The sequence below is a fragment of the Xenopus laevis genome, chromosome 5L (assembly GCF_017654675.1).
Source record: "Xenopus laevis strain J_2021 chromosome 5L, Xenopus_laevis_v10.1, whole genome shotgun sequence".
Taxonomy (NCBI): Eukaryota; Metazoa; Chordata; class Amphibia; order Anura; family Pipidae; genus Xenopus; species Xenopus laevis.
Genome location: NC_054379.1, coordinates 23943179 through 24013146, shown reverse-complemented (window position 1 = coordinate 24013146; position 69968 = coordinate 23943179). Strand labels below are relative to the sequence as shown.

At 44.3% G+C, this 69968-nt stretch overlaps 11 protein-coding genes across 11 annotated transcripts; 3 read left to right on the top strand and 8 right to left on the bottom strand.

Moving 5' to 3' along the window:
- Positions 1-14212: 14212 nt before the first annotated feature.
- Positions 14213-14800, bottom strand: LOC108705673 (histone H2B 1.2). The gene has a single exon (XM_018242548.2). It carries the CDS (start codon positions 14646-14648, stop codon positions 14268-14270), a length of 381 nt encoding a protein of 126 aa, XP_018098037.1. The 5' UTR covers positions 14649-14800; the 3' UTR covers positions 14213-14267.
- A 127-nt stretch (positions 14801-14927) lies between these two features.
- Positions 14928-15429, top strand: LOC121393617 (histone H2A type 1-like). The gene has a single exon (XM_041562611.1). It carries the CDS (start codon positions 14990-14992, stop codon positions 15380-15382), a length of 393 nt encoding a protein of 130 aa, XP_041418545.1. The 5' UTR covers positions 14928-14989; the 3' UTR covers positions 15383-15429.
- Positions 15430-18022: 2593 nt separating this feature from the next.
- On the bottom strand, positions 18023-18552 carry LOC108705672 (histone H3). The gene has a single exon (XM_018242547.2). It carries the CDS (start codon positions 18510-18512, stop codon positions 18102-18104), a length of 411 nt encoding a protein of 136 aa, XP_018098036.1. The 5' UTR covers positions 18513-18552; the 3' UTR covers positions 18023-18101.
- A 506-nt stretch (positions 18553-19058) lies between these two features.
- LOC121393615 (histone H1B-like) lies at positions 19059-20412 on the bottom strand. Its single transcript, XM_041562609.1, has one exon. It carries the CDS (start codon positions 20364-20366, stop codon positions 19707-19709), a length of 660 nt encoding a protein of 219 aa, XP_041418543.1. The 5' UTR covers positions 20367-20412; the 3' UTR covers positions 19059-19706.
- Positions 20413-43760: 23348 nt separating this feature from the next.
- Positions 43761-44262, bottom strand: LOC121393614 (histone H2B 1.2). The gene has a single exon (XM_041562607.1). It carries the CDS (start codon positions 44193-44195, stop codon positions 43815-43817), a length of 381 nt encoding a protein of 126 aa, XP_041418541.1. The 5' UTR covers positions 44196-44262; the 3' UTR covers positions 43761-43814.
- Positions 44263-44527: 265 nt separating this feature from the next.
- On the top strand, positions 44528-45007 carry LOC108705670 (histone H2A type 1-like). The gene has a single exon (XM_018242545.2). It carries the CDS (start codon positions 44578-44580, stop codon positions 44959-44961), a length of 384 nt encoding a protein of 127 aa, XP_018098034.1. The 5' UTR covers positions 44528-44577; the 3' UTR covers positions 44962-45007.
- An 816-nt stretch (positions 45008-45823) lies between these two features.
- LOC108705669 lies at positions 45824-60770 on the bottom strand. Its single transcript, XM_041562608.1, is given in 3 exon segments — positions 45824-46187; positions 47073-47459; positions 60412-60770. Coding segments are annotated over 3 exon segments (987 nt in total). The 5' UTR covers positions 60695-60770; the 3' UTR covers positions 45824-45870.
- On the bottom strand, positions 58537-59012 carry LOC108716548 (histone H2B 1.2-like). Its single transcript, XM_018262747.2, has one exon. It carries the CDS (start codon positions 58969-58971, stop codon positions 58591-58593), a length of 381 nt encoding a protein of 126 aa, XP_018118236.1. The 5' UTR covers positions 58972-59012; the 3' UTR covers positions 58537-58590.
- Positions 59305-59789, top strand: LOC108716542 (histone H2A type 1-like). Its single transcript, XM_018262741.2, has one exon. It carries the CDS (start codon positions 59351-59353, stop codon positions 59741-59743), a length of 393 nt encoding a protein of 130 aa, XP_018118230.1. The 5' UTR covers positions 59305-59350; the 3' UTR covers positions 59744-59789.
- A 1058-nt stretch (positions 60771-61828) lies between the features above and the next one.
- On the bottom strand, positions 61829-62327 carry LOC121393613 (histone H3). Its single transcript, XM_041562606.1, has one exon. It carries the CDS (start codon positions 62291-62293, stop codon positions 61883-61885), a length of 411 nt encoding a protein of 136 aa, XP_041418540.1. The 5' UTR covers positions 62294-62327; the 3' UTR covers positions 61829-61882.
- Positions 62328-63440: 1113 nt separating this feature from the next.
- Positions 63441-64204, bottom strand: LOC108706197 (histone H1B-like). The gene has a single exon (XM_018242804.2). The coding sequence runs from the start codon at positions 64152-64154 to the stop codon at positions 63492-63494; it is 663 nt and encodes a 220-aa protein (XP_018098293.2). The 5' UTR covers positions 64155-64204; the 3' UTR covers positions 63441-63491.
- Positions 64205-69968: the final 5764 nt, after the last annotated feature.

Sequence of the window (69968 nt, the reverse complement as noted above, 5' to 3'; positions counted from 1 at the left end):
CTATTTCTGGTCCATGCCACAGTGTGTCATCAGCAGCTAACACTAATTTGCAAGGGCTGAAAGGAGAAGGTGTGGGACTGCTGCCTGGGGATGGTCATTAGAGGACTCATGGGTGTACAGAGGAAGCAGACCCTGCAGCTGCAGTGGTCCCAGGAGGTATAGGAGCTCTAATTCATATTGAATTTCAATAAATATTGGTGAAAAAGGTCAACATCTAGACATTTTAGGGGCATGAAAAATAATTTGCTGTGAGGACCAGTAATATCTAGTTATGCCACTGAGAGGACTATTACTAATACAAATTGTTCCACTTTTTTTAATGCCTAACCATGGATTCATTCCCGTGCCCTTGATCTTTTGAAATACAGAAATAAATAAAGCTGAGTAGGGGTGAAACCACATAGGGAATAGACACTACAGTTGCTTGGGGTACCTAGTAGGTATAGGTGGCCTAGTGAGAAAGTGACCAATAAGTAGTGATGGGCGAATTTATTCGCCAGGCGCAAATTCGCGGCGAATTTGCGCGATTCGCCGCCAGCGAATTAATTCGCGTCCAAAAAAATTTTCCGAAAAAACGGGCACCGGCATCAAAAACGGGCGCCGGCGCCAATAACGAGACGCCGGTGCCGTTTCGCTAATTTTTCGCCATTTCGCGAATTTCGCGCGAAATTCGCGAATTTTTCGGCAAAGCAAAACAGCACAAATTCGCCCATCACTACCAATAAGCAGTTTCTTGAAAATTGTCCCATTTCTAAGTTGAAAGGGGCATAAAATGATTTTGCTGTGGAATCCAAGACCTTGTAGTTGGGCCTCTGATGCAGAGAAAACTATTGTAATTGAACAAAACCAAAACCTAATTTGAGCTTTAGAATAACATCCCACATCCAACTGGTAACAGTGCACATAGATATTAGAAGACTCCCAGGTTTCAGGTCGGTGGATCATTTTCAGGACTGAACAAGCTGTTCCCTGTTCACTAACCCTGTACCAGTTAAAGCTTTCAAATGTTCCATTAACATTGATGATGGTTCTCCCATGTTATCCAGTACAAAGGAAAGGAACACAAACCCAAAGAGAATCTACCCCACATGACTCAAAGAGAAGGACTATAAAAAAGCCAATCTTTCTTACCCATTTCTGACATTTGCAAGGCTGAATTAGGAAACTCTGTCCATTAAATAGCCAAGCATCAAATCATATAAGACCTAAAGATCCTATATGGTGAACAACTTCATCCAAATGCTGGTGGCTAGCCCTAAGAGCATACTCATAGTACTACTGATTAGAGATGTCGCGAACTGTTCGCCGGCGAACTTGTTCGCGCGAACATCGGGTGTTCGCGCTCGCCGGAAGTTCGCGAACGTCGCGCGACGTTCGCCATTTTGGGTTCGCCATTGTTGGCGCTTTTTTTTGCCCTCTCACCCCAGACCAGCAGGTACATGGCAGCCAATCAGGAAGCTCTCCCCTGGACCACTCCCCTTCCCTATAAAAACCGAAGCCCTGCAGCGTTTTTTCACTCTGCCTGTGTGTGCTGAAGAGATAGTGTAGGGAGAGAGCTGCTGCCTGTTAGTGATTTCAGGGACAGTTGAAAGTTTGCTGGCTAGTAATCGTTTTGATACTGCTCTGTTATTGGAGGGACAGAAGTCTGCAGGGGTTTGAGGGACATTTAAGCTTAGGTAGCTTTGCTGGCTAGTAATCTACCTTCTACTGCAGTGCTCTGTATGTAGCTGCTGTGGGCAGCTGTCCTGCTTCTGATCTCATCTGCTGACTGCTGCAATAACAGTAGTCCTTGTAAGGACTGCTTTTATTTATTTTTTTGTTGTTTTACTACTACTACTACTACTACTATAAGAGCCCAGTGCTATTAGTCTAGCAGTGTTGGGGAGTGGGACTGGTGTGCTAATCTGCTGCTCCTAGTAGTTCAGCAGCACCAACTTTAATTTTTTTTTTTTAATATTCATTTTTTTTTTATTTTACTTTTTTTTATTTTACTACCGCTGTAGTAGTGTATAAGTTGACCTTTTAGGCATTATTTGCCCTGTAGGCATTTTTTGCCCAGTGTGTTATTCAACCAACTGCCATCTAGCTGTGTGACCTTGTTCACATTCTGTCTAAATATCCATAATATTACCGTCTCCAGAAAAAACACCGGAGTGACTTTTTTCAAGCAGCCATAATATATTTTACGTAATCCGTATCCACCGCTGTAGTAGTGTATACGTTGACCTTGTAGGCATTATTTGCACAGTGTTTTCTTCAACCCGCCATCTAGCTGTGTGAGCTTGTTCACATTTTGTCTAAATATTGATAATATTATCGTCTCTAGAAAAACCACTTGAGTTACTTTTTTTCAAGCAGCATTCATATATTTTACGTAATCCGTATCCACCGCTGTAGTAGTGTATACGTTGACCTTGTAGGCATTATTTGCACACTGTTTTCTTCAACCCGCCATCTAGCTGTGTGACCTTGTTCACATTCTGTCTAAATATCCATAATATTACCGTCTCCAGAAAAAACACCGGAGTGACTTTTTTCAAGCAGCCATAATATATTTTACGTAATCCGTATCCACCGCTGTAGTAGTGTATACGTTGACCTTGTAGGCATTATTTGCACAGTGTTTTCTTCAACCCGCCATCTAGCTGTGTGAGCTTGTTCACATTTTGTCTAAATATTGATAATATTATCGTCTCTAGAAAAACCACTTGAGTTACTTTTTTTCAAGCAGCATTCATATATTTTACGTAATCCGTATCCACCGCTGTAGTAGTGTATACGTTGACCTTGTAGGCATTATTTGCACACTGTTTTCTTCAACCCGCCATCTAGCTGTGTGACCTTGTTCACATTCTGTCTAAATATCCATAATATTACCGTCTCCAGAAAAAACACCGGAGTGACTTTTTTCAAGCAGCCATAATATATTTTACGTAATCCGTATCCACCGCTGTAGTAGTGTATACGTTGACCTTGTAGGCATTATTTGCACAGTGTTTTCTTCAACCCGCCATCTAGCTGTGTGAGCTTGTTCACATTTTGTCTAAATATTGATAATATTATCGTCTCTAGAAAAACCACTTGAGTTACTTTTTTTCAAGCAGCATTCATATATTTTACATAATCCGTATCCACCGCTGTAGTAGTGTATACGTTGACCTTGTAGGCATTATTTGCACACTGTTTTCTTCAACCCGCCATCTAGCTGTGTGACCTTGTTCACATTCTGTCTAAATATCCATAATATTACCGTCTCCAGAAAAAACACCGGAGTGACTTTTTTCAAGCAGCCATAATATATTTTACGTAATCCGTATCCACCGCTGTAGTAGTGTATACGTTGACCTTGTAGGCATTATTTGCACAGTGTTTTCTTCAACCCGCCATCTAGCTGTGTGAGCTTGTTCACATTTTGTCTAAATATTGATAATATTATCGTCTCTAGAAAAACCACTTGAGTTACTTTTTTTCAAGCAGCATTCATATATTTTACGTAATCCGTATCCACCGCTGTAGTAGTGTATACGTTGACCTTGTAGGCATTATTTGCACACTGTTTTCTTCAACCCACCATCTAGCTGTGTGACCTTGTTCACATTCTGTCTAAATATCCATAATATTACCGTCTCCAGAAAAAACACCGGAGTGACTTTTTTCAAGCAGCCATAATATATTTTACGTAATCCGTATCCACCGCTGTAGTAGTGTATACGTTGACCTTGTAGGCATTATTTGCACAGTGTTTTCTTCAACCCGCCATCTAGCTGTGTGAGCTTGTTCACATTTTGTCTAAATATTGATAATATTATCGTCTCTAGAAAAACCACTTGAGTTACTTTTTTTCAAGCAGCATTCATATATTTTACGTAATCCGTATCCACCGCTGTAGTAGTGTATACGTTGACCTTGTAGGCATTATTTGCACACTGTTTTCTTCAACCCGCCATCTAGCTGTGTGAGCTTGTTCACATTTTGTCTAAATATTGATAATATTATCGTCTCTAGAAAAACCACTTGAGTTACTTTTTTTCAAGCAGCATTCATATATTTTACGTAATCCGTATCCACCACTGTAGTAGTGTATACGTTGACCTTGTAGGCATTATTTGCACACTGTTTTCTTCAAACTGCCATCTAGCTGTGTGTATTATCGTTTCCAGAAAAACCAACTGAGTTTTTGTTGTTGTTGTTTTTTTAAAAATAATGCCAGGCAAAGGCAGGCCGCCACGCAGAGGCCGTGCTAGGGGCCGTGCTGCTATGCAATCCTGTGGCCCTAGCAAATTGCCCAGTTTTAAAAAGCCAATGACCCTGAACTCCCAAAATGCTGAAGAGGTAGTTGACTGGCTTACACAGCACACCCCATCCTCTACCGTTTCTAACTTTACCACAACATCCTCCTCATCCTCCACTGCTATGGCCACCCCACGTAACACTTCCTCCACCACCGGTGCCCCTTCTTCACTGGAGTCAGAGGAGTTATTTTCCCATGAGTTTCTTGAACTGAGTAATGCGCAACCATTATTGCCAGAAGAAGATGAAGGAGATGAGGACCTTACACCAGATTTAATTCTGGCAGAGAACACGATAGAGATGGACATAATGAGTGATGAGGAGGAGGTCCCCGCTGCTGCTTCCTTCTGTGATGTGTCAGAAGAAATTGATGCATCTGAGGAGAATGATGATGAGGAGATTGATGTTTTGTGGGTGCCTAGTAGAAGAGAGCAAGAGGAGGGTAGTTCAGATGGAGAGACGGAGAGTCAGAGAGGCAGTAGGAGAATAAGACTTAGAAGAAGCAGGGAGGACAGCCCGCAGGGATCAGTAGGGCAACAACATGTATCGGCACCTGTGTTCAGCCGGCCAACGCACCCGCCATTGCCGCCAATGCCGCCAACTTCTACTGTTACCGCCAGATCGCACACTTCCAAAAAGTCAGCAGTGTGGGATTTTTTTAATGTGTGTGCCTCTGACAAAAGCATTGTAATTTGCAATGAGTGCAGTCAGAAACTGAGCCTTGGTAAGCCCAACAGCCACATAGGTACAACTTCTATGCGAAGGCACATGAGCGGCAAGCACAAAGCACTTTGGGAGCAACACCTCAAAGGCAACAGGCAAACTAAAAGCCACACTCCTTCTGGTCCAGCATCTTACTGCTCTACCTCTGCTCTCCTTGACCCGTCTGAACCACCCTCCACTCCGCCTTCCACCTTGACCACCTGTTCCCATTCCCAGTCATCTGCCACCAGCCAAGTTTCTGTGAAGGCCATGTTTGAGCGTAAGTAGCCAATGTCTGACTGTCACCCCCTTGCCCGGCGTCTGACAGCTGGCTTGTCTGCACTCTTAGCCCGCCAGCTTTTACCATACCAGCTGGTGGACTCTGAGGCCTTCCGCAAATTTGTAGCAATTGGGACACCGCAGTGGAAGGTACCCAGCCGCAATTTTTTTTCTAAAAAGGGAATACCACACCTGTACCAACATGTGCAGAGCCAAGTTACCGCATCTCTGTCACTTAGTGTTGGGCCAAAGGTCCATATGACTACTGACGCATGGTCCTCCAAGCATGGTCAGGGCAGGTATGTCACCTACACTGCCCACTGGGTGAACTTGGTAATGGCTGGGAAGCAGGGAATGGGTAGCTCAACAACAACAGTGGAGTTGGTGTCACCGCCACGGATTGCACGCGGTTCTGCCACCACCTCTACTCCTCCATCGCTCTCTACCTCGTCTTCTTCCTCTTCTTCTTCTTACTCTGCTGCTGGGTCCTCCTTCTCCTCCTCCACACCTGTGCACCCCCAGCTCCCCCTAGGCTATTCGACGTGCCAGGTACGCCGTTGTCACGCTGTCTTGGGGATGACGTGCCTGGAAAGCAAAAACCATACCGGATCTGTACTCCTGTCATCTCTGCAGTCACAGGCCGATCGGTGGCTGACCCCACACCAACTGCAGATCGGAAAAGTGGTGTGTGACAATGGAAGCAATCTGTTGGCAGCGTTGAGACTGGGCAATTTAACACATGTGCCCTGCATGGCACATGTGTTAAATTTAATAGTCCAACGTTTTGTCTCCAAGTACCCAGGATTCCAGGACGTTCTCACCCAGTCCAGAAAGGTGTCGGCCCATTTCAGACGTTCCTACACAGCCATGGCACGCCTTGCTGACATTCAGCAGCGCTACAACATGCCAGTCAGGCGTTTGATTTCTGACAGCCAGACTCGCTGGAATTCAACGCTCCTTATGTTGGAACGTCTGCTGCAACAACAAAGGGCCGTCAACGAGTACCTTTTTGAACTGGGTGGTAGGACTGGATCTGCAGAGCTGGGGATTTTTTTCCCCCGTTACTGGGTGCTTATGCGCGATGCCTGCAGGCTCATGCGACCTTTTGAAGAGGTGACAAATATGGTCAGTCGCACCGAAGGCACCATCAGCGACCTAATACCCTTCGCTTTCTTCCTGGAGTGTGCCGTGCGACGAGTGACAGATGAGGCTGTAGACCAGCGTGACGAGGAGCTGGAAGCGCGCGATTTCTGGTCGGAATCACCAGAACGAACCCAGGCACCTGCTGCAATGCAGGGAGAGGTGCCAGAAGTGGAGTCAGAGGAGGAAGGTGGCTTTGTGGAGGAGGAGGAGGAGGACCAACAGGAGCAGGCTTCCCAGGGGGCTAGTGGTGACCTTTTGGGGACCCCTGGTCTTGTACGTGGCTGGGGGGAGGAGACCGTGGATGATGCAGTCCTTGATAATGAGGAAGCGGAGATGGATAGCTCTGCATCCAACCTTGTGAGAATGGGGTCTTTCATGCTGTCATGCCTGTTGAAGGACCCCCGTATCAAGAGGCTTAAGGAGAAGGACCTGTACTGGGTCGCAACGCTACTAGACCCTCGGTACAAGCATAAAGTGTCAGAAATGTTACCAACATACCACAAGTCCGAAAAGATGCGGCATTTACAAACCAGCCTGCAAAACATGTTGTACAATGCTTTTAAGGGTGATGTCACTTCAGGAACTCATCAACATTCCAGGGGCAGAGGTGCCAGTAATCCTGCCACGAGCGCACCTGCAAGGACAAAGCCCTTTGGCCAGTCTGTAACGTCAGACATGCAAATGTTTTTCTGTCCAAGGCAGCGCCACAACCCTTCTGGATCCACCCTCAAAGAACGCCTCGACCGGCAGGTAGCGGACTACCTGGCATTAACTGCAGATATCGACACTCTGAGGAGCGATGAACCCCTGGACTACTGGGTGTGCAGGCTTGATCTGTGGCCAGAGCTGTCACAATTTGCCATGAACCTCTTGTCTTGCCCAGCCTCAAGTGTGCTCTCAGAAAGGACCTTCAGTGCAGCAGGAGGGATTGTAACTGAGAAGAGAACTCGCCTAGGTCACAAAAGTGTCGATTACCTGACCTTTATTAAAATGAATGAGGGGTGGATCTCGGAGGGTTACTGCACGCCGGAAGACTTGTTCTGACTTCTATGCAGCTGTCCTTCTCTTCAAGCCTCATGACTCCACACACAGCTGTCCTTTAGCGTCCTCCTCCCTCCGCCACCGTTACAAACTAGGGTGCAAACCCTACTGGTTTAATTTTTTCTGGCCTCTGTGCTTCAGTGGCTGCAACCAAAAAAACTGGGCAAACAATGTCTACAAGGTCAACGTATGGCAAAAAATGACTATTTTCAGCATTTATATGGCATATTTTTTCTGGCAACTGTGCTTCAGTGGCTGCGACCAAAAAAATGCATATTTTCAGCATTTATATGGCATAATTTTTCTGGCCTCTGTGCTTCAGTGGCTGCAACCAAAAGAATTTATATTTTCAGCATTTATATGGCATAATTTTTCTGGCCTCTGTGCTTCAGTGGCTGCAACCAAAAAAATTTATATTTTCAGCATTTATATGGCATAATTTTTCTGGCAACTGTGCTTCAGTGGCTGCGACCAAAAAAATGACTATTTTCAGCATTTATATGGCATATTTTTTCTGGCCTCTGTGCTTCAGTGGCTGCGTCCAAAAAAACTGGGCAAACAATGCCTACAAGGTCAACGTATGGCAGTTGTTTAAAGAGAACAGTAGATTACTAGCCAGCAAAGCTACCTAAGCTAAAATGTCCCTCAAATCCCTGCAGACTTCTGTCCCTCCAATACAGAGCAGTATCAAGCAGATTACTAGCCAGCAAACTTACTATCATCTGTCCCTGAAATCACTAACAGCTCTCCCCCTACACTATCTCTTCCAAGCACACACAGGCAGATTTTTCAGATACATTTTTGCCCTTGATCCCCCTCTGGCATGCCACTGTCCAGGTCGTTGCACCCTTTAAACAACTTTAAAATCATTTTTCTGGCCAGAAATGTCTTTTTTAGATGTTAAAGTTCTCCTTCCCATTGAAGTCTATGGGGTTCGCGAACCGTTCGCGAACCGCTCGCATTTTTGCGCAAGTTCGCGAATATGTTCGCGAACTTTTTTTCCGACGTTCGCTACATCCCTACTACTGATACTTGCTACAATGAGTTATGCCAACCATGCACAGACATGCCAACCAAGCATACAAGGAGCAGACTCATGGGATGAGCAGCAGAAGGCTCATCAAGGAGACTTCAGCATGTTCTTGGGCATTGTAGAAGAATTTATTTAAAGTGATATAAAATCCTCCCCCCACAGCCATAAATGCCCACTGGACCCAGGGGCGATTTTAGCCATTATGCCGCCTGAGGAGGCTTCTTTTGCCGCCTCAGCCCCTCCCCACGGCACTCACCTTTACAGCGCCGGAGAGGGCAAGGGCGATCCATGTCGCCTAGTGCAGAGAGCGCAATTGTGCTCTCTGCACTATAAGAGCCTATAAGAGCACTATAAGAGCCAAATTTCCTGGTTGAAAACCAGAAATTTGGCTCTTAGTTACCAGGAGCAGCATTTTTGCCGCCCCTGGCAACCAGGGGGGTGCTGCCATCTGAGGCGAGTAGCTCAACTTGTCTCATTGGTGGAGCGCCCCTGACTGGGCCTCTTCCTCTGGCCCCCTCCCCACCTCCCCCCTGCACAGTGCTACACCAGAATATGTGTCCTTTCCTTTCTAGGAATTATGACCTGCACATGCAGAACAGTGCAGAGCACTGGGGCACAATGTCAGCCAGCCCGGGCCTAGGGCATAGAGCGACAAAATAGTAGGGGTGGCATGCCACCCAGCCGCTTTCCCTTGAGCACTGGCTCACCAGCGATCTGGTCCAGGCACGAATGCACAGGGAGGGGGGTATGCAAAAAACTGGCACATGCGCAGTTGAACTTGGAAAGCTACATACATTAGAGAAGGGAAAGAAGAGGATCCGGAAAATGCTGAGGCTGATGAACCCTGTGCTCTGCTGGGTTGTTCTGCATGTGCGAATCAGGATTCCTAGAGGAAACACTTATTCTGGTGTAGCACTGTGCAGGGGGGGGGGGAAGCAGTGCAGACTTTTAGCTGTGGGAGGGTTTAGTTATCCTTTAATGGACTTGGTTTGATTGATACTACACTTTGCACTGTTTGATTACTACACTTTGCACTGTTTGATTACTCAGTAAAATCTTTTATATACAGGAGTTTGGGGGTGACAGCTCCTTATCTGTTGCATACTTCAAGACCTCTCCCAAAGGTTAGTTCTGGTAGCATATAAATCCAAAATTACTGACCAACTGCTGCAGTCTATGAAGGCCTGTCAAAAGGGGCCAAAGTCATTGGAATATCTCCTGGGGTATAAATCATGTGACCAAATGGAACAACAGTAATGTCTATGAATAAGTACCGTTGGCTACGAAACGTGTAAGGCAAAACATCAATTGGTCTGTATGCCTACTTTTTAATATTTATGCTTAATGAAGAATATTGTTTTAACTTTGAGAGAATTTTTTGGAATATATTTTTGGACTTGATAGTTCTGGTAGCACCCTGGCCCATACTTAGACCTCTAGATCAGTGATCCCCAACCAGTAGTGTAAGGAACGTACCTGGTGGTCTAGTAGGGGGGACGGCAGGGACGCCTGCCGCCCCCTCAGCGGGGACGCCCGCCGCGACGAGCGACTTCCATTAGGCCGCAGGCACTGGCGTCTTAGGGTGCAAGCGGCGCGCTCTTGTGTGATTTAAAGGCGCAGGCGCGCAATGGCGTGAAATTTAAACACTATTTAAAGCCCATTAGGGCTGTGGGACCTTGCCCGTGATAGGATTGCGTTTCCTGGTGCTTCTGAGCATTGTGCTATTCGTTACTATATCCTGAACCTGTTTGATTCCTGTTTAGACCCCTGCCTGGCTATTTTGACAATTCTGACTTCTGGATTCTGACCCTTGCCTGATTACCGACTACCACTTCTGATTAAACCTCTGATTGACTTCCTGGTTTGACCCGTGCCTGCCTGACAACGTTTATTCTCTGCCTGCCTCGACCCGGCCTGATCTGACTACTCTTTTGCCTAACGCCTTGTACTACAATCTTCTGTCCAAAGACTTTGCTTTACAGTCGTGCCCCTCTGCCTATCCAGAACCCTCATCTTGCACCTCTCGTTTAAGTTCAGGTGGCATCCAAGTAAGCCAAGGGCTCCTCCCGAGGCCCAAAGGCGGTCACACTACTGGTGAAGCACGAGCCGAGACCAGGGTGCCTGGTGTTTGTTCTGGTGTTGGGTGCCGACCGTGACAAGTAGTTTGTGAGCAACATGTTGCTCTCCAGCTCCTTGGATGTTGCTCCCAGTGGCCTAAAAGCAGGAGCTTATTTTTGAATTCCAGCCAAGTTTTGGTTGTATAAAAACCAGGTGCACTGCCAAATAGAGTCTCAATGTAGGTTGACAATCCACATAGGGGCTACCAAATGGCCAATCACAGCACTTATTTGGCACCCCAAGAACATTTTTCATGCTTGTGTTGCTCCCCATCTCATTTTACTTCTGAATGTTGCTCAAGGGTTCAAAGGCTTGGGGATCCCTGCTGTAGATGTTTCCCATTCAATGTCTTGCTCTCCCCAAAGTAACAATCACCAATTAGATTTCATATTCATGCAAATTCCCTACTCAACCAGGGTCGAACTGGCCCACCGGGACACCGGGAAAAATCCCGGTGGGCCCCAGTCCTTGTGGGCCCTTGAGTCCATTAGACTACTCGCTCCATCATGCGCTCCAGTTTTGCGCAGAAAAATTATGTTTCCCACAGCTATAAGGTCCCTCCGGGACCTAGTGGGCCCCGCTGCCACTCCATCTAGTACGGTACTAGTAGTACCCGTATACTGCTATAGTAGCTCCACTGTACCTGCTGCACCCCGGTTGGGTTAATTTTTACAGATGTGCGCCCTGATGACGTCACTCGCTGGCGCCCTTCACCTGGGTGGGGGAATCCGAGAGTGGCGCGTCAGGGAGGGATCGGCTGTGAATGAAGCATACTGATGCGGTTCCTGGCCTGTGGGGATTGATCCACTGGGGATGTCGGACTGCCTGTGTGCTGCTAGCACTATTCCCTCTCACTGTTTCCTCTCAGCTGCAGCCGCATATTGCTACCTTCTTGACTACTCCTCTGTTGGTGAGCAAACAATCTGATGGGGGAGGGGAAATGGAATTTGCCTGTCTGGGCCCTGGGTGTGGAGGAAACAAGCTGCCAGTGAATGTCTTATATATATATATATATATATATATAAAATATAGCTATAATATTGTTCACCTACTTTATTGGTACATTCTCATCAAACCCTTCCCTAAGGTCCCAGGTTCTCTGGTGGGCCCCAGGTGCCCCAGTCACTGTACTCAACTGCCCAAATTAACTCATCTTTTGTGCTCCAGAAGCCAAATTAGCCTCTAACAGACATTGTACATGTCCATGGTCCATTGGTCACATCTATATTTACTGAGTGAGATCTGGAGTGCCTATTTGTGCCCTGGTCATCAGGAAAACTGATTGAGACTGTTTATAGTCCAAGCTGGGACTAGGAAGGGAGAGGCAGTCAAAACTGCAACATTGAGGAGATGGCTAATGATGGCTATTGATGGGCAAATAGATTTGCCAGGCATGGATTTGCGGTGAATAACTGCATTTCGCTGCCAGCTAATAAATTTGAGAAACTGTGGCAAAAAATTGCCCACAACAAATCCGCCGCTACAAAAGAATATGTTGCATGTCAGACTCGTTGCGCACATACAAATTGTCACGTGTCAAAATTATTTGGATGCCTGTTGATTTTAATGCATTGGGACAAAATAATCGTGCGTATAAAAATTGTTGCACGCATCAAAATTATGTTACACCCTTTGACTTCAATGCGTTTTGCTAATTTTTCGCTGCTTTGTGAATTTTTCTGTAGATTTGCGAATTTTTCTGAAAATTTTCAAATTTTTCTGTAAGTATGCAAATTTTTTCTTTTTTTTGCAAATCTTTCAGTAAATTTGCAAATTTTTCAGTAAATATAGCTTTTTTTTACGCCACAGATTCACCCATCACTAGTGACAGTAATACAGAAAGCCTATAAAGAACAGGGTAAGCTGGTGCCTGAGGGCATCAGAGCACATTCCATGAGGGTCCTTGCATTGTCATGGGCAGCATGGGAGCACAACCTGAGTCAATCTGCAGACTGCAACATGTACAACTCTGAACACATTTATTAATCATAAATTAGATGATAGATCTGCTCCTTTGGCTCAGTTTGGGAGTTCAGTAGTTCAGTACTGCAGGCCTCCACTGTAACCCAATGAAGATTCTGTTATCAAGCATCAATCAGTCAATATCAGGTAAAGACTGGTGAGGGAGGGGAGGGGGTGGTAATTTGTAAGATTGCTTGTTAAACCATCAAATGGGAGCACTCCCCCTCACGTTTGATTCAGCCAACCTTTGTGCTTGTACGCAACACGCCCAGGTCCAGGCTAATATCATATGAACACATAACAGAACTTGAGGAGCATTTCGGCAGCTGAAATCACAAAACCTGCATTTATTGGGTATAGTACTATGCCCAATAAACAGGGGCGTAACTATAGAGGAAGCAGACCCTGCGGCTGCAGGGGGGCCCAGGAGGTATAGGGGCCCCATGAGGCCCTAATTCATGTACAATTTCAATAAATATTGGAGAAACAAATCAACCTCTAAACATTTTGGGGGCCTGAAAAATAATTTGCTGTGGGGCCCAGTAATATCTAGTTACGCCACTGCCAATAAATGAAGGTTTTATGAATTCAGATGCCGAAATTCTCCGCAAGATTGCTTGTTAACCCTTCTGTGTCCGACCGGTGCAGGGATAAAACCCAAATTGTTATGGTGCCAGGGAGGATGGCCAGGAAAAGAAAATCTCGTAAAGTTTTACCAGTGCATTATATTTGCATGTCCCTCTTTGTTATGGAGAAGGTTGCAAGTTCAGCATTGCAGCCCCTACTGGGAGGTGGGGGCAGCCAGTTACCAATCACTAGATGTCATTTAAAAAATATATTTATTTCTGGTGAACTGATAAAAAAAAGTAATTGGAAGGTTAATTTCCCCTTTAGTTGCACTATTCATCATACTGGTCTACTTGGATTCCAATACTTCATTTGCCAAACTAGTACCAGCTGGCGGCAACAATCCAACAGCCTTACATTGTTGCCGTCCTCTGTTGTTACATTGCTACAGGTTTTATGTGAGGCTCCGGCCATGAAACAATGACTGAACTGTAAGTAGAGAACTGCCCCTCCCATTCCTAATTTTCCCTTTCATTGTTCTTTAGGAAACCGTCAGCCAATACCGATTTCTCTTATAAACGGTTTCTCTTGACTGTCTCCCCCCCCCATTGTCTCACTACTTCAGCCTCCCAGCGGTTTCCCATAGAAACCAGGAAAGTGCAGAGCAAGGGAGAGACGGTGTAACAATATAACCATAAGGGGCAGCACTGAGCTACTAACAGCTCCCAGTCCCGCGCCTTTTTAGACAAGTCCTAAATTCCATTTCATGCCTCACTTTCTGTTAAACCGCTTCGGTATAGAAAGCAACGAGCCGGTCATTCTGCTCTTTAACTGGCTCGGACTTCACAGATGGAAATATAAAGCTTCGCCATCTATAGAAAGAACTGCGCTGGCGCTATTAGCGTGTCAGATTGTGATTGAGAAAAATGTTCAGCTCAGGTATCTAAAGATCCCCCCAACTCAAAAATTCCTGAGAACAGCGATTCGGTTCACAGGCAGTTAATTAAATACCCACCCCATTAAACACAGCCCCTATTCACCACAAGAGCCGGTTACAGATCTTCCGGAGAGAAGGTGGCGGGCTCTTAAAAGAGCCTTTGTGTTGTTGGGAGTAGGACAAGGGAAGGAGCAGTTACTTGGCGCTGGTGTATTTGGTAACAGCCTTGGTGCCCTCGGACACGGCGTGTTTGGCCAGTTCCCCAGGCAGCAGCAGGCGGACCGCGGTCTGGATCTCCCGGGAGGTGATGGTGGAGCGTTTGTTATAATGAGCCAGGCGGGAGGCTTCCCCTGCAATGCGCTCAAATATATCGTTGACAAAGGAATTCATAATACCCATGGCCTTGGAGGAAATACCGGTGTCGGGGTGCACTTGCTTCATCACCTTGTACACGTAAATGGCGTAACTCTCCTTCCTGCTCTTTCTGCGCTTCTTCCCATCTTTTTTCGGGGTCTTAGTCACCGCTTTCTTGGATCCCTTCTTCGGGGCTGGCGCGGACTTTGCTGGTTCAGGCATTTTCAACAAAACTCAATATTCTTTGTCTCTATACACTGTATTGCTGATCGTTTTTATAGTCCTCTCATGCAAACGAGGCAGCTCTGTCTTTGAGTTTTCTATTGGCCATTTCTGTCACATGAGCTAAACGCCCACTGCAAAGACTACGTCAAAGCAGAAGCATACGCGACATTATCCAATCAACGCAAAGATTAGCCTTGTGATCTTTTGGTTAGTTCCTGTTAATACACGTCTGGCTTTGGCTGCTTGAAACTCACCCAATCAGCGAACAGGTACACTCTATAAATGAGCGATCCGGCGGCTTGGTGGTTATCGCTAGATTGTACTAGAATTTTGACAACATGTCTGGCAGAGGCAAACAAGGAGGAAAAACCCGCGCTAAGGCCAAGACTCGCTCATCTCGTGCTGGGCTGCAATTCCCAGTTGGTCGTGTTCATCGTCTGTTGAGAAAAGGCAACTATGCTGAACGGGTGGGAGCCGGAGCTCCGGTCTATTTGGCTGCAGTGCTCGAGTATCTGACTGCTGAGATCCTGGAATTGGCTGGGAACGCTGCCCGAGATAACAAAAAGACTCGTATTATCCCCAGGCATCTGCAACTCGCTGTGCGCAACGATGAGGAATTGAACAAACTGCTCGGAGGGGTGACTATCGCTCAGGGTGGAGTCCTGCCCAACATCCAGTCCGTTCTGCTGCCCAAGAAAACCGAGAGTTCAAAGTCCGCTAAGAGCAAGTGAGCTGCCCTGTCCCCAATCTGAATACAAAGGCTCTTTTCAGAGCCACCCACACCTGCTAAAAAGGCTGAGATTCTTCATATTTAGAGAAACTAAATTTGCTCATTGTTAACGACTGGTGTTTATATGAGGCTCCTGGGTATAAAAAAAAAAAAAACAACCATAACGCTACCCGTAACTGTCCCCCCGTGGAATCCGTATAATCCATATAATCCATTAGTACTGGATCTTTCTCACTTTGCCAAAACTTTTATTTCTTAGAATTCTAAGTTACATATGTGATCCACGTAGAAATACGTTTACGCATGATATTTGACACATGCAATGGTTTTAATCTGTTTTTACTGAACAGAACTTGCAATAGTAATCTACCTTGGGAGTTCGTCGTTTTTCATCTTTGGGGAACACGTTATTTTGGCGGCAATAAACGGTCACTTGCATAGAAATCATTAATTTAAATTAGCCAATAGCGCGTAAATATTGCACAGTGGGCGGGGTAGAGCAACCAATCGGGCATTTTACCCTGTAATGGTACATGGATAACTCCCGCCCATAGCCAGTAGCAATTTATTTCAAAGAGGCTAATGGGGGATTCCTGCGGTTTGTGTCCAGCTCTACTTTGCTGCAGTGAAAGTCTCTAAACAAATTGGCTGTATCGTGAGAGATGCCCAGCGACACAATATACTCAAGGAAGGCAGGGCGCACATTTACTGTACGGGGGGCACAATCCACAGTATAAAGTTATAATGGAGCTAGAAAAGAGTGCGCTCCAATCCATAAATAGGAGTGCAGCAACTACAATAGCTTAAGCACCATAAAGCATTAAATGAAAATCTAGAAGAAAATATATCTCGTTCAAAATATCACAACTCTTGAAATGAATGGGTGGGTGGGTGGCTCTGAAAAGAGCCTTTGAGTATAAGATTAATGGGCAGTAGAAGATTTAGCCTCCGAAGCCGTAGAGAGTGCGGCCCTGGCGCTTGAGAGCGTACACCACATCCATGGCGGTAACAGTCTTCCTCTTGGCGTGTTCTGTGTACGTTACAGCATCTCGGATGACATTCTCTAGGAAAACTTTAAGAACGCCACGAGTCTCCTCGTAGATGAGACCTGAGATGCGCTTGACTCCCCCTCTCCGGGCCAGGCGGCGGATGGCGGGTTTAGTGATACCTTGGATGTTATCCCGCAACACCTTCCTGTGCCGCTTGGCGCCTCCTTTCCCTAAGCCCTTTCCTCCTTTGCCGCGTCCAGACATGATGAGTAAAGATGCGTTCTGTACAAACTGCCTCGTCATTCACATCGCTACACCTTATATAGCACTAAAGTCGACCTGATAGGAAACTAGACATTTGGGCGGGGCTAATAACGCTTCCGTGTAGTTAGATTTTATTCTGTTTTCCACTCCCGTCAGCAAATAAACATTTAGAATATTTAGAAATCTTCCGCAAAGTGTGTGTTATTTGCTATTGAGTCTTTAATCGAAAAAATGATTCTCATCCAATGATAAACACATTGTCATGATGTATCATTGAAAGGTTTGGGGAATCAATGATGTGCTAATTATATGGAATCTAGTTTTTATTCTCCACCTATATTTCGCTTATTCAGGGGCGTAACTATAGAGGAAGCAGACCCTGCGGCTGCAGGGGGTCCAGGAGGTATAGGGGCTCCATGAGGCCCTAATTCATATACAATTTCAATAAATATTGGAGAAACAAGTCAACCTCTAAACATTTTGGGGGCCTGAAAAATAATTTGCTGTGGGGCCCAGTAATATCTAGTTACGCCACTGCGCTCATTAACAGATTCTTATGAACCTGAACCAACTGCGAATTTCCAGTGTTACTTTGGGGCAATACACGATTTAATTTCATTTATAGAATGCCGGAAGAAATTTAGAGAAACAATATTTACAAATTACAAGATGATGAAATGAAGAAATGATTTTAAGTTTTAAATTTGCCCAATGGTACACGATTAGGAATTTCTGTCCTCTCTGCTAGTTTAAAAATATTGTTGACCTCCTATTGGCCCATTTGAAGCTCTTGGTGATATCAGAATTACAATCTTTGTAAGTGACTCATCGTCTCTGACGGTCTTAATTCTGTAAACAAATCTGCGAGATTTATTCGTTTATCTAATTAATCTACCGGTATGTTTTTTAGGTGTAATCAGTACGATTGCCCAAGTGCCCAAACACTTTTTTTAATCTGCATGTGATGTGACACTAGGTGGCGCTGATAATACTTAGATCAATCTACCACAACATCGCTCAGACCGGCCTCTGCTCCTTGGTTCGGTTGCTAATATGTTACATTCACGGGAAGGATGTCCGTACAGAAATGTCACATTCTACCGGTTATACGGCGGGACTGATGGGAGTTTAGCACTGGGGTCGACGACTATTACAATGTAAATACTTGAAAAACGAAGATCCCACAATAAAAGTTGCAGGTCTAGAAGCTAGTTAGATATAACGCAGATGTTCGTATTAGCCCTTATGTTTGTGGATAACAGCGGGATATCGGGGCAAGTTTGAAAACAAACTAAAGCATTAATACTGCCGGTACCACAGCTGTTGCCGCTGTTCGAAATCGGTTCTACACAAGGATCTCACGGGCTTCCCGAATGAACAGATATTGGAGCGTTCAACTCATTTAATTTGGGATTTGGTGGCTCTGAAAAGAGCCTTTGTGTTTAGTAAGAAAAGTCGCAACTGTATCTAAGCTCTCTCGCCTCGGATCCTGCGGGCCAACTGGATATCCTTGGGCATGATGGTGACCCTCTTGGCATGGATGGCGCACAGATTGGTGTCCTCAAACAAGCCAACCAGATAAGCCTCGCTGGCCTCCTGCAGAGCCATGACGGCCGAGCTCTGGAAACGCAAGTCAGTCTTGAAATCCTGAGCGATCTCACGAACGAGGCGCTGGAAAGGCAATTTGCGAATCAGCAGCTCAGTGGATTTCTGGTAACGTCGGATTTCTCGGAGAGCGACAGTACCTGGGCGGTAACGATGTGGCTTCTTGACACCCCCAGTGGCCGGAGCGCTCTTCCTGGCTGCCTTAGTGGCCAACTGTTTGCGAGGAGCCTTCCCTCCGGTGGACTTGCGGGCGGTCTGTTTAGTACGAGCCATAGCTATACAATGCAACTAAAAATGTTATGAAGCGAATCGCTTCCTGCGTCTTATTTATACACAGTTTCTCGTTTTTCATTGGCTACCTAAATTAAGTCATTGACTGAACTCGAATCTTATTGGTTGGCGGGAAGGCTAAAACTCGAATTTGATTTGCTGCTCATTAACCAGTCGTTCTGTGACGTAATTATACCCTGGCGAGAAGGCTAGAATTCAAATTTAAAAGAGCCCGCTCTAAATATTCTTCTTTGATTTGCTAATAAGGAACTTGAAGTCATGTAAATCGCAATTCTTTTTGGACCAGTGAAAAAACCCTGCCATAGCCAGCCCGCCAAAATAATCTCAGTCTCTATTAGGCACGGTCAGTGTCCCATTCTTATATTCCGTTTAGATAATCTCAGATTGTAATGTAGCCGGCGCCTTCCCGTGAAGGTGTATTAATCTCACATTTCAGTTTAAAACAATTGCACAGAAATAGATCATACCTCAATAAACGAACATTGATTGGCACCTTCCAAATCCAATCATAACGCATGGATTCAATTATCAAAATAAAGACGTAACTTTTATTCCGGGAAGTCATTAAAACTGTCCAAAATCAGCCGTGGGTACAGCAAGAGAAGGATATAAATGTATCCAGTACAAGTCCCTTCCGTTCATATACAGTTGTATCCAATATTAATAGAGAGATAAAGCGAGAGTTAAAAAGGGGGAGGGGAGACTGGGATCATTCACATTCCCAGGGTGCTTAAACCCAATCCCCCAAAGGAAAGGAGAAATTTGAGCACAGTAAGTGGAGTCTAAATTGTTAAATGTACAGCTTTATTACAGACAAAATCGGCCTATATTAGTCTTAGAAACATCCAGCTGGATTTCACAATCATTTTTAAAAAGCACAGCAGGAAACCCGAAGCATTTTGGAAAGCATTGAAGTACTTATGTGAAATACGTGCAATTGGCCACACGGTGGCAGTGTAAGACTGTAAATTTGCGCAGTGAGTTGCGTGTGATTCAAATAAGGGGAAAATGGAGCGGAGGTACAAAAGTATAATTTGATGGGAGAGTCGGGTGATATTGGAAACCCTTCCCGTGAGATAATTAACCCATTGATACAGTATCAGCTCTTTTAATGGAGGAAGTGGTGGCTCTGAAAAGAGCCTTTGATGGGATGAGCGGGGTTGCGGCCACATCTTTTTACTTCTTTTTAGGCGCAGGCTTCTTGGCTTTAGCCGCTTTGGCGACTTTGGCTTTTGCTGGGCTCTTGGCAGCTTTTGGCTTGGTGGCCTTTTTAGCGGGACTCTTGGCCACCTTCTTGGCTTTAACAGCCTTCGGTTTCTTGGGGCTTTTGGCGGCCTTTGCCGGTTTCTTCACCTTCTTGGGGCTCTTTGCTGCTGCCGAGACCTTCTTGGGCTTTTTCGGGGACTTGGGCGCCTTCTTTGCCCCGGCTGCTGGTTTCTTGGCTTTGGGCGCCGCTGGCTTCTTCTTGGCCGCCTTGTCCTTGGTCTCCAGTTGCTTCTTGTTGAGCTTGAAGGATCCGGAGGCTCCGCTCCCTTTGACTTGGGTCAGAGTCCCCTTAGTGACCAAGGCCTTGAGAGCCAGCTTGAGGCGGCTGTTGTTCTTGTCCACATCGTATCCTCCGGCAGCCAGAGCCTTCTTGAGAGCGGCCAGGGACACCCCGCTGCGCTCCTTAGAGGCGGACACGGCTTTGACGATCAGCTCAGACGCGCTGGGCCCGGAGGGTTTCTTGGCTTTTGCGCCTCCCGCTACTTTCTTCGGTTGCTGCTTCTTTGTCTTCTTGGCAGCGGCTGGTTCTGCCGGGGGAGCGACAGGAGCGGACTCAGATGTAGCTGTCATTCTTGATCCAATTCACTCACACGAGCTAAAATCTAATATCTTTAGTTTCCCGACCTCCTTATATTCAGCTTTTCCGGGTCGCTGATTGGTCAGCTCTCAGAGTTCGACTTTAGTTCTTATTGGGTGATTATACAAACCCCGCCCATGTATTGTCGCTTGTGGAAGCTTTGGGGCATATGTCGGTTTGTGTTTCCAGAGTCTGAAAAATGGGGGGTTTCTCTTCTCTCTGATGATAAATGCGCCCAGTTTGTGTGGGATCCTGTTCCCTAGTATATGCCCGTGCCCACTAAAGGGCTTATTTGGTCGCTGGTTACAGAGATTGGCCGGAACAGCTCAGGTTTATTCAAGATTCTCCCTGGAAAAATTCCGGTTCTTTTCGTGGGCTCATTTCTAACACATTTGTATCATGTTCCATAAATTCTTTCTCTTCCACGGTCCCCCCCAGAGATAGAGGAGCCCCCCGGGTACAATATGGGCAGATGTGGTTGAGAGGGGAGGCAATAAGGGGAATGTGTGGGCTCCGGACTCCCAGACAAGTAACACAGTGCAGGAGGCTTTGCTGTGGGATCTGGAGTGCAGCACTCAGGGGAGGGTCCCACTCACTGCACTGGATTTATTTTGTTCTAACATTATAGATCAGGGATCCCCCAACCTTTTCTACCCACAGGAAGCTTATTTTGGCAGTACAATTAAAAAAGAAGTGTCTGCTGTGCAGCAACAACATCCAAGGGGCTTGTGAGCAACATTTTGCTCATGAGCCACTGGTTGAGTGCCACTGTTATAGATACTGAGCCCTCACTGCTCCCCATTATGGGTACAGGGGGAAGGGACACAGTATACAGTACACAGAATAAATGTATTTTGGGCAGTGCCAAGTGGGGTGCCAGAAACAGTTGCACCTTCCAGTAAGGATGAACTGTTTTCCAGGGTTCAAAGCAATTTAATTAACTTGTGAGAAATGTGTCCAAAACGTGCCTGGAATCTCAGTTTGGGCATTGTTCTAATAAATGTGGTCGTTAGAGAGAAATGTTTTGGCTGAAAGAAATAGGGACTGGTTCTCTTGCAGAACAGTGGGGTCTATTTTTCCTTAGCATTGGTAGTTCCAGACTGGACTGGAACCAGGACTAGGCAGAAGAGACACGTGCCAAGAGTGAAACAGTGTGGGAAACTAGTCACATAGCTCTTCTGCCTGCCTCCCTCCTAGTTCTTCTAGCCCAACTGTATCTTAGGCCATCAGCGCAGTGAGGCACCAGTGGTTGTGAGTTGACTGGGGAGGATGAGGGGCAGTGTTTTATCTGGTGTTGGTTATGTGATGAGGGGGATAGGGTGGCACTTGGAGGCCAATGATTGCCTTAGGGTGCCCTTACCTTTTGGTCTGGCACTGGTCACAAAACAGAAGGAGGAATATTTGGTCAGTATTCTGCAGTGTGCCCTGTGAAGACACAATGACTTATTGGCTGGTTGGCAAGGGTTGGAAGGAAAGGTTGTGGGACAGCTGGGGATGGCCAGGAGAGGAACATGACTTTGCAGCAAATGTTTAAAAACCCCATGGGTAAGTTTGTTAAAGAGGTTGTTCACTTTCAAAATACTTTTTTTCAATTCATTTGTTTTTAGATTGTTCCCCAGAAATAAAGAGTCGGCCAGATCTACCTCAAGGTGGGCATATCGAGGAGAGATCCGCTAGTTTGGTGACATCGCCAAACGAGCGGATCTCTTTGTGTATGGCCACCTTAAGTTTGTTAAAGGGGATGTTCACCTTCAAAATACCTTTTTTCAATTCATTTGTTTTTAGATTGTTCCCCAGAAATAAAGACTTTTTTCAATTACTTTTTTTACTGTTTTTCCAAAATCTAAGTTTAAATGTTCGTGTCTCTGGTGTTTGAGTCTGGCAGCTCAGTAATTCTGGTGCAGACTCAGAAACTGTTACAATTTTGCAATTTTGCAACAATTTAGTAGGTACATTTCTCAGCCGCTTCTCTAGAGTATTAGCAACATTTGTATCAATTCTAACAGCTGCATATAATGAAACCCAGAGATTCTGCTCAGCAGGGACAAAGATAGGAAATGTATCAACTAGAAGCAGCTCTGATGTATCCATTTAGAACAGTTTACAGGGTTGGCGACCCCCCCCCCAGAGCTGCTTCAGAAGGTGAAAAATTACACTTTACACTTCAATATGAGGTCACACATAGAAAATAGAAAGTCATTGAAAAAAGTTGTTATTTCTGATAATCAATCTGAAAACAATTAGTTGTTTGAAGGTGAACCACCCCTTTAATATATGTTACCTTTTGTAATGCCTAACCCTAGATTCATCCCTGTGCCTTTGGTCTCTTAAAATACATTTAATCTCTGAAGAAAACAATAAATCCATTTTATAATGCTAAAAGTATTTGGCGATTCCCAGGTTGCCACTTTGCAAATAAACTCAGAAGAAACTTCCACTTCTACTGCCCAAGGAGCTGCAGGACTGAAGAGTTTGGTAGTTAAACTCCCAGGTAATTACCATATCTGAACACACGGATAATGCTCAAACTCAGAAGTGTATTGAAAGGTGCACCAAACTGCAGATTAGCAAAAAAGCAATCACACAGGTCCGGACAGTGGCTTGGCGCTCTTTACATTGTGTAATACAATTTTGTACCAAAATCAAAACATCATCAACATTTTTGATTATGTAATATATTTGATTCCATTTCATAGGTTAGTACATCACATATTTAATTATTGCTGATTTCACATTGGTGTTTTTATACAGACACTATCTCAGTGCCTAAAAGAAATTTAAAAAAAAACCCTAAAGAAATTGCAGACATAATATCCTTGAGACACTGAGCTGTTTTCATTTACCATGTTTCAATGTCCTTGATAGTTTCATGGCTTCTTAATAATAACTTCAATTGGAGTAGACCCTCGCACACCCGTTGTGCAGCTATATAGATTAGCTCGGTGCTCAATGGATGGAGGATACAGTAACCTCCCGGTAACTGGAACAAAAGAACACACCGGCACACGAGACTTGTATCTGCAGGGCAAGCCCTTGCAAAAGTTTTTACTGCGGTGGTGCACCACCGCAGTAAAAACTTTTGCAAGGGCTTGCCCTGCAGATACAAGTCTCGTGTGCCGGTGTGTTCTTTTGTTCTTAATAATAACCGCATACCACAGCAAACACTTTCTGTTCCTATTTTCCAAATAAATCTTAATGCTACTGAATTGTGATATTACATTCAACTCTGTAATAGCAAGCATAAGCAGCTTGACCTGTCTTTAAGGCCTGTTGCTTATCTTTTGATATTAACAGTACGCTGGCTGCATCCACACTTTTGAAGGTGACGGCATGCCCTGCTCTTCATATTCCATTGAAATGGCCTTGATGATTCAGATGCTCAGAGCTCTATCTCCCACTTCTGATTGTAAGGAAGGTAAAACAATGGGTTCATTTAGATGAAAAGATGAGACCAACTTAGGCAAGGAGAAAGGAAAAGTATCATATCTTCATCGAAAAAGGTTGATCGTGCTCAATTTATTTGCCGAATACAGCAACGTCCATTGCACAGAGCACCAGCAGGGCAAATTTAATTAAAAACAATCCTTTACTCATTACTGGTAGTGTTTAAAACATGGAGATCTTATGAACATATCCCAGTAAAGCTATAGCTTTTGAAAAAGTGGCTTGTAGCTACGAAACATCAAGCGTGTGATACTAGGATATGTTCATAAGAACTCAATGTGTTAAACACTACCAGTAATGGATACGGTACTATCAGGGGTCACTAACTCAGTCTCTCACCCTTTTTGCACACAGGTTAGGCTAGCATAACAGCACCCCAAATACCAACCAACACCTACAAAACTCATCCGCTGCCACCATCTATCATTAACAGGCTCTAGAGAGAACAGGGGAATAGTCACATTAGGTTTCTAACAGGTAATAACTCACACTACACCAATGCATTAAACACATTCTCACTATAGTTGGTTAGTTCCTACTAATCCAACCAGTACTCCAAGGGTTAAAAGCTGAAAATTACCTTGAACCCATCACCAGTTTTTAATACTTTTGGTACAACAGGTATGGGTTCTGTGAGGATAAATATATGTGAGCATACATTATATGTGACCTTCACTTCACTTGTGAGGGAGCCTTGCTGGGAACTTTAAGTTCTCCCTCCTTGTGCTTTTCCCCCTCCCCATGGAATGGCCATTATCAGTCTGAGCTTGGAGAAGGTCAACATAGGCAGGGACCCTATTAGAAATGGCTGACTCCACACCGTAGTGAAGAGAGGCCTGTCATGTTTCTGAATTAGGTACTTGCAGAAATATTTCTCATGATACCTTGGCCTATTTTATTAGCTATTACAGGCCTGTATCATGACAGATTGTTTTTTTTAATTTTTTATTTTTTATTGAGGTTCAACAGAAAATAGTAATCCAGCATAGCATGCAATCACAATAACAAAGAATATATTGTACATCATCCTTCGCATTAAAACATTTTAAAAGTTCAGATAGTTTCAAAAACATAACATTTGCATTTTAGTTTGCTGTCATTCATGATAGAGTTGCATGGAAATAAAAAAGAAGGGTTACTGTAAAATTCTAGCAAGATTGACTTCAAATTTCCATTCTTAGTTTTGTGTTTTACAGGTTATGCATCAGCTGGATTGAAAAAAGAGAAGGGGAATAGGAAGAGAAAAGGGAAGAGGGGGAAGGGGTTCCAGGCCCAGAACCAGAGAGTTCAGATAGTCTAAGAAAAGGAAGGAAAATGAATATATAAAAGCTCTTATTAGCTCAGATAAATTATGCCAAATATATGAATATTCTGACTAAGAACAGCATTAAAAGCAATAAAATTGAGGAGGATTATCCAGTGCAGTCAGACATGGTTTGGCAGGGTCAGACCGCTCACTATCAGTGAGCCTTGCCGCAAATCCGGGCCTGCTTCTAGGAGGAGTAGTGTGTCAGCAAAGCATTTCAAATTCCGTAAACATGGGAAGATCAGATGGCAGAGGGATGTTGGTGCGAATAAAGCTCGCTAGTTGCTGATACCGAAAATGTTGACAGATTGTTTTTAATTAAATTGGTCCTGCTGGTGCTCTTTGCAATGGACATTGCTGTTATTGGATGATGCCTTCTGGGGGCTTGAGGCAAGAGGTGAGGTCTGGTGAGTGCTCCGTTTTTTTGTTATCTGCCAAAATAGCCATAGCTTTTAATACAGAGACAGCTGTGACAGCAGGTTTAGACATGGTCCCTTCCGAATAAGTATCCCTTAACTTCACCCCCATCCATCTATCCATAGGATATTTTAAGGATGAAATGTTGCCAATTGGAAGAGCCACCAGAGCATTAACAGTTGGTGAGTTCTCCCAGACCTCTAGGTAATCTTGAGGAAAGGATGTAGAAAATAAAAAAAATAAAAAAAATGCTCCACATGCAACTTCTCAGGACCCTTAGCTGATTCTTGGTCTATGATTTATTTAAAGATGTGGTTTACCTTCATAATAAAATATGTATGTGGCTTTCTTATTACTAAACAATCACACATAGTTAGGATGCTGCCTGCTTCAAGCACTGATGCTTCAGTCACACATATGACTGAAGCAAGACAACTTTGGAGACTTTGGAAAATTAAGTGACTTGTATGTTTTCCTACCAGTGATTTTCTTAATTTCTGGTGGGAAACTGTTTTCAGGAGATTTATCACCTGCACCACCACAGGTTTTACTGCAGACTGTAAGGACCTTCGTCTCCAGCAAAGGAAGAAGAACCTCTGACTTAGCTGTTCACACAATGGTTCGACCCATACCTCTGCTGGGTTAGAATAAAAAATAAATTAAAAAAAAAAAGACTTATTTTTCTGTCTGTTGGTTCTAGTTATGCTTCCCTCCTCACTATTTACCAATGTACTGCCTTTCATCTCAGATACTTTGACTTTATGATCAATTTTTGATAATTAGGGGGCTGACACCTTATCCCCACATATAATCTATGACTGTCCCATAGAACCATAGAAATGTTCCTTGGCGTTGAGCTTCATTTGCTTGTAATTTACTGTTAACTGAACCTGTACTTCAGGAACTGCACAATTATTTGGATGAGAACCTTCCTTAAAGCTTTATTAGATCTTCTAAATGTCACAGGTATAATTCTCAAAGGACAAGTAAGCCCAAGTAGACATGTACATCTTTGATAACTGAGTTGTTCCTAAACTTATGAATAGGGATGTAGCGAACTGTTCGCCCGCGAACTAGTTCGCGCGAACTTCGACCGTTCGCGTCCGCCGAATGTTCGCGAACGTTTGGGAACGTTCGCATTTTGAGTTCGCGTCGACCATTCGACCATTCAAATTCCTTCGACCGCTAAAAATCGAACGATTTCCATTCGTTCGAACGATTGTAAGCATTCGATTCAATGAAAAGCATTCGATCGAATGGCTTCGATCGTTCGATTCGAATGAAAATCCTTCGATCGAACGATTAAAATCCTTCGATCGTTCGAATCGAACGATTTTAGCGGTGTTCGAAGTTCGCGAACTGTTCGCGAACGTTCGCATTTTTTGCCGGTGTTCGCGAACGGCGTTCGCGAACACCAAATCGGCAGTTCGCTACATCCCTACTTATGAACCATGTGGCATGGAATGAGTTAATGGTGACTCTGGGCTCAGGGCAGTGTAAAGTATCATATATATATGCGCATGGTACAGTACATCAACTGACCAATACAAGGGTTATCCTGTTATAAAATTTGATTGCATTCAAGTCTATCTCTTAACTCTGTTGTGTAAATAAGACACACCTGTCATGGACAAAAGAGGAGACCCACACCAAGTGAAGGCAACAACTGTATAAATAACAACAAAGTAATGTCCAGGAAGGATGAACACCAACAAGAAAGGGTGACCAGCTGGAAGCAAAAGATATGTATTTGCTTACACCCTGGGAATAAAACTCAGACATGGGAGTCTGCCAACCACAGGAAATCTTAAATATCATTATTTGGTCAACAGTGCCATATACAGGACACTACTAACTTGAAGGTTTCTATTGATCATCAAATTGACTGGGATTTGTTTTTAGTGTGTGACTACCCTTTGGCAGGGGTCGAGTTTTTGATGTGAATGAGTCTGAATCTGATTTTGTATATAAGGGAGATCTCAGAGAGGCCAAAATATATAAATATGTATATAGATGGGTATATCCTGTACAAATAGCCTCTATGAAGACTGCTATAACCAGAGAAGGCTAAATCTACTAGAAGCTCTGTAATTTTGATATTATTCAGTATTATTTAACTTTACTTAATAGTCCGTTGACTTTCCAGTCTAAAGCTTGTAAATAACAAGATAGTAAAGGCACCCATTAGAAACCTCAGTGTTGATGGGAACAAGAATGAATTAGAGCAAGACTATTATCCGCCTTTGCGTCATATATGGATTGCAAGAAAGCCCCTGGATTTGCCTTTGTACATTTTTAAACTCACTAAAATGCAGATGCAAAAGTATAAGGAATTCATGATGAATTCTCCAGAGGAAATTGGAACCATATTCCAATTTCCCTTTCTATTCTCTGCCCTGGTGGCTCAGACTGTTGATACAATGAATGCCAAAGTAAGCCAGCTGATTAACAGATCTGATCTAAGACTTTGCAACATGTTTAAAGTAACAACTAGAAGTTAGGGAAATGTTGCTTTCAATTGCAATTGTTTTTACAAATAACATTAAATGCACTGAATTTTTTTAAAATAAATGTATATTGAAAAGTTGCTTAGAACTATGTTTTATTTCAACTTTTTTTTTGGAGTTGACTTGCCCTATAGGGAACATGTCCCCACATGCTTTAATAATGGACACATGGTACAGTATGTATCACCTGCAATAAATGTTTGCTATTGGGGACAGGGCCGCCATCAGGGGGGGACAGGGGGGACAAGCGTACCGGGCCCGGGCATGAAGGGGGGCCCGGAAGCGCTGCATTTTTTTGAAGATCCGGGCCCCCCTTGCGAGCGCCCGAGCCGTACGTCATTCCTCTTGAGTGCCGAATGCGGAAGTGCCGAAAAGCCGAAGCCAATGCGCCGAAAAGACCCGAAGTCACGGAAAAAGCCTAAGTCCCGAAGTCACGAAGCGCCGAAAAGACCCGAAGTCACGAAAACAGCCGAAGCCGAAGTCCAGCGCAAAGACCCGAAGTCACGAAAACAGCCGAAATTGAAGTCCTGAAGCGGTGAAAAGACCCGAAGTCACGAAAGGAGGCGAAGTTGAAGTACTGAAGCCATGAGTTCAATTCTACTGAACACCAGTTTGTGTTTTTTTTTTTTTAATCCCCTGGCCACCAATGTATTATTTTAATATTCTATAGGCCCCTGCCACCAATCTTTTTTTTAAAACTTTTTTTTTGGGGCCCCAATTTTTTTTTTAACTCGTAAGGGGCCCCTTGCCACCATTGTTTTTTTTTGGTTTTTTTTTTAAAAAAAAATTAATTTTCTTTTTGGTGGCCCCAAATTTTTTTAACTTGTAAGGGGGCCCCTGCCACCAGTTTTTTTTTTTTTTCAAAAAAAAATTTTTTTTTTACATTTTTTTTGGGGCCCCAATTTGTTTTTAACTTGTAAGGGGGCCCCTGCCACCAGTTTTTTTTTTTTTTCAAAAAAAATTTTTTTTTTCCAAATTTTTTTTTTGGGGCCCCAATTTGTTTTTAACTTATAAGGGGGCCCCTGCCGCCAATGTTTTTTTTTTTTTCAAAAAAAAATTAATTTTTTTTCAAATTTTTTTTGGGGCCCCAATTTGTTTTTAACTTATAAGGGGGCCCCTGCCACCAATGTTTGTTTATTTTTTAGTTTTTTTAAATTTTTTTTTGTTGGGGCCCCAAGTTTTTTTTAACTTATAAGGGGGCCCCTGCCACCAATGTTTTAAAAAAAAAAAAAAAAAAAATTTTAATTTTTTTTTTTTTGGGGCCCCAATTTTTTTTATAAGGGGGCCCTGACCATCAATAGCTTTTTACAACTTGTGTGGGGGGGGGTTACTTTTTTAGCGCTGATGTCTGTGTGGTCTTTTAACTGCGATGTGGGCGGGATATGGGGCGGAGCTTGGTCGTCAGTGTGGGCGGGGCCCAGGGGGCCCCAAAAATTTTTTTGAACGGGGCCCCGTGATTTCTAATGGCGGCCCTGATTAGGGAGACAAAATGTCCCCCCCCCCCCTGTTTCCTTCCCACTGCCTTAAATGCAAATCATCAGCACATGTCTGGACTGTGAGTTAAAACAGGCCCTGGCATTTCAAGTACACAGAGGCAGCAATATATCTAGCCCCACACTTGTATATTGCAACAAGGTTTCCCACTTGCCTCTTGTATCAAGGTAACTAAAGTAACAATACAAACAAACAGCAACTCACTGAAACCAAAGTCAGAAATCTCAAGGATTTATACTGACGCTCATCAAATTAATAAAAAAAAAAAGTTATTTTAAAAAGTTAAAACTGTCTTGGTGGTTTTTTTTTTTGTTAAAAAGGAACAAATTAAAAAAAAAATTATGTTACTGGTTAAAAAGGCCATGCGAGATGCACTCTGGTATCAAGGCCTGGGCTGGAAATCTGTAGATTCTGGCAGATGACAGAGGAGCTGCTGAAAGATGCCATAGACAGTCACAGTTGCACCTATTTTGAATCTCAGTCTGGACCTGCTCTGGGGAATCGTTAATGATTTGTATTTATTTGTATGTACTTTTGTAATGACCCCTATTTGTCCTGTTTATTTAATGTTCTGCTGTACAGCACTGCATGCATTAGTAGCGCTATATACATACATACAAGAAACACCACTAAGCAATAACAATAAAAATTCTCCACTAAAAATGGTTGGTGCCAGTAGAATGGATGAAACCAGAACCAGTACTACCATTACATTTTGATTAACCATAACATTTTGGGGATGAGAAGAGATAATATTTTTGAAATTACCTATGCGCTAATCCCAATTGCACCATCCTGATGATGAAAATTTACATGAATAAATGGGAGGGGACAGGGGCTACGGACATCATGGGGCCTAGGGGCATCCACTATGTAAATTTGGCCCTACCTACCCCTATTTCTGGTCCATGCCACAGTGTGTCATCAGTTGAAAGGAGAGGGTGTGGGACTGCTGCCTGGGGATGGTCATGAGAGGACTCATGGGTGTACAGAGGAAGCAGACCCCGCAGCTGCAGTGGTCCCAGGAGGTATACGAGCTCTAATTCATATAGAATTTCAATAAATATTGGTGAGAAAGGTCAACAACTAGACATTTTTAGGGCATGAAAAATTATTTTGCTGTGAGGACCAGTAATATCTAGCAGAGGCGGGCCAAACAGGCCGGGCGCCCTAGGCAGCCCAGCCCGCCTGCTCGCCCCTTCCTTCCTCCCGTTCCCGGCGCGCATGCGCAGTAAACATGTTCCCGGTGCGAATGCGCAGTAAAGGCGGTCCGGGCGCGCATTCGCAGTAAAGGCGGTCCGGCGCGCATGCGCATTAAAGACATTCACGTTCGCTTCAGCGTGCGGTGCTTAGGGATGTAGCGAACGTCGGAAAAAAAGTTCGCGAACATATTCGCGAACTTGCGCAAAAATGCGAGCGGTTCGCGAACGGTTCGCGAACCCCATAGACTTCAATGGGAAGGCGAACTTTAACATCTAGAAAAGACATTTCTGGCCAGAAAAATGATTTTAAAGTTGTTTAAAGGGTGCAACGACCTGGACAGTGGCATGCCAGAGGGGGATCAAGGGCAAAAATGTATCTGAAAAATCTGCCTGTGTGTGCTTGGAAGAGATAGTGTAGGGGGAGAGCTGTTAGTGATTTCAGGGACAGATGATAGTAAGCTTGCTGGCTAGTAATCTGCTTGATACTGCTCTGTATTGGAGGGACAGAAGTCTGCAGGGATTTGAGGGACATTTTAGCTTAGGTAGCTTTGCTGGCTAGTAATCTACTGTTCTCTTTAAACAACTGCCATACGTTGACCTTGTAGGCATTGTTTGCCCAGTTTTTTTGGACGCAGCCACTGAAGCACAGTTGCCAGAAAAAATATGCCATATAAATGCTGAAAATAGTCATTTTTCGCCATACGTTGACCTTGTAGACATTGTTTGCCCAGTTTTTTTGGACGCAGCCACTGAAGCACAGTTGCCAGAAAAATTATGCCATATAAATGCTGAAAATATAAATTTTTTTGGTTGCAGCCACTGAAGCACAGAGGCCAGAAAAATTATGCCATATAAATGCAGAAAATATGCATTTTTTTGGTCGCAGCCACTGAAGCACAGTTGCCAGAAAAATTATGCCATATAAATGCTGAAAATATAAATTTTTTTGGTTGCAGCCACTGAAGCACAGAGGCCAGAAAAATTATGCCATATAAATGCAGAAAATATGCATTTTTTTGGTCGCAGCCACTGAAGCACAGTTGCCAGAAAAAATATGCCATATAAATGCTGAAAATAGTCATTTTTTGCCATATACGTTGAGTCAACGTATGGCAAAAAATTACTATTTTCAGCATTTATATGGCATATTTTTTCTGGCCTCTGTGCTTCAGTGGCTGCGGCCAAAAAAACTGGGCAAACAATGCCTACAAGGTCAACGTCGTTGACCTTGTAGGCATTGTTTGCCCAGTTTTTTTGGCCGCAGCCACTGAAGCACAGAGGCCAGAAAAAATATGCCATATAAATGCTGAAAATAGTAATTTTTTTGGTCGCAGCCACTGAAGCACAGTTGCCAGAAAAATTATGCCATATAAATGCTGAAAATATAAATTTTTTTGGTTGCAGCCACTGAAGCACAGAGGCCAGAAAAATTATGCCATATAAATGCTGAAAATATAAATTTTTTTGGTTGCAGCCACTGAAGCACAGAGGCCAGAAAAATTATGCCATATAAATGCAGAAAATATGCATTTTTTTGGTCGCAGCCACTGAAGCACAGTTGCCAGAAAAATTATGCCATATAAATGCAGAAAATATGCATTTTTTTGGACGCAGCCACTGAAGCACAGTTGCCAGAAAAAATATGCCATATAAATGCTGAAAATAGTCATTTTTTGCCATACGTTGACCTTGTAGACATTGTTTGCCCAGTTTTTTTGGTTGCAGCCACTGAAGCACAGAGGCCAGAAAAAATTAAACCAGTAGGGTTTGCACCCTAGTTTGTAACGGTGGCGGAGGGAGGAGGAGGACGCTAAAGGACAGCTGTGTGTGGAGTCATGAGGCTTGAAGAGAAGGACAGCTGCATAGAAGTCAGAACAAGTCTTCCGGCGTGCAGTAACCCTCCGAGATCCACCCCTCATTCATTTTAATAAAGGTCAGGTAATCGACACTTTTGTGACCTAGGCGAGTTCTCTTCTCAGTTACAATCCCTCCTGCTGCACTGAAGGTCCTTTCTGAGAGCACACTTGAGGCTGGGCAAGACAAGAGGTTCATGGCAAATTGTGACAGCTCTGGCCACAGATCAAGCCTGCGCACCCAGTAGTCCAGGGGTTCATCGCTCCTCAGAGTGTCGATATCTGCAGTTAATGCCAGGTAGTCCGCTACCTGCCGGTCGAGGCGTTCTTTGAGGGTGGATCCAGAAGGGTTGTGGCGCTGCCTTGGACAGAAAAACATTTGCATGTCTGACGTTACAGACTGGCCAAAGGGCTTTGTCCTTGCAGGTGTGCTCGTGGCAGGATTACTGGCACCTCTGCCCCTGGAATGTTGATGAGTTCCTGAAGTGACATCACCCTTAAAAGCATTGTACAACATGTTTTGCAGGCTGGTTTGTAAATGCCGCATCTTTTCGGACTTGTGGTATGTTGGTAACATTTCTGACACTTTATGCTTGTACCGAGGGTCTAGTAGCGTTGCGACCCAGTACAGGTCCTTCTCCTTAAGCCTCTTGATACGGGGGTCCTTCAACAGGCATGACAGCATGAAAGACCCCATTCTCACAAGGTTGGATGCAGAGCTATCCATCTCCGCTTCCTCATTATCAAGGACTGCATCATCCACGGTCTCCTCCCCCAGCCACGTACAAGACCAGGGGTCCCCAAAAGGTCACCACTAGCCCCCTGGGAAGCCTGCTCCTGTTGGTCCTCCTCCTCCTCCTCCACAAAGCCACCTTCCTCCTCTGACTCCACTTCTGGCACCTCTCCCTGCGTTGCAGCAGGTGCCTGGGTTCGTTCTGGTGATTCCGACCAGAAATCGTGCGCTTCCAGCTCCTCGTCACGCTGGTCTACAGCCTCATCTGTCACTTGTCGCACGGCACGCTCCAGGAAGAAAGCGAAGGGTATTAGGTCGCTGATGGTGCCTTCGGTGCGACTGACCATATTTGTCACCTCTTCAAAAGGTCGCATGAGCCTGCAGGCATCGCGCATAAGCACCCAGTAACGGGGGAAAAAAATCCCCAGCTGTGCAGATCCAGTCCTACCACCCAGTTCAAAAAGGTACTCGTTGACGGCCCTTTGTTGTTGCAGCAGACGTTCCAACATAAGGAGCGTTGAATTCCAGCGAGTCTGGCTGTCAGAAATCAAACGCCTGACTGGCATGTTGTAGCGCTGCTGAATGTCAGCAAGGCGTGCCATGGCTGTGTAGGAACGTCTGAAATGGGCCGACACCTTTCTGGACTGGGTGAGAACGTCCTGGAATCCTGGGTACTTGGAGACAAAACGTTGGACTATTAAATTTAACACATGTGCCATGCAGGGCACATGTGTTAAATTGCCTAGTCTCAACGCTGCCAACAGATTGCTTCCATTGTCACACACCACTTTTCCGATCTGCAGTTGGTGTGGGGTCAGCCACCGATCGGCCTGTGACTGCAGAGATGACAGGAGTACAGATCCGGTATGGTTTTTGCTTTCCAGGCACGTCATCCCCAAGACAGCGTGACAACGGCGTACCTGGCACGTCGAATAGCCTAGGGGGAGCTGGGGGTGCACAGGTGTGGAGGAGGAGAAGGAGGACCCAGCAGCAGAGTAAGAAGAAGAAGAAGACGAGGTAGAGAGCGATGGAGGAGTAGAGGTGGTGGCAGAACCGCGTGCAATCCGTGGCGGTGACACCAACTCCACTGTTGTTGTTGAGCTACCCATTCCCTGCTTCCCAGCCATTACCAAGTTCACCCAGTGGGCAGTGTAGGTGACATACCTGCCCTGACCATGCTTGGAGGACCATGCGTCAGTAGTCATATGGACCTTTGGCCCAACACTAAGTGACAGAGATGCGGTAACTTGGCTCTGCACATGGTGGTACAGGTGTGGTATTCCCTTTTTAGAAAAAAAATTGCGGCTGGGTACCTTCCACTGCGGTGTCCCAATTGCTACAAATTTGCGGAAGGCCTCAGAGTCCACCAGCTGGTATGGTAAAAGCTGGCGGGCTAAGAGTGCAGACAAGCCAGCTGTCAGACGCCGGGCAAGGGGGTGACAGTCAGACATTGGCTTCTTACGCTCAAACATGGCCTTCACAGAAACTTGGCTGGTGGCAGATGACTGGGAATGGGAACAGGTGGTCAAGGTGGAAGGCGGAGTGGAGGGTGGTTCAGACGGGTCAAGGAGAGCAGAGGTAGAGCAGTAAGATGCTGGACCAGAAGGAGTGTGGCTTTTAGTTTGCCTGTTGCCTTTGAGGTGTTGCTCCCAAAGTGCTTTGTGCTTGCCGCTCATGTGCCTTCGCATAGAAGTTGTACCTATGTGGCTGTTGGGCTTACCAAGGCTCAGTTTCTGACTGCACTCATTGCAAATTACAATGCTTTTGTCAGAGGCACACACATTAAAAAAATCCCACACTGCTGACTTTTTGGAAGTGTGCGATCTGGCGGTAACAGTAGAAGTTGGCGGAGTTGGCGGTATTGGCGGCAATGGCGGGTGCGTTGGCCGGCTGAACACAGGTGCCGATACATGTTGTTGCCCTGCTGATCCCTGCGGGCTGTCCTCCCTGCTTCTTCTAAGTCTTATTCTCCTACTGCCTCTCTGACTCTCCGTCTCTCCATCTGAACTACCCTCCTCTTGCTCTCTTCTACTAGGCACCCACAAAACATCAATCTCCTCATCATCATTCTCCTCAGATGCATCAATTTCTTCTGACACATCACAGAAGGAAGCAGCAGCGGGGACCTCCTCCTCATCACTCATTATGTCCATCTCTATCGTGTTCTCTGCCAGAATTAAATCTGGTGTAAGGTCCTCATCTCCTTCATCTTCTTCTGGCAATAATGGTTGCGCATTACTCAGTTCAAGAAACTCATTGGAAAATAACTCCTCTGACCCCAGTGAAGAAGGGGCACCGGTGGTGGAGGAAGTGTTACGTGGGGTGGCCATAGCAGTGGAGGATGAGGAGGATGTTGTGGTAAAGTTAGAAACGGTAGAGGATGGGGTGTGCTGTGTAAGCCAGTCAACTACCTCTTCAGCATTTTGGGAGTTCAGGGTCATTGGCTTTTTAAAACTGGGAAATTTGCTAGGGCCACAGGATTGCATAGCAGCACGGCCCCTAGCACGGCCTCTGCGTGGCGGCCTGCCTTTGCCTGGCATTATTTTTAAAAAAACAACAACAACAACAAAAACTCAGTTGGTTTTTCTGGAAACGATAATACACACAGCTAGATGGCGGGTTGAAGAAAACACTGTGCAAATAATGCCTACAAAGTCAACGTATACACTACTACAGCGGTGGATACGGATTACGTAAAATATATGAATGCTGCTTGAAAAAAAGTAACTCAAGTGGTTTTTCTAGAGACGATAATATTATCAATATTTAGACAAAATGTGAACAAGGTCACACAGCTCGATGGCGGGTTGAAGAAACAGTGTGCAAATAATGCCTACAAGGTCAACGTATACACTACTACAGCGGTGGATACGGATTACGTAAAATATATGAATGCTGCTTGAAAAAAAGTAACTCAAGTGGTTTTTCTAGAGACGATAATATTATCAATATTTAGACAAAATGTGAACAAGGTCACACAGCTCGATGGCGGGTTGAAGAAAACAGTGTGCAAATAATGCCTACAAGGTCAACGTATACACTACTACAGCGGTGGATACGGATTACGTAAAATATATGAATGCTGCTTGAAAAAAAGTAACTCAAGTGGTTTTTCTAGAGACGATAATATTATCAATATTTAGACAAAATGTGAACAAGCTCACACAGCTCGATGGCGGGTTGAAGAAAACAGTGTGCAAATAATGCCTACAAGGTCAACGTATACACTACTACAGCGGTGGATACGGATTACGTAAAATATATGAATGCTGCTTGAAAAAAAGTAACTCAAGTGGTTTTCTAGAGACGATAATATTATCAATATTTAGACAAAATGTGAACAAGCTCACACAGCTCGATGGCGGGTTGAAGAAAACACTGTGCAAATAATGCCTACAAGGTCAACGTATACACTACTACAGCGGTGGATACGGATTACGTAAAATATATGAATGCTGCTTGAAAAAAAGTAACTCAAGTGGTTTTTCTAGAGACGATAATATTATCAATATTTAGACAAAATGTGAACAAGGTCACACAGCTCGATGGCGGGTTGAAGAAAACAGTGTGCAAATAATGCCTACAAGGTCAACGTATACACTACTACAGCGGTGGATACGGATTACGTAAAATATATGAATGCTGCTTGAAAAAAAGTAACTCAAGTGGTTTTTCTAGAGACGATAATATTATCAATATTTAGACAAAATGTGAACAAGGTCACACAGCTCGATGGCGGGTTGAAGAAAACAGTGTGCAAATAATGCCTACAAGGTCAACGTATACACTACTACAGCGGTGGATACGGATTACGTAAAATATATGAATGCTGCTTGAAAAAAAGTAACTCAAGTGGTTTTTCTAGAGACGATAATATTATCAATATTTAGACAAAATGTGAACAAGCTCACACAGCTCGATGGCGGGTTGAAGAAAACAGTGTGCAAATAATGCCTACAAGGTCAACGTATACACTACTACAGCGGTGGATACGGATTACGTAAAATATATGAATGCTGCTTGAAAAAAAGTAACTCAAGTGGTTTTTCTAGAGACGATAATATTATCAATATTTAGACAAAATGTGAACAAGCTCACACAGCTCGATGGCGGGTTGAAGAAAACAGTGTGCAAATAATGCCTACAAGGTCAACGTATACACTACTACAGCGGTGGATACGGATTACGTAAAATATATGAATGCTGCTTGAAAAAAAGTAACTCAAGTGGTTTTTCTAGAGACGATAATATTATCAATATTTAGACAAAATGTGAACAAGCTCACACAGCTCGATGGCGGGTTGAAGAAAACACTGTGCAAATAATGCCTACAAGGTCAACGTATACACTACTACAGCGGTGGATACGGATTACGTAAAATATATGAATGCTGCTTGAAAAAAAGTAACTCAAGTGGTTTTTCTAGAGACGATAATATTATCAATATTTAGACAAAATGTGAACAAGGTCACACAGCTCGATGGCGGGTTGAAGAAAACAGTGTGCAAATAATGCCTACAAGGTCAACGTATACACTACTACAGCGGTGGATACGGATTACGTAAAATATATGAATGCTGCTTGAAAAAAAGTAACTCAAGTGGTTTTTCTAGAGACGATAATATTATCAATATTTAGACAAAATGTGAACAAGGTCACACAGCTCGATGGCGGGTTGAAGAAAACAGTGTGCAAATAATGCCTACAAGGTCAACGTATACACTACTACAGCGGTGGATACGGATTACGTAAAATATATGAATGCTGCTTGAAAAAAAGTAACTCAAGTGGTTTTTCTAGAGACGATAATATTATCAATATTTAGACAAAATGTGAACAAGCTCACACAGCTCGATGGCGGGTTGAAGAAAACAGTGTGCAAATAATGCCTACAAGGTCAACGTATACACTACTACAGCGGTGGATACGGATTACGTAAAATATATGAATGCTGCTTGAAAAAAAGTAACTCAAGTGGTTTTTCTAGAGACGATAATATTATCAATATTTAGACAAAATGTGAACAAGCTCACACAGCTCGATGGCGGGTTGAAGCAAACAGTGTGCAAATAATGCCTACAAGGTCAACGTATACACTACTACAGCGGTGGATACGGATTACGTAAAATATATGAATGCTGCTTGAAAAAAAGTAACTCAAGTGGTTTTTCTAGAGACGATAATATTATCAATATTTAGACAAAATGTGAACAAGCTCACACAGCTCGATGGCGGGTTGAAGAAAACAGTGTGCAAATAATGCCTACAAGGTCAACGTATACACTACTACAGCGGTGGATACGGATTACGTAAAATATATGAATGCTGCTTGAAAAAAAGTAACTCAAGTGGTTTTTCTAGAGACGATAATATTATCAATATTTAGACAAAATGTGAACAAGCTCACACAGCTCGATGGCGGGTTGAAGAAAACAGTGTGCAAATAATGCCTACAAGGTCAACGTATACACTACTACAGCGGTGGATACGGATTACGTAAAATATATGAATGCTGCTTGAAAAAAAGTAACTCAAGTGGTTTTTCTAGAGACGATAATATTATCAATATTTAGACAAAATGTGAACAAGCTCACACAGCTCGATGGCGGGTTGAAGAAAACAGTGTGCAAATAATGCCTACAAGGTCAACGTATACACTACTACAGCGGTGGATACGGATTACGTAAAATATATGAATGCTGCTTGAAAAAAAGTAACTCAAGTGGTTTTTCTAGAGACGATAATATTATCAATATTTAGACAAAATGTGAACAAGCTCACACAGCTCGATGGCGGGTTGAAGAAAACACTGTGCAAATAATGCCTACAAGGCCAACGTATACACTACTACAGCGGTGGATACGGATTACGTAAAATATATGAATGCTGCTTGAAAAAAGTGACTCCGGTGTTTTTTCTGGAGACGGTAATATTATGGATATTTAGACAGAATGGGAACAAGGTCACACAGCTCGATGGCGGGTTGAAGAAAACAGTGTGCAAATAATGCCTACAAGGCCAACGTATACACTACTACAGCGGTGGATACGGATTACGTAAAATATATGAATGCTGCTTGAAAAAAGTGACTCCGGTGTTTTTTCTGGAGACGGTAATATTATGGATATTTAGACAGAATGGGAACAAGGTCACACAGCTCGATGGCGGGTTGAAGAAAACAGTGTGCAAATAATGCCTACAAGGCCAACGTATACACTACTACAGCGGTGGATACGGATTACGTAAAATATATGAATGCTGCTTGAAAAAAGTGACTCCGGTGTTTTTTCTGGAGACGGTAATATTATGGATATTTAGACAGAATGGGAACAAGGTCACACAGCTCGATGGCGGGTTGAAGAAAACAGTGTGCAAATAATGCCTACAAGGCCAACGTATACACTACTACAGCGGTGGATACGGATTACGTAAAATATATTATGGCTGCTTGAAAAAAGTCACTCCGGTGTTTTTTCTGGAGACGGTAATATTATGGATATTTAGACAGAATGTGAACAAGGTCACACAGCTCGATGGCGGGTTGAAGAAAACAGTGTGCAAATAATGCCTACAGGGCAAATAATGCCTAAAAGGTCAACTTATACACTACTACAGCGGTAGTAAAATAAAAAAAAGTAAAATAAAAAAAAATGAATATTAAAAAAAAAAAATTAAAGTTGGTGCTGCTGAACTACTAGGAGCAGCAGATTAGCACACCAGTCCCACTCCCCAACACTGCTAGACTAATAGCACTGGGCTCTTATAGTAGTAGTAGTAGTAGTAGTAGTAAAACAACAAAAAAATAAATAAAAGCAGTCCTTACAAGGACTACTGTTATTGCAGCAGTCAGCAGATGAGATCAGAAGCAGGACAGCTGCCCACTGCAGCTACATACAGAGCACTGCAGTAGAAGGTAGATTACTAGCCAGCAAAGCTACCTAAGCTTAAATGTCCCTCAAACCCCTGCAGACTTCTGTCCCTCCAATAACAGAGCAGTATCAAAACGATTACTAGCCAGCAAACTTTCAACTGTCCCTGAAATCACTAACAGGCAGCAGCTCTCTCCCTACACTATCTCTTCAGCACACACAGGCAGAGTGAAAAAACGCTGCAGGGCTTCGGTTTTTATAGGGAAGGGGAGTGGTCCAGGGGAGAGCTTCCTGATTGGCTGCCATGTACCTGCTGGTCTGGGGTGAGAGGGCAAAAAAAAGCGCCAACAATGGCGAACCCAAAATGGCGAACGTCGCGCGACGTTCGCGAACTTCCGGCGAGCGCGAACACCCGATGTTCGCGCGAACAAGTTCGCCGGCGAACAGTTCGCGACATCTCTAGCGGTGCTTACTGCAAACAGATTTCCAGGTGGGTTCAGTCTAGGGGTAACATAGTAAGTAAGGTTGAAAAAAAGACACATGTCCATCGAGTTCAACCTTTTTTTTTTTTTTTTTTGTTTATTAACTACCTATCTGCCAGTTGATCCAGAGGAAGGCAAAAAACCCATCTGAAGCCTCTCCAATTTGCCTTAGAGGGGGAAAAATTCCTTCCTGACTCCAAAATGGCAATCGGACTAGTCCCTGGATCAACTTGGACTATGAGCTATTTCCCATAACCCTGTATTCCCTTACTTGCTAAAAAGCCATCCAACCCCTTCTTAAAGCTATCTAATGTATCAGCCTGTACAACTGATTCAGGGAGAGAATTCCACATCTTCACAGTTCTCACTGTAAAAAACCCCTTCCGAATATTTAGGCAGAAGAGGTAGCTGCCCAGCGCCCCCTAATCATTGCGCCCTAGGCAGCTGCCTCTTCTGCCTAGTTATGCCACTGAGAGGACTATTACTAATACAAATTGTTCCACTTTTTTTTAATGCCAATCTTTCGTAGATTGGAGGATCTCCTGGGGTATAAATCTTGTGACAACAGTAATGCCTATGAATAAGTACCAGTGGGTACGAAACGCGTAAGGCGAAACATCAATTGGTCTGTATGCCTACTTTTTAATAATTATGCTTAATAAAGAATAATTTTTTAACTTTGAGAGAATGTTTTGGAATATATTTTTGGACTTGATAGTTCTGGTAGCACTCTGGCCCATACTTATACCTCTAGATCAGTGAATTACAGGCTTGGAGGCAAGTTTTGGTTGTATAAAAAACAGGTGAACTGCCGAACAGAGTCTCAATGTAGGTTGACAATCCACATAGGGGCTACCAAATGGTCAATCACAGCACTTATTTGGCACCCCAAGAACATTTTTCATGCTTGTGTTGCTCCCCATCTCATTTTACTTCTGAATGTTACTCAAGGGTTCAAAAGGTTTGGGATCACTGCTCTAGATGTTTCCCATTCAATGTCTAGCTCTCCCCAAAGTAACAGTCACCAATTAGATTTCATATTCAGTGTTGGACTGGCCCACAGGGATGTCAGGAAAACTCCTGGTGGGCCCAGGTGTCAGTGGGCCCCTCATGCTGCTAAATATTTGGCCTATTTCATGGTCATATAATAATATAATTTGTGTTGATGCCAATGAAATATGTAAATGTATGGGTACTACTACAAATTAATTAATAGTCCAAAATCAAATATTAAAGTTAATCATGGAGTATACTCACAATTCACCCCAGTCCTAGGGTGTAAGTCCTAGTCCACATTTTCAAACCTATGAGTAAGTGCCCCAGCAGGCACGAAAATGTAGGTCTTGCTCTTATGTCCTAATAAAATGTCATGGTCATTCCTTATTTCTATGAGAACAAAGAGGCTAAATAGATGGAATAATAGATTATAGTATGTAAAGAAAAGAGACTAGGAGAATAGAGGTTGTGTGAGGAGAGGAAGAATAATAGTACTGAGAGTGGGCCCCTGGTCTAAGGTTTTTTGGTGGGCCCCCTGGTCTAATGTTTTTGGGTGGGTCCCTGGTGTCCCAGTCTGACACTGTTCATATTCATGCAAATTCACTACTCAACTGCCCAAATTAACTCATCTCCTGTGCTCCAGAGGCCAAATTAGCCTCTAGCAGACATTATAGATGTGACCAATGGTCCACGGACATGTACATTTACTGAGTGAGATCTGGAGTGCCTATTTGTGCCCTGGTCATCAGGAAAACTGATTGAGACTGTTTATAGTCCAAGCTGGGACTAGGAAGGGAGAGGAAGGGAGAAGCAGTCAAAACTGCAACATTGAGGAGATGGATAATGATGGCTATTGATGGGCAAATAGATCTGCTAGGCATGGAATTGCAGCTAATATCCGCATTTTGCCGCCAGGTCATAAATTTGAGAAACTGTGGCAAAAAATTGCCCACGACAACTCTGCAGCTACAAAAGAATATGTTGCATGTCAAAATAGTCGCGCCCATAAAAATTGTCACGTGTCAAAATTATTTGGACACCTGTTGATTTCAATGCATTTGGACAAAATAATTGCGCGTATAAAAATTATTGCACGCGTCAAAATTATGTTGACATCCTTTGACTTCAATGCAAAGAATTTTTCTGTAAGTTTGCAAATTTTTCAGTAATTCTGCAAATTTTTCACCCATCACTAGTGACAGCAATACAGAATGAAGAACAGGGGGAAGCTGGTGCCTGAGGGCATCAGAGCACATTCCATGAGGGTCCTTGCATTGTCATGGGCAGCAGAAGCAGGCGCACAACCTGAGTCAATCTGCAGACTGTAACATGTACAACTCTGAACACATTTATTAATTATAAATTAGATGATAGATCTGCTTCATTTGCAAATCTAGTACCAGCTGGCGGCAACAATCTAACTAACAGCCTTACATTGTTGCCGTCCTCTGTTGTTACATTGCTACAGGTTTTATGTGAGGCTCCGGCCATGAAACAATGACTGAACTGTAAGTAGAGAACTGCCCCGCCCATTCCTAATTTTCCCTTTCATTTGTTTTTTTAGGAAACGGTCAGACTATACCAATTTCTCTCCAAAACGGTTTATTGTCTCCTCAACTTCCCTTGCCCAACATGAAGATCACAAATGCTTCCCCCCCAGGAAAGTGCAGAGCGCTGGCGCAAGGGAGAGACGGTGTAACAATATAACCATAAGGGGCAGCCCTGAGTTACTAACAGCTCCCAGTCCCGCGCATTTTTCCATTAATCCTAAATTCCATTTCATGCCTCACTTTCTGCTAAACCGATTCGGGTATAGAAAGCAACGAGCCGGTCATTCTGCTCTTTAACTGGCTCGGACTTCACAGATGGAAATATAAGGCTTCGCCATCTATAGAAAGAACTGCGCTGGCGCTATTAGCGTGTCAGATTGTGATTGAGAAAAATCAGCTCAGGTATCTAGATACCCCAACACAAAAACTCCTGAGAACAATGATTCGGTTCACAGGCAGTTAATTAAATATCACATTAAACACAGCCCCTATTCACCACAAGAGCCGGTTACAGATCTTCCGGAGAGAAGGTGGCGGGCTCTTAAAAGAGCCTTTGTGTTGCTGGGAGTAGGACAAGAGAAGGAGCAGTTACTTGGCGCTGGTGTATTTGGTGACAGCCTTGGTGCCCTCGGACACGGCGTGTTTGGCCAGTTCCCCAGGCAGCAGCAGGCGGACCGCGGTCTGGATCTCCCGGGAGGTGATGGTGGAGCGTTTGTTATAATGAGCCAGGCGGGAGGCTTCCCCTGCAATGCGCTCAAATATATCGTTGACAAAGGAATTCATAATACCCATGGCCTTGGAGGAAATACCGGTGTCGGGGTGCACTTGCTTCATAACCTTGTACACGTAAATGGCGTAACTCTCCTTCCTGCTCTTTCTGCGCTTCTTCCCATCTTTCTTCGGGGTCTTAGTCACCGCTTTCTTGGATCCCTTCTTCGGGGCTGGCGCGGACTTTGCTGGTTCAGGCATTTTCAACAAAACTCAATATTCTTTCTCTATACACTGTACCCAAACTCTGGCGCTGATCCTTTTTATAGCCCTCCCATGCAAACGAGGCAGCTCTGTCTTTGAGCTTTCTATTGGCCATTTCTGTCACATGAGCTAAACGCCTACTGCAAAGACTACGTCACTGATGAATTTATGAGGGGGGAGTATACATCATTATCCAATCAACACAAAGATTAGCCCTGTGATCTTTTGGTTGGTTCATGTTAAAGCACCTCTATCATTGGCTGCATTGAAACTCACCTCACATCAGCCAACCGAGTGCACTCTATAAATAAGATGTTCAGCGGCTTTTTGTGTATTATTTTAGAATTTATCTAGTCGATAAGAGGTGAATTTTGTTAACATGTCTGGCAGAGGCAAACAAGGAGGAAAAACCCGTGCTAAGGCAAAGACTCGCTCATCTCGTGCTGGGCTGCAGTTCCCAGTTGGTCGTGTTCATCGTCTGTTGAGGAAAGGCAACTATGCTGAACGGGTGGGAGCCGGAGCTCCGGTCTATTTGGCTGCAGTGCTCGAGTATCTGACTGCTGAGATCCTGGAATTGGCTGGGAACGCTGCCCGAGATAACAAAAAGACCCGTATTATCCCCAGGCACCTGCAACTCGCTGTGCGTAACGATGAGGAATTGAACAAACTGCTCGGAGGGGTGACTATCGCTCAGGGTGGAGTCCTGCCCAACATCCAGTCCGTGCTGCTGCCCAAGAAAACCGAGTCGGCTAAGAGCAAGTGAGCTGCCCTGTCCGCAATCTGAACACAAAGGCTCTTTTCAGAGCCACCCACACCTGCTAAAAAGGGCTGAGATTCTCCTTTTTCATATACGGTAAATGTGTTTATTACGGACGTCTGTTTGTATGTGAGGCTCGTGGGTATATAAAACCCAGATATTCATAACGTTCCCCGAAACAATGTATCCCCCGTGCAAGTAAAAAAAATCTATTAGTACTGGATCTTTCTCCCTGCACCGAAAGTTTTTTTTTTTTTTTTTTTTTTATTCCACAATAGATATTTGTGATACGTAAAATTACACCTACACGAGATATTTGACAAATTCAGTGCTTTGAATCTGTCTTTACTGAATAGAAATTTCAATAATAATCTAACTTGGGAAACTAGTTATTTTGGCCTCAACAAACTTTTTACTTGCGAGGAAATCGTTATTTAAATTAGCCAATAGCGTGCAAGTATTGCACAGCGCTGGGGGTAAAGCAACCAATCGGGCACAGTATTAAAATGCAATTTTACATAGATAACTCTCGCCCATGGCAAGTGCCAATCTATATCAAAACGGCTAATGGTGGATTCATGCGGTTTGTGTCCAACTCTACTGCAGTGAAAATCTCTATAAACAAATTGGCTGTATCGTGAGAGATGCCCAGCGACACAATCTACTCTACTAAGGGTGAGATTAGGAAGGAAGGGGCAAAATCCGCCAGACGACTGTATAAAGTTATAATGGGGCAAGAAGAGAGTGCGCTCCAATCCATGAATAGAAGTGCAGCAACTACAATAACACTTGGGCACCATAAAGCATTAAATGAAAATCTAGAAAATACCTCGTTCAAAATATCACAACTCTTAATACGAGTGGGTGGGTGGCTCTGAAAAGAGCCTTTGGGTACAAGATTAATGGGCAGTAGATTCAGCCTCCGAAGCCGTAGAGAGTGCGGCCCTGGCGCTTGAGAGCGTACACCACATCCATTGCGGTAACAGTCTTCCTCTTGGCGTGTTCGGTGTAAGTGACAGCATCTCGGATGACATTCTCTAGGAAAACCTTAAGAACGCCACGAGTCTCCTCGTAGATGAGACCTGAGATGCGCTTGACTCCCCCTCTCCGGGCCAGTCGGCGGATGGCGGGTTTAGTGATACCCTGGATGTTATCCCGCAACACCTTCCTGTGCCGCTTGGCGCCTCCTTTCCCTAAGCCCTTTCCTCCTTTGCCGCGTCCAGACATGATCAGTAAAGTTGCGTTCTGTACAAAATGCTACATCGCTACACCACATATAGCACTAAAGTCGACCTGATAGGGAACTGGACATTTGGGCGGGGCTAATAACGCTTCCTTGTAGTTCGATATTATTTCTGTTTTTCCGCCTCCGTCAGCAAATACACACTTTGCGGAAGATTTCTAAATATTCTAAATGTATGTCATTCGCTATTTAGGCTTTAACCGAAATAATGATTTTTAGGTGTAATCCGTACAATTGCCCAAACACTTTTTTTTAATCTGCATGTGACACTAGATGGCGCTGATAATACTTAGATCAATCTACCACAACATCGCTCAAACCGGCCTCTGCTCCTTGGTTCGGTTGCTAATATGATGTTACATTCACGGGAAGAAATGTACGTACAAGAATGTCATTCTACCGGTAATAAAGCGGGACTGATGGGAGTTTAGCACTGGGGTCGACGACTATTACAATGTAAATACTTGAAAAACGAGGATCCCACAATAAAAGTTGCAGGTCTAGAAGTTAGTTGGATAGAACGCAGATATTCGTATTAGCCCTTATGTTTCTGGATAACTGAGCGGGTTATCGGGGCAAGTTTGAAATGGCTACACATTATATAAGGGGGAGATTGCAGAAACAAACAAAAGCATTAATACTGCCGGTACCACAGCTGTTGCCGCTGTTCGAAATCGGTTCTACACAAGGATCTCACGGGCTTCCCCGAATGAACAGATATTGGAGCGTTCAACTCATTTAATTTGGGATTTGGTGGCTCTGAAAAGAGCCTTTGTGTTTAGTAAGAAAAGTCGCAACTGTATCTAAGCTCTCTCGCCTCGGATCCTGCGGGCCAACTGGATGTCCTTGGGCATGATGGTGACCCTCTTGGCATGGATGGCGCACAGATTGGTGTCCTCAAACAAGCCAACCAGATAAGCCTCGCTGGCCTCCTGCAGAGCCATGACGGCCGAGCTCTGGAAACGCAGGTCAGTCTTGAAATCCTGAGCGATCTCACGAACCAGGCGCTGGAAAGGCAACTTGCGAATCAGCAGCTCAGTGGATTTCTGGTAACGTCGGATTTCTCGGAGAGCGACAGTACCTGGGCGGTAACGATGTGGCTTCTTGACACCCCCAGTGGCCGGAGCGCTCTTCCTGGCTGCCTTAGTGGCCAACTGTTTGCGAGGAGCCTTCCCTCCGGTGGACTTGCGGGCGGTCTGTTTAGTACGAGCCATAGCTATTTAACGCAACGAAAAATGTTATGAAGCGAATTGTTTCCTGCCTCTTATTTATGCACAGTCTCTCGTTTTTCATTGGATACCTAAATTAAGTCATTGACTGAAATCAAATCTTATTGGTTAGGAGGAAGGCTATCACATCGAATGTGAGAGCCCGCTCTAAATACTCCCATTTGATTTGCTGATCAATAACCAGTCGTTCTGTGACGTAATTATACCCTGGCGGGAAGGCTAGAATTCAAATTAAAAAGAGCCCGCTCTAAATATTCTTCTTTGATTTGCTAATAAGGAATTTGAAGTCATGTAAATCACAATTCCTTTTGGACCAGTGAAAAAACCCTGCCATAGCCAGCCCGCCAAAATAATCTCAGTCTCTATTAAGCACGGTCAGTGTCCCATTCTTATATTCCGTTTAGATAATCTCAGATTGTATTGTAGCCGGCGCCTTCCCATGAAGGTGTATTAATCTCACGCAGGGGAACATTTCAGTTTAAAACACTTGAACATAAATAGATCATACCTCAATAAACGAACATTGATTGGCACTTTCTAAATCCAATCATAACGCATGGATTCAATTGTCAAAATAAAGACGTAACTTTTATTCCAGGAAGTCATTAAAACTGTCCAAAATCAGCCGTGGGTACAGCAAGAGAAGGATATAAATGTATCCAGTACAAGTCCCTTCCGTTCATATACAGTTGTATCCAATATTAATAGAGAGAAAGTGAGAGTTTGGCATCCGGCTCAGATGAAAAGGGGGAGGGGAGACTGGGATCATTCACATTCCCAGGGTGCTTAAACCCAATCCCCCAAAGGAAAGTAGAAATTTAAGCACAGTAAGTGGAGTCTAAATTGTTAAATGTACAGCTTTATTACACAGACAAAATCGGCCTATATTAGTCTTAGAAACATCCAGCTGGATTTCACAATCATTTTTAAAAAGCACAGCAGGAAACCCGAAGCATTTTGGAAAGCATTGAAGTACTTATGTGAAATACGTGCAATTGGCCACACGGTGGCAGTGTAAGACTGTAAATTTGCGCAGTGAGTTGCGTGTGATACAAATAAGGGGAAAATGGAGCGGAGGTACAAAAGTATAATTTGATGGGAGATTCAGGTGATACTGGAAACCCTTCCCGTGAGATAATTAACCCATTGATACAGTATTAGCTCTTTTTTTTTTCCAACATGTTTTTATTCATTTACAACACATATAAAATATGTTCATTCGTTGCAATGATATGCACAGCTAGAACCAATATTGCGGAAGCTGAACAGTGTTCAAAGATGATTTTTCAACAATATTAACAAAACATACAGCTCTAAATATAACATTAGATCTTAAGAGGGACTCGGTGGGTACGTTGCCAATAATCTGTTTATCTGATGACTCCTGGGGGGAGCAAAAACCAGCCTGTCTTGTTCGCGTTGCCAGTTGTCGAGGTATTGGGATGACTCCATCACTAGTGGGTGTTCCCTGAGTGTTTCCTCATCGTACCAAGTTGTTTGTCTAAATGTGTAGACCGTAAGATATCTAGTGTGATGTGGGAGTGATATTATGTACGGCATCCAGGTGTAAAAGAATTTTGAAGCATTGTGTTCTTTTCTGGTCATTGCTTCCAACCAATCCATATGGAATAAATGGTGTAATTTTTGTTTGACTATCAGAATAGATGGGGATTCCGCAGTCAACCATTGTTGTAGGATAGTTTTTCTCGCCGCTGCAGCTAATCTGCCTATCAGGCTTTTCTCAGATTTAGACAGCTGGGTATAGTATGTAGTATGACTAAATAATGCCCATCCAATTAGTGGTTGGAGGGGTTTCCCGATTATCTGACTACCGTATGTGACTACCTCTTGCCAAAATGTTTGCAGTTTCGAGCATGACCAGAGGCTATGTAGTAAATCAGCTCTTGGTGAGGAACAGCGCAGACAGTCGTCAGAGGAGAGATTTCCCATTTTATGTCTTCTAAGTGGGGTAAGATAGGAGTTATGTAGAATTTGAAGGGACATCTCTTGATATCTACTCGCTGGGAGTAGCTTCATTGTTCTCATATGATAGTTTAAAATATCTGATTGTGTTATGTCGGGGATATCCGTGGTCCATTTAAAGATTGGGTTGTCCTCATTTCCCGTGTCTATTATTGTCCGTATAGTCTGGTATATTTGTGACGTGGATTGTTTGATCATTGTGTTTTTCCATAATTTGTAAAGTGGGTCTTCCTTATCTTTGTCATTTAAGTGAGGCAAGGTGTGGGTCGTGAAATGAAGGAGTTGAAGTCTCAAAAATACGTGTTGCGTAGTGTATGGGTACTTTTCTAGAAATTGTGTTTGAGTAATTGGGGAGAATTCATTCGTTAATAAGTCTTTGAGGATAGAAAAGCCGTTGTTACGCCATTGTAAGAGTATCGGGTTATGTAAGCCTATGGGAAATTGTTTGTTCCCTATCCAGGTTAAACATGGAGATATAGTCGGCGATAGACCTTGTTTTTTCCTAGTAGTGTGCCACGCTTTGTATGTGTCTGCGAATAGAGGGTAGGGATGTCGCGGACTGTTCGCCGGCGAACTTGTTCGCGCGAACATCGGCTGTTCGCGTCCGCCGCAAGTTCGCGAACGTCGCGCGACGTTCGCCATTTTGGGTTCGCCTTACCTGGCGCTTTTTTTTGACCTCTCACCCCAGACCAGCAGATACATGGCAGCCAATCAGGAAGCTCTCCCTCCTGGACCACCCCCACACCCCCTGGACCACTCCCCTTCCATATATAAACTGAAGCCCTGTAGCGTTTTTTCATTCTGCCTGTGTGTGCTTGGAAGAGCTAGTGTAGGGAGAGAGCTGCTAGTGATTTCACTGATTTGAGGGACAGTTGATAGTAAGTTTGCTGGCTAGTAATCTACTTGATACTGCTCTGTATTGGAGGGACAGAAGTCTGCAGGGATTTGAGGGACATTTTAGGGTAGCTTTGCTGGCTAGTAATCTACCTTCTACTGCAGTGCTCTGTATGTAGCTGCCTGCTGTGGGCACTGATCTCTTCTGATCTCATCTGCTGACTGCTGTAATAACCCAATAGTCCTTGTAAGGACTGCTTTTATTTTCTTTTTTGTTGTTTTACTTTGCTACTTTAACAGCCAAGTGCTATTAGTCTAGCAGTGTTGGGGAGTGGGACTGGTGTGCTACTGTGCTGCTCCTAGTAGTTCAGCAGCACCAACCCGAGAATATTTTTTTTTTTTAATATACATATAATTTTTTTTTTATTTTACTTATCTTACTGTTCTTTAAGGTGTCCAGTGCTGATTGCTGTTCTTCATAGTAGTGCACCAATAGTAGTGCACTTGCAGGCATTATTTGCCCAGTGGCCATCTAGCTGTGTGAGCTTGTTCACATTCTGTCTAAATATCAATAATAATACCGTCTCCAGAAACACCACCTGAGTGATGTTTTTCAAGCAGCAATAATATATTCCGTATCCACCACTGCTGTAGTGTATACGTTGACCTTGTAGGCATTATTTGCCCAGTGTGTTCTTCATTTTCAAACCACTGCCACTTAGCTGTGTGAGCTTTTTCACATTCTGTCTAAATATCAATAATAATACCGTCTCCAGAAACACCACCTGAGTGACGTTTTTCAAGCAGCAATAATATATTCCGTATCCACCACTGCTGTAGTGTATACGTTGACCTTGTAGGCATTATTTGCCCAGTGTGTTCTTCATTTTCAAACCACTGCCACTTAGCTGTGTGAGCTTTTTCACATTCTGTCTAAATATCAATAATAATACCATCTCCAGAAACACCACCTGAGTGACGTTTTTCAAGCAGCAATAATATATTCCGTATCCACCACTGCTGTAGTGTATATGTTGACCTTGTAGGCATTATTTGCCCAGTGTATTCTTCATTTTCAAACCACTGCCACTTAGCTGTGTGAGCTTGTTCACATTCTGTCTAAATATCAATAATAATACCGTCTCCAGAAACACCACCTGAGTGACGTTTTTCAAGCAGCAATAATATATTCCGTATCCACCACTGCTGTAGTGTATACGTTGACCTTGTAGGCATTATTTGCCCAGTGTGTTCTTCATTTTCAAACCACTGCCACTTAGCTGTGTGAGCTTGTTCACATTCTGTCTAAATATCAATAATAATACCGTCTCCAGAAACACCACCTGAGTGACGTTTTTCAAGCAGCAATAATATATTCCGTATCCACCACTGCTGTAGTGTATACGTTGACCTTGTAGGCATTATTTGCCCAGTGTGTTCTTCATTTTCAAACCACTGCCACTTAGCTGTGTGAGCTTTTTCACATTCTGTCTAAATATCAATAATAATACCGTCTCCAGAAACACCACCTGAGTGACGTTTTTCAAGCAGCAATAATATATTCCGTATCCACCACTGCTGTAGTGTATATGTTGACCTTGTAGGCATTATTTGCCCAGTGTATTCTTCATTTTCAAACCACTGCCACTTAGCTGTGTGAGCTTGTTCACATTCTGTCTAAATATCAATAATAATACCGTCTCCAGAAACACCACCTGAGTGACGTTTTTCAAGCAGCAATAATATATTCCGTATCCACCACTGCTGTAGTGTATACGTTGACCTTGTAGGCATTATTTGCCCAGTGTGTTCTTCATTTTCAAACCACTGCCACTTAGCTGTGTGAGCTTGTTCACATTCTGTCTAAATATCAATAATAATACCGTCTCCAGAAACACCACCTGAGTGACGTTTTTCAAGCAGCAATAATATATTCCGTATCCACCACTGCTGTAGTGTATACGTTGACCTTGTAGGCATTATTTGCCCAGTGTGTTCTTCATTTTCAAACCACTGCCATCTAGCTGTGTGAGCTTGTTCACATTCTGTCTAAATATCAATAATAATACCGTCTCCAGAAACACCACCCGAGTGACGTTTTTCAGGCAGCAATAATATATTCCGTATCCACTGCTGTAGTAGTGTATACGTTGACCTTGTAGGCCTTGTTTGCCCAGTGTGTTCTTCTTCTTCATTTTCAAACAACTCCCATCTAGCTGTGTGAGCTTGTTCACATTCTGTCTAAATATCAATAATAATACCGTCTCTAGAAACACCACCCGAGTGACGTTTTTCAGGCAGCAATAATATATTCCGTATCCACTGCTGTAGTAGTGTATACGTTGACCTTGTAGGCCTTGTTTGCCCAGTGTGTTCTTCTTCTTCTTCATTTTCAAACAACTCCCATCTAGCTCTGTGAGCTTGTTCACATTCTGTCTAAATATCAATAATAATACCGTCTCTAGAAACACCACCCGAGTGACGTTTTTCAGGCAGCAATAATATATTCCGTATCCACTGCTGTAGTAGTGTATACGTTGACCTTGTAGGCCTTGTTTGCCCAGTGTGTTCTTCTTCTTCTTCATTTTCAAACAACTCCCATCTAGCTCTGTGAGCTTGTTCACATTCTGTCTAAATATCAATAATAATACCGTCTCCAGAAACACCACCTGAGTTGTTGTTGTTTTTGTTTTAAAAATAATGCCAGGCAAAGGCAGGCCGCCACGCAGAGGCACTAGGGGCCGTGCTGCTATGCTATCCTGTGGCCCTAGGAAATTGCCCAGTTTTAAAAAGGCAATGACCCTGAACTCCCAAAATGCTGAAGAGGTAGTTGACTGGCTTACACAGCACACCCCATCCTCTACCGTTTCTAACTTTACCACAACATCCTCATCCTCCACTGCTATGGGCACCCCACGTAACACTTCCTCCACCACCGGCGCCCCTTCTTCACTGGAGTCAGAGGAGTTATTTTCACATGAGTTTCTTGAACTGAGTGATGCGCAACCATTATTGGCAGAAGAAGATGAAGGAGATGAGGACGTTACACCAGATTTAATTCTGGCAGAGAACACAACAGAGATGGACATAATGAGTGATGACGAGGAGGTCCCCGCTGCTGCTTCCTTCTGTGAGCTGTTAGAAGAAATTGATGCATCTGAGGAGAATGATGATGAGGAGATTGATGTTTTGTGGGTGCCCAGTAGAAGAGAGCAAGAGGAGGATAGTTCAGATGGAGAGACGGAGAGTCAGAGAGGCAGGAGGAGAATAAGACTTAGAAGAAGCAGGGAGGACAGCTCGCAGGGAACAGTAGGGCAACAACATGTATCGGCACCTGTGGTCAGCCGGCCAACGCACCCGCCATTGCCGCCAACGCCGCCGACTTCTACTTTTACCCCCAGATTGCCAGCCTCAAAAAGGTCAGCAGTGTGGGATTTTTTTAATGTGTGTGCCTCTGACAAAAGCGTTGTAATTTGCAATGAGTGCAGTCAGAAACTGAGTCTTGGGAAGCCCAACAGCCACATAGGTACAACTTCTATGCGAAGGCACATGAACGGCAAGCACAAAGCACTTTGGGAGCAACACCTCAAAGGCAACAGGCAAACTAAAAGCCACCCTCCTTCTGGTCCAGCATCTTACTGCTCTACCTCTGCTGTCCTTGACCCGTCTGAACCACCCTCCACTCCGCCTTCCACCTTGACCACCAGTTCCCATTCCCAGTCATCTGCCCCAGCCAAGTTTCTGTGAGGGCCATGTTTGAGCGTAAGAAGCCAATGTCTGCGAGTCACCCCCTTGCCCGGCGTCTGACAGCTGGCTTGTCTGCACTCTTAGCCCGCCAGCTTTTACCATACCAGCTGGTGGACTCTGAGGCCTTCCGCAAATTTGTAGCAATTGGGACACCGCAGTGGAAGGTACCCAGCCGCAATTTTTTTCAAAAAAGGGAATACCACACCTGTACCACCATGTGCAGAGCCAAGTCACCGCATCTCTGTCACTTAGTGTTGGGCCAAAGGTCCATATGACTACTGACGCATGGTCCTCCAAGCATGGTCAGGGCAGGTATGTCACCTACACTGCCCACTGGGTGAACTTGGTCATGGCTGGGAAGCAGGAAATGTGTGGCTCAACAACGACAGTGGAGTTGGTGTCACCGCCACGGATTGCACGCGGTTCTGCCACCACCTCTACTCCTCCTTCGCTCTCTACCTCGTCTTCTTCCTCTTCTTCGTCCTCTGCTGCTGGGTCCTCCTCCTCCTCCACACCTGTGCACCCCCAGCTCCCCCTAGGCTATTCGACGTGCCAGGTACGCCGTTGTCATGCTGTCTTGGGGATGACGTGCCTGGAAAGCAAAAACCATACCGGATCTGTACTCCTGTCATCTCTGCAGTCACAGGCCGATCGGTGGCTGACCCCACACCAACTGAAGATCGGAAAAGTGGTGTGTGACAATGGAAGCAATCTGTTGGCAGCACTGAGACTGGGCAATTTAACACATGTGCCCTGCATGGCACATGTTCTGAATTTAATAGTACAACGTTTTGTCTCAAAGTACCCAGGATTCCAGGACGTTCTCAGGCAGTCCAGGAAGGTGTCGGCCCATTTCAGACGTTCCTATACAGCCATGGCACGCCTTGCTGACATTCAGCAGCGGTACAACATGCCAGTCAGGCGTTTGATTTGCGACAGCCAGACTCGCTGGAATTCAACGCTCCTCATGTTGGAACGTCTGCTGCAACAACAAAGAGCCGTCAACGAATACCTGTTTGAACTGGGTGGTAGGACTGGATCTGCAGAGCTGGGGATTTTTTTCCCCCGTTACTGGGTGCTTATGCGCGATGCCTGCAGGCTCATGCGCCCTTTTGAAGAGGTTACAAATATGGTCAGTCGCACCGAAGGCACCATCAGCGACCTAATACCCTTTGCTTTCTTCCTGGAGCGTGCAGTGCGACGAGTGACAGATGAGGCTGTAGACCAGCGTGACGAGGAGCAGGAAGCGCACGATTTCTGGTCGGAATCACCAGAACGAACCCAGGCACCTGCTGCAACGCAGGGAGAGGTGTCAGAAGTGGAGTCAGAGGAGGAAGGTGGCTTTGTGGAGGAGGAGGACCAACAGGAGCAGGCTTCCCAGGGGGCTAGTGGTGACCTTTTGGGGACCCCTGGTCTTGTACGTGGCTGGGGGGAGGAGACCGTGGATGATGCAGTCCTTGATAACGAGGAAGCGGAGATGGATACCTCTGCATCCAACCTTGTGAGAATGGGGTCTTTCATGCTGTCATGCCTGTTGAAGGACCCCCGTATCAAGAGGCTTAAGGAGAAGGACCTGTACTGGGTCGCGACTCTACTAGACCCTCGGTACAAGCATAAAGTGGCAGAAATGTTACCAACATACCACAAGTCTGAAAGGATGCTGCATTTACAAACCAGCCTGCAAAACATGTTGTACAATGCTTTTAAGGGTGATGTCACTTCAGGAACTCATCAACATTCCAGGGGCAGAGGTGCCAGTAATCCTGCCACGAGCGCACCTGCAAGGACAAAGCACTTTGGCCACTCTGTAACGTCAGACATGCAAATGTTTTTCAGCCCAAGGCAGCGGCAGAACCCTTCGGGATCCACCCTCAAAGAACGCCTCGACCGGCAGGTAGCGGACTACCTGGCATTAACTGCAGATATCGACACTCTGAGGAGCGATGAACCCCTGGACTACTGGGTGCGCAGGCTTGATCTGTGGCCAGAGCTGTCACAATTTGCCATGAACCTCTTGTCTTGCCCCGCCTCAAGTGTCCTCTCAGAAAGGACCTTCAGTGCAGCAGGAGGGATTGTAACTGAGAAGAGAACTCGCCTAGGTCACAAAAGTGTGGATTACCTGACCTTTATTAAAATGAATGAGGGGTGGATCTCGGAGGGTTACTGCACGCCGGAAGACTTGTTCTGAGTTTCTGATCCTGACTCCCCATGCAGCTGTCCTTCTCTGCACGCCTCATGACTCCACATACAGCTGTCCTTTAGCGTCCTCCTCCCTCCACCACCGTTACAAACTAGGGTGCAAACCCTACTGGTTTAATTTGAATCCAGGTAAATCCTGAGTTTTTCTGGCCTCTGTGCTTCAGTGGCTGCGACCAAAAAAAACAGAATATTTTCAGCATTTATATGGCATATTTTTTCTGGCCTCTGTGCTTCAGTGGCTGCGACCAAAAAAAACAGAATATTTTCAGCATTTAAATGGCATATTTTTCCTGGCCTCTGTGCTTCAGTGGCTGCGACCAAAAAAATTGAATATTTTCAGCATTTATATGGCATATTTTTTCTGGCCTCTGTGCTTCAGTGGCTGCGACTAAAAAAAACAGAATATTTTCAGCATTTATATGGCATATTTTTCCTGGCCTCTGTGCTTCAGTGGCTGCGACCAAAAAAATTGAATATTTTCAGCATTTATATGGCATATTTTTTCTGGCCTCTGTGCTTCAGTGGCTGCGACTAAAAAAAACAGAATATTTTCAGCATTTATATGGCATATTTTTCCTGGCCTCTGTGCTTCAGTGGCTGCGACCAAAAAAATTGAATATTTTCAGCATTTATATGGCATATTTTTTCTGGCCTCTGTGCTTCAGTGGCTGCGACAAAAATAAATGAATATTTTCAGCATTTATATGGCATATTTTTTCTGGCCTCTGTGCTTCAGTGGCTGTGACAAAAAAATGAATATTTTCAGCATTTATATGGCATATTTTTTCTGGCCTCTGTGCTTCAGTGGCTGCGACTAAAAAAAACAGAATATTTTCAGCATTTATATGGCATATTTTTTCTGGCCTCTGTGCTGCAGTGGCTGCGACCAAAAAAAAACAGAATATTTTAAGCATTTATATGGCATATTTTTTCTGGCCTCTGTGCTTCAGTGGCTGCACTTGACAAAGAGCCTTCTATGGTTCGAAACATGTAGTGTTGGCAAATAAACACTGATGATTTAGCAGTTAATCCTGCCTCAGCGCCTATCTTCTTGTGTTCTATTTTTTGGTGGATTACTTATTTGCACCTACGGCGGAGGTGCCTCACAAGAAGACTGGGCAATACTATTTAAAGACTTTTCGGTATCCAGTCAACCTTGATTGCTGTATATATTGTTATTGGGATGTAAACATTTCTAAAACATACTGGAGGTGCTTCTTTAGGGGAACTGCACCTCATATATAACAGCAGTGGGAAAAGAAAGAAAATAAAGAGAAAAAAAAACAAGACAGATACCACTAAAAGTGATTCACTATTCCTATATCCAACCTCATTTAAAGGGCAAGTAATCTCCCATAATTCATCTATATTATCAATATTAAAATTACTTCATGTGATAAATATTAAAGAGAAACTAAACAAAGTCAGCATAGAGATGATACTGAAAAGTTTCAGCCAAGCAGAAGTAGCCATAGTGAGAAGAATTTCACCGGCACACAGGAGTTGCAGTAGCAGGGCCAGCCCTTGCAATTTTATTATGCAGTAGTGCAACGTTTCGGGGTCACGCCCCTTTGTCAAGCCATAGTGAAGCCAGAAGCAAGGGGTAAATTGGGGTGTTCAGCTTGTGCAAGCATGGGCAAGGCAAGGCTTCCAATCTATCCATCTTCTGGAGCGGTTTTATTGGCATATCTGGGGACCTGGGGTTTATTATTTTGTGCAGGTAATATACCCCCATTACCCATAATGCCAATACCCCAGACACCGACATCAGGCTACTGTAGAGCCCCAGCTGAGCGTTACCTATGGTGGGGAGTGTTTGGGGAACTGTAGGAAACAGATGCAAGAGAAGAAGCGAGGACATATGAGAGAGAAAGTCGGTGAGTAGTGATGGGCGAATTTATTCGCCAGGCGCGAATTTGCGCGATTCGCAGCCAGCGAATAAATTCGCGAAACGCCCGTTTAGAAAAAACGAGACGCCGGCGTCAAAAATGCCGTTTTGTGAATTTTTCGGCGAAGCGAAACGGCGCAAATTCGCCCATCACTATCGGTGAGAACGTGGGCTAAGAGATAAAGAAAGATGAGAAAGTTGTAGAAAAGAACCGAGCAGAATAAACAAGGAAACTGAGAACGCGAGTGGCATCTCGTACTATATTGTCTATAGATAACACTGTAGAACCAGAGACTCGCACAGCGAGGTTAAAACTCAAGTATTTACAGAAAGTTAGGGATAAGGTCTCGAACGCCAAAAGCATTTTCTTGTAACGTACGAGGACAGACACTCTATAGAATATTGCTTTTCATTAGGACTCCTCAGAGAAGTTACAGATCTTCCGAAAATAAGATGTGGGGGCTCTTAAAAGAGCCTTTGTGTTGTTGGGAGTAGGACAAGAGAAGGAGCAGTTACTTGGCGCTGGTGTATTTGGTGACAGCCTTGGTGCCCTCGGACACGGCGTGTTTGGCCAGTTCCCCAGGCAGCAGCAGGCGGACCGCGGTCTGGATCTCCCGTGAGGTGATGGTGGAACGTTTGTTATAATGAGCCAGGCGGGAGGCTTCCCCTGCAATGCGCTCAAATATATCGTTGACAAAGGAATTCATAATACCCATGGCCTTGGAGGAAATACCGGTGTCGGGGTGCACTTGCTTCATCACCTTGTACACGTAAATGGCGTAACTTTCCTTCCTGCTCTTTCTACGCTTCTTCCCATCTTTCTTCGGGGTTTTAGTCACCGCTTTCTTGGATCCCTTCTTCGGTGCTGGCGCGGACTTTGTTGGTTCAGGCATTTTCACCAAAACTCGCTATTCTGTCTCTATACACTGTACCCAAACTCTATCGCTGATCAGTTTTATAGTCCTCCCATGCAAACGAGGCAGCTCTGTCTTTGAGTTTTCTATTGGCCATTTTTGTCACATGAGCTAAACGCCTACTTCAAAGACGTCACTGACGAATTTATGAGGGGGGGAAGTATGCATCATTATCCATTCAACACAAAGATTAGCCCTGTGATCTTTTGGTTGGTTCCTGTTAAAGCACCTCTACCATTGGCTGCATTGAAACTCACCCAATCAACGAACCGAGTACACTCTATAAATAAGCGGTACAGCGGCTCTTTGCGTATTATTTTAGAATTTATCTAGTTGGTAAGAAAAGAGTTTTGTTAACATGTCTGGCAGAGGCAAACAAGGAGGAAAAACCCGTGCTAAGGCAAAGACTCGCTCATCTCGTGCTGGGCTGCAATTCCCAGTTGGTCGTGTTCATCGTCTGTTGAGAAAAGGCAACTATGCTGAACGGGTGGGAGCCGGAGCTCCGGTCTATTTGGCTGCAGTGCTCGAGTATCTGACTGCTGAGATCCTGGAATTGGCTGGGAACGCTGCCCGAGATAACAAAAAGACCCGTATTATCCCCAGGCACCTGCAACTCGCTGTGCGCAACGATGAGGAATTGAACAAACTGCTCGGAGGGGTGACTATCGCTCAGGGTGGAGTCCTGCCCAACATCCAGTCCGTGCTGCTGCCCAAGAAAACCGAGAGTTCCAAGTCAACTAAGAGCAAGTGAGCTGCCCTGTCCGCAATCTGAACACAAAGGCTCTTTTCAGAGCCACCCACACCTGCTAAAAAGGCTGATATTCTTTCATATTTAGAGTAACTAAATTTGCTCATTGCGAGCGACTGGTGTTTGTATGAGGCTCGTGGGTATAGAAGAAACAACCATAACCCGTAACAATGTATCCCCCGTGCAATCCAGTAGGACAGAGCAATCAATCGGGCATTTCTACCCTTTAAGTGCAGTGGTACATGGATAACTCCCGCCCATAGCCAGTATCAATTTATTTCAAAGAGGCTAATGGGAGATACATGCGGTTTGTGTCCAGCTCTACTCTGCTGCAGTGAAAGTCTCAAACAAATTGGCTGTATCGGAAGAGATACCCAGCGACAAAATCTACTCTAGGAAGGCAGGGCGCACATTTACTGTACAGGGGGCACAATCCACAGTATAAAGTTATAATGGTGCTAGAAAAGAGTGCGTTCCAATTTATGAATCGAAGTGAAGCAACTACAATAACATTTGGGCACCATAAAGCATTAAATGAAAATCTAGAAGATACCTCGTTCAAAATATCACAACTCTTAATATGAGTGGGTGGGTGGCTCTGAAAAGAGCCTTTGGGTATAAGATTAATGGGCAGTAGAACATTTAGCCTCCGAAGCCGTAGAGAGTGCGGCCCTGGCGCTTGAGCGCGTACACCACATCCATGGCGGTAACAGTCTTCCTCTTGGCGTGTTCTGTATAGGTGACGGCGTCTCGAATAACATTCTCTAGGAAAACCTTGAGAACGCCACGAGTCTCCTCGTAGATAAGACCGGAGATGCGCTTGACTCCCCCTCTCCGGGCCAGGCGGCGGATGGCGGGTTTAGTGATACCCTGAATGTTATCCCGCAACACCTTCCTGTGCCGCTTGGCGCCTCCTTTCCCTAAGCCCTTTCCTCCTTTGCCACGTCCAGACATAATCAGTAAGTGATGCGTTCCGTACAAACTGCCTAGTCACTCACATCGCTACACCTTATATAGCACTAAAGTCGACCTGATAGGAAACTAGACATTTGGGCGGGGCTAATAACGCTTCCGTCTAGATTTTATTTGTTTTCCACTCCTGTCAGTAAATAAACATTTAGAAATCTTCCGCAAAGTGTGTAATTTACTATTTACAACGATGTGTCAATTATATGGTATCTATTTTTTATTCTCTAACTCTATCGCTCATTAACTTATTCTTATGAACCTCAACCAACTGCGAATTTCCAGTGTTTCTTGGAGGCAATACACGATTTAATTTAATTTATAGAATGCCGTTAGAAATTTAGTGAAGCAGTATTTACAATTTACAAGATAATGATTTTAAGTGGTACTCGATAAGGAATTTCTGTCCTATTGGCTACTTTAAAAAAATTGTTGACCTCCTATTGGCCTATTTGAAGCCCTTTGTGATATCAGAATTACAGTCTTTGTACCGAGATTCATCGTCACTGACAATCTTAATTCTGTAAACAAATCTGCGATCTTTATTCGTTTTTCTAATTAATCTATATTTTTAGGTGTAATAATCAGTACGATTGCCCAAGTGCCCAAAGACTTTTACACTTTTTTAAATCTGCATGTGATGTGACACTAGGTGGCGCTGATAATACTTAGATCAATCTACCACAACATCGCTCAGACCGGCCTCTGCTCCTTTGTTCGGTTGCTAATATGTTACATTCACGGGAAGGATGTCCGTACAGAAATGTCAAATTCTACCGGTTATACAGCGGGACTGATGGGAGTTTAGCACTGGGGTCGACGACTATTACAATGTAAATATTTTAAAAACGAAGATCCCACAATAAAAGTTGCAGGTCTAGAAGCTGGTTAGATATAACGCAGATGTTCGTATTAGCCCTTATGTTTGTGGATAACTGAGCGGGATATCGTACAAGTTTGAAATGGCTACACATTATATAACGGGGAGATTGCAGAAACAAACAAAAGCATTAACACTGATACCACAGCGGTTGCCGCGGTTAGAGATCGGTTCTACACAAGGATCTCACGAGCTTCCCCGAATGAACAGATATTGGAGCGTTCAACTCATTTAATTTGGGATTTGGTGGCTCTGAAAAGAGCCTTTGTGTTTAGTAAGAAAAGTCGCAACTGTATCTAAGCTCTCTCGCCTCGGATCCTGCGGGCCAACTGGATATCCTTGGGCATGATGGTGACCCTCTTGGCATGGATGGCGCACAGATTGGTGTCCTCAAACAAGCCAACCAGATAAGCCTCGCTGGCCTCCTGCAGAGCCATGACGGCCGAGCTCTGGAAACGCAGGTCAGTCTTGAAATCCTGAGCGATCTCACGAACCAGGCGCTGGAAAGGCAACTTGCGAATCAGCAGCTCAGTGGATTTCTGGTAACGTCGGATTTCTCGGAGAGCGACAGTACCTGGGCGGTAACGATGTGGCTTCTTGACACCTCCAGTGGCCGGAGCGCTCTTCCTGGCTGCCTTAGTGGCCAACTGTTTGCGAGGAGCCTTCCCTCCGGTGGACTTGCGGGCGGTCTGTTTAGTACGAGCCATAGCTAACCACTACAACAAAAAAAATGTTATGTAACGAATCGCTTCCTGCCTCTTATTTATACACAGTCTCTAGTTTTTCATTGGATACCTAAATCAAGTCATTGACTGAACTCGAATCTTATTGGTTAGGGGGAAGGCTAAAACAGCGAATGTGAGAGCCCGCTCTAAATACTCCCATTTGATTTGCTGATCACTAACCGGTCGTTCTGTGACGTAATTATACCCTGGCGGGAAGGCTAGAATTCAAATTTAAAAGAGCCCGCTCTAAATATTCTGCTTTGATTTGTTAATAAGGAACTTGAAGTCATGTAACGTCACAACTCATTTTGAGGCGGTGAAAAATCTCTGCTGGTGCCATAGCCAGCCCGCCAAAACAATCTGTCTCTACAAAGCAGCACGTTTAGTATTTGTCCCATTCTTATATTCCGTTTCTAGAGAATTCCCTTTAGGTCTGAACTCGTTATTTACCCGTGAGACCCGCTGCCCTGTTATTTACTTCGTATTAATCTCATGCAGGGAACAATTCAGTTTAAAACATCTGAACATAAATCAATCATACCTCAATAAACGAACATTGATTGGCACCTTTCAATCATAACGCATGGATTCAATTGTCAAATTAAAGACGTAAAACTGTCCAAAATCAGCCGTGGGTACAGCAAGAGAAGGATATAAATGTATCCAGTACAAGTCCCTTCCGTTCATATACAGTTGTATCCAATATTAATAGTGATAAAAAGGGGGAGAGGAGATTGGGATCATTAACATTCCCAGGGTGCTTAAACCGAATCCCCAAAGGAAAGGAGAAATTGAGCACAGTAAGTGGGGTCTAAATTGTTAAATGTACAGCTTTATTACACAGACAAAATCGGCCTATATTAGTCTTAGAAACGTCCAGCTGGATTTCGCAGGAAACCCGAAGCATTTTGGAAAGCATTGGAAGTACTTATGTGAAATACGTGCAATTGGCCACACGGTGGCAGTGTAAGACTAAATTTGCGCAGTGAGTTGCGTGTGATACAAATAAGGGGAAAATGGAGCGGAGGTACAAAAGTATAATTTGATGGGAGATTCAGGTGATTCTGGAAACCCTTCCCGTGAGATAATTAACCCATTGATACAGTATTGGCTCTTTTAATGGAGGAAGTGGTGGCTCTGAAAAGAGCCTTTGGTGGGATGAGCGGGGGTTGCGGGCACATTACTTCTTAGGCGCAGGCTTCTTGGCTTTAGCCGCTTTGGGTTTGGCGACTTTGGCCTTTGCTGGGCTCTTGGCAGCTTTTGGCTTGGTGGCCTTTTTAGCGGGACTCTTGGCCACCTTCTTGGCTTTAACAGCCTTCGGTTTCTTGGGGCTTTTGGCGGCCTTTGCCGGTTTCTTCACCTTCTTGGGGCTCTTTGCTGCTGCCGAGACCTTCTTGGGCTTTTTCGGGGACTTGGGCGCCTTCTTTGCCCCGGCTGCGGTTTTCTTGGCTTTGGGCGCCGCTGGCTTCTTCTTGGCCGCCTTTTCCTTGGTCTCCGGTTGCTTCTTATTGAGTTTGAAGGATCCGGAGGCTCCGCTCCCTTTGACTTGGGTCAGAGTCCCTTTAGTGACCAAGGCCTTGAGAGCCAGCTTGAGTCGACTGTTGTTCTTGTCCACATCGTATCCTCCGGCAGCCAGAGCCTTCTTGAGAGCGGCCAGGGACACCCCGCTGCGCTCCTTAGAGGCGGACACGGCTTTGACGATCAGTTCAGACGCGCTGGGCCCGGAGGGTTTCTTGGCTTTTGCGCCTCCCACTACTTTCTTCGGCTGCTGCTTCTTTGTCTTCTTGACAGCGGCTGGTTCTGCCGGTGGAGCGACAGGAGCGGTTTCAGTTGTAGCTGCCATTCTCGATCCAAATTTTCTTGCAGGAGCTAAAATCTAATATCTTTATTTTCCTGACCTCCTTATATTCAGCTTTTCCGGGTCGCTGATTGGTCAGCTCTCAGAGTTCGACTTTAGTTCTTATTGGAAGATATGTAAAACCCCGCCCATGTATTGTCGCTGGTGGAAGCTTTGGGGCACATGACGGTCTGTGTTTCCAGAGTCTGAAAAATGGGGGGTTTCTCTTCTCTCTGATGATAAATGCGCCCAGTTTGTGTGGGATCCTGTTCCCTAGTATATGCCCGTGCCCACTAAAGGGCTTATTTGGTCGCTGGTTACAGAGATTGGCCGGAACAGCTCAGGTTCATTCAGGATTCTCCCTGAAAATATTCTGGTTCTTTCCATGGGCTCATTTCTATCACATTTGTATCATGTTCCATAAATTCTTTCTCTTCCACCGTCCCCCCAGAGATAGAGGAGCCCCCCCGGGTACAATATGGGCAGATGTGGTTGAGAGGGGAGGCAATAAGGGGAATGTGTGGGCTCGGGACTCCCAGACAAGTAACACAGTGCAGGAGGCTTTGCTGTGGGATCTGGAGTGCAGCACTCAGGGGAGGGTCCCACTCACTGCACTGGATTTAATTCGTCCTTACATTATAGATGAGGTATCCCCAACCTTTTCTACTTCTGAGCTACATTCAAATGTAATTAGAAGTTGGAGAGCAACACAAGCATGCAAAAATTTACTTTAGGTGCCAAATATGAGCTTTAATTAACTACTGGTAGCCCCTATGTGAACTGGCAGCGCACAGGAAGCTTATGTTGGCAGTACATCCAGTTTATATTCAACCAAAACTTGTCTCCAAGCCTGGAATTAAAAATTAAATGCCTGCTGTAAAGCCACTGGCAGCAACATGTAGCTAAAATTATCCCTGGTGGCCTTCTTTGAGGATATAATTGTATAACTAGTTGGAATTGTTCTTTCCAATTGTTCTCTGAAACGTATGTGATAACATACAAAGAGACATCAGAAAACTCAGTATTGAGATCAGTGGTTTTGAAAACAATTGGAATATAATTCATTGGATAAAAACCAGTGCAACTGGAACAGAGCGCACGCAACTGATTGAGGCTCCGTGACTAAAGCCTGCATTTAGCCCGAAATTAAGCAATCTTCAGTTTAACATCAGAGATTCGGGTTGCCAACAGAGCAAGGACAACTCTTGGTAAGCAGCGATGGGGGAAAAAAAGCAGAAGAAGCAGAAAACCACGCTGTCTCCCTACCTCCATAGAACTGCTGGCGCGGAAAGCTGTGAAGAAAGCCAAGATGGCGCCTGTCAGCGTAGCGTCTCTTCTGCCTCACCTCCCTCTAGAACTGCGACACCACCGCCAACTGGATCGCCTGCGAGGACGAAAATTCTTGTTTAACCTCTCAAATACACTCACCAGAGGAGGCACCTGTTACAGCTAAAATATTACAAGAGCAGCTGGCGCCGTTACACACGCAGCTTAACTCTTCTCTCACACAGTCAATTACCACAGCGGTGGCTGCGGCTGTAAGGGAAATACAAAGAGATCTTACTGATCTGGGAGATTGCACCGGTAAACTAGAAACCTACACTGACAATATGGTTCAGAGAGAATGGCCAATTTGGAACACGACAATAACGATCTTAAAGAGGAAATAGACCAACTTAAAGAGACATGTGAAGACCTTGAAAATAGGTCTCGCAGACAAAAAATCTGCGATTCAGGGGAATCCCAGAAGAAGTTTTGGGCCCTGACATCAATGAATATCTAATTGCTTTATTTGTGCATCTCTGCCCAGACACTCCATTAGACCTATGGAAATTGGACAGAGCACATAGATCACTAGCCTCTAAACCTCCATCTAATAAGCCTCCACGTGACATCATAGTTCGCTTTCACTATTATGAAAGCATATTGTCCAAAACACGATCTGTACACTCATTGGATTTCCGCAACCAAAAGATGCATATCTACTCTGATTTATCGCCAGTTACGTTAGCCAAGAGGAGGGAGTTAAAACCCGTAACTCAGATCTTAAGAGACTGTAAAATACCATACCGCTGGGGATTTCCCTTCAAGCTGATTATTAGCTACAAAGGCCAAACCCCCATCTTAACCCACCCACGGAACGGCTGTAAACTACTCAAGGTCTTGGATTAAGAGCTAAGGACAATCAAGGATCAGATGGAGCATCATCACCCAGGGCCTCTCTTAGCCCACAATAGTCTAAAGTCCCCGGCTCTCCTCGGCTTCCTACTCTGGCACTGTCACCCTCTCCCCAAAGGGAGGAACAACCTCCATGAACATACTTAAACGCTGTCAATTGACCTACTACCAGATTTGCTACCAAAGTTTGAATTATATAATCATAATAACTAGAGGGCTCAGTCACCTTGTTTCTCAATCTTTTGTTGGAACTCGCTACGTCCATGGTTCGACATGGAAACCCCCATAATGGGAGTCTGGAGTCTCCTTTCAGACCCACTCGTGACTGTCATCATGACGATTGAATCTGGTTATTTCTTGTTTTCACCTTTACAATTTTATCTTTACAGTTTAAGAGGGTCTTTATTGAACTAACCCTCAACATTTTTCGAAGGCTGTTTATAAGGTCTGTTGTTTTTATGATGCTCTTATATGTTAAAATTTTTTTACATTTTACATATTATGCTTTCTATGTGTGGGAAAAGAAAGTTTCCTGCATTGGGCGTGGCTTGCCGTGGCAGTGAATGGCCGCATAGTCCGTGCGCTCCGTTAGTCCAGCCACAATACATGACCGGTGCGATGGGGAAGACGGATAAGACCAAACCGGATAAAGAGAGGACACAGAGTAAAAGGTCTCAGGCGAGCTCCGGTGAGATAGCGCCGCTATTTCTGAAAAAAAGAAACGAGCGCGCTGAATCCAAAATGGCGCCGGTGCGTGAAGACAGGGAGGAGGAAGCCGAATCAAACAGGGAACAAACTGACTTGGACAGCGATCTGGATGAGGAACCCAGTATCCACAGGTACATCGCTAATCTGCCTACAAAGTCAGATATAAAAGAGATGCTGCAGGAAGTCACAGCTAACATTAAAGAGGACATTCAAGACATAAAACGTGACATGCTTACTCTTGCATCACGCACTGAGGACTTAGAGCAAAACCTCTGTAAATTCTCCTCTAACCAAAAATCTATTTGCTCCCATGTTCAAACTCAGGACACTATAATTCAAGATCTTCAAAGACAACTTGAAGATCAGGAAAATAGGAGTATAAGAAATAATATAAGGGTTAGAGGGGTGCCAGAGACAGTGCAAAGGGAAGATATTGCAAGAGTACTGCAGCTGATCTTTAATGATATCCTCAGCAGGGAGCAGCAAACTGAGATCCAACTGGACAGGGCACATAGGGTACAGAAACCCAAAACTGCCCCACTGAATGCACCTAGGGATATCCTATGCTGCGTACACAGCTTTGGCCTCAAAGAGGAAATACTGTCTAAAGCTAGAGGGGTCAATAATATTTGCTATGAGGAAAATACTATTAAACTTTTCCAAGATCTATCCAGAACAACGCTTTTCAAGCGCAAAATGCTGAAACCCCTGACTGACGTCCTTCGGGAGACGAATGTACAATACAGATGGGGTTATCCATTTTCCCTATCCGTAACTAAGGATGGCACGACAGCAATACTCAGATTCCCTTCTGATACTGCCCACTTCCTTAAAGGAGAAGGAAAGCTACGGAGGCATTTTATTGCCAATAGATTAGCTGCAATAGTGCAAGCTAGAATGATATATTTATTCTGTAGAATGTTTTACCATACCTGAGTAAAAAGCTCTAGAAACTCTCTGTTTGTTTAGAATAGGAGCTGCAGTATTAATGTGGTATGACATCACTTCCTGCCTGAGTCTCTCCCTGCTCTGGGCTCAGATTACAGTAGAGAAGGGAGGGGTGGGGAAGAGGAGCAAACTGAGCATGCTCTTGCCCAGGGCAATGAGGTTTAAGCTGAAGGCAGGAAGTCTGATACAGAAGCCCATGAGTACACAATAGAAGGAAAGAAATGCAGTATTTCTTTTGACAGGGGACTCAGATCAGCATTACTTTGGGGGTTTACTGGTATATTTAGATGGACCTTTCTGATAAGGCTTACTTAGTTTTAACCTTTCCTTCTCCTTTAAGAGATTGAATCTTCCCGACATAGATCTCCAGGGATGGTCTCCGAACCCTGCGAGAATGCCGGAACTTTCTTTTGATGTCCAAGGCGAATGGTCCAAGGCTCATACCCCTAGAAGAACTCAGAGGACACCGAGGACCCCAAAAGACAACCCAAGATCATCTTATCACTGAACTTTGCAAACTGTGATTGTTTGATGACCGCTGTGACCCACAGAGCTCCATTAGGACTTTATATGGTATCGAGGTAACCCAACTTCTTGCTCATTTACTGACTTGCGTTTTATAATTTTTCTGCATTTTTCATGGGAAAAAAAAAAATAGTTTTTCTTTCCATTTGTATTTTTAGAGGAACCCATTCCTCTCACCGAACTAATTTGAACGGTACTGAATGTAAGTACATCTCTACTATACCGATGCTTGCACTGTGAAGATAACATGCTGGTATTTGTACTGTATAAGTAACCTAACGTATTCCTCAATTTCTTTACCCATTATAACCTGGATGGTCAGTCAATTATATAATTTTGTTGAATGATTCATGATGTGTTTTACCTTGAAATGCTCTTGGTCTACTTGGTTTCAACCCCTCCCCGTGCTACCTATGTTTAAATTTTTCATCACTTCTGCAATCTGGATCGGTGGTAGACGAGAGAGTTAGTCTCCACAAGAATAGGATTGTGCGCTTCCCCACCCAACCACCTACCCCCAAATTGGAGGCGTTCCAAACCTCCACCGCTCCCCCACAATTTCAGTCTTGGGATACCTTCCCAGAGAGACTGTTGCGGTTTCTTCCTACCCCTCCACTTTATCACCCCCCTGTTTTTCCTCCCCTATCCACTACTTTTTCCACATCATCTGACAACAGGTTTAAGCACCCCTGGTGTGTGAATCGAATGTACTGTATTTTGCACTATGGCAGTCACACGTAATATGGATTGTGTAATACTCTCTTATAACGTTAATGGTATCAATGTACCCTCCAAAAGGTCTCAAATCCTTCACGAATGTAGAAAATACAGAGCTCAGATAGTTCTCCACAGGAGACTCACTTTAAAGAGAACCATACTCCTATACTGACCATTGAATCATAAATGTACCTGAACAACAATCCAGTTAAAAAAGCCGCTGGTGTGATGATTCTTTTGCATGACGACCTCCCCTTTGAATATATTGACTCACTGTCTGATACCGAAGGTAGATACATCACTATCAAAGGGAAACTGGCGGGTCAGCTGTGCACTATCGCTAATGTATATGTTCCTAATTCTGGTCAAATTATGTATATCAAAAACTTCTTGAAGGTTTTGGAAGAATTCTCTGTGGGTAGACTCATTGTAGGAGGAGATTTTAACTTAATTGTGAATTCATCAGCTGATAAAACTAATGCGAAATGTAGATTCTCATACAAAGACATCAAAGAAATCAAATTTGCGCGATTCACCGCCAGCGAATAAATTCGTGAAACGCCCGCGAAAATTTGCGGCGTCAAAAACGGGCGCCGGCGTCAAAAGACGGGCCCCGGCGTCAAAAGACGGGCCCCGGCGTCAAAAGACGGGCCCCGGCGCTGTTTCATGAATTTTTCACCGTTTCGCGAATTTCGAAACGGCGCAAATTCGCCCATCACTACTTGTGGATGTTTGGAAAGTACT

What these genes read in the sequence shown, in the direction of transcription:
- LOC108716542 (XM_018262741.2), top strand. Translation starts at nt 59,351, where the DNA reads ATGTCTGGCAGAGGCAAACAAGGAGGAAAAACCCGTGCTAAGGCAAAG.
- LOC108716548 (XM_018262747.2), bottom strand. Translation starts at nt 58,971, where the DNA reads ATGCCTGAACCAACAAAGTCCGCGCCAGCACCGAAGAAGGGATCCAAG.
- LOC121393614 (XM_041562607.1), bottom strand. Translation starts at nt 44,195, where the DNA reads ATGCCTGAACCAGCAAAGTCCGCGCCAGCCCCGAAGAAGGGATCCAAG.
- LOC108706197 (XM_018242804.2), bottom strand. Translation starts at nt 64,154, where the DNA reads ATGGCAGCTACAACTGAAACCGCTCCTGTCGCTCCACCGGCAGAACCA.
- LOC121393617 (XM_041562611.1), top strand. Translation starts at nt 14,990, where the DNA reads ATGTCTGGCAGAGGCAAACAAGGAGGAAAAACCCGCGCTAAGGCCAAG.
- LOC108705670 (XM_018242545.2), top strand. Translation starts at nt 44,578, where the DNA reads ATGTCTGGCAGAGGCAAACAAGGAGGAAAAACCCGTGCTAAGGCAAAG.
- LOC121393613 (XM_041562606.1), bottom strand. Translation starts at nt 62,293, where the DNA reads ATGGCTCGTACTAAACAGACCGCCCGCAAGTCCACCGGAGGGAAGGCT.
- LOC108705673 (XM_018242548.2), bottom strand. Translation starts at nt 14,648, where the DNA reads ATGCCTGAACCAGCAAAGTCCGCGCCAGCCCCGAAGAAGGGATCCAAG.
- LOC121393615 (XM_041562609.1), bottom strand. Translation starts at nt 20,366, where the DNA reads ATGACAGCTACATCTGAGTCCGCTCCTGTCGCTCCCCCGGCAGAACCA.
- LOC108705672 (XM_018242547.2), bottom strand. Translation starts at nt 18,512, where the DNA reads ATGGCTCGTACTAAACAGACCGCCCGCAAGTCCACCGGAGGGAAGGCT.